This window comes from Biomphalaria glabrata, chromosome 4 (genome assembly GCF_947242115.1).
Source record: "Biomphalaria glabrata chromosome 4, xgBioGlab47.1, whole genome shotgun sequence".
Classification (NCBI taxonomy): domain Eukaryota; kingdom Metazoa; phylum Mollusca; class Gastropoda; family Planorbidae; genus Biomphalaria; species Biomphalaria glabrata.
The window spans coordinates 50,912,824-50,984,912 of record NC_074714.1 but is presented as its reverse complement, the minus strand read 5'-3'; the positions used below and the strand labels follow the sequence as shown (position 1 = coordinate 50,984,912).

Sequence of the window (72,089 nt, the reverse complement as noted above, 5' to 3'; positions counted from 1 at the left end):
GAGAGTTTCTTAGGATGTGTTCCATTCTTTAAGAAAGGGGTAAAAAAATGTTTGAGAATTTCAGCACTTGAACACATCGACCTCACACACTTAGACATCAAATTTAATCTGTGAGTAGTAATACAATAAAACATAAGAGATCTATTTTTATAGAAAATAGGATGAGGAGTTCATAGATTCAGTTTTTTTCCTAGGTTTAACTTCATAGAATTCTAAATGCTGCTGGTAAAATTAGTGGCAAAAAAACAACAACTCCATGATCTGGGCACCTGTTTGAGACAAACATTAATAAAAAAGCTAAAAAGATTCTAGAACCAAAAATTACCCTTTGGGTCAGGATTTTGTGTTTTACCATCACAAAAGAGATACAAGACACCGATAGCAAAACGAATAACACACAAAAACAAACTAAATTAGAATCTATAATATTTTAAATTAATAATAATATAATTATATTATAAGACTTAAGAGTGAAAATCTAATCTAATCTTCTAGTTTAATAGTAATAATAGACTAACTAAGGTCTCGACTAGACTCTGTCTCAGTGTCTGTCACTGTATCATAAGTGTATCATCATAGACGTCATAGTCTATCAGTATCAGTAGTGAGTAGATCTATCACTTCACTATCTGTCTACTCACTGTCTATAACTTCAAGATCTACTGATAGTGATACTCACACTGTATCACACTCAATTCACACACAGCTGTCACTAGAGTATCTACTTTACTTTTAGTCTTTAGTTTTATAATAATATAACTTATAAGATAAGATCATCTGAATTAATCTGATCATGAAGTGAAGATTCTTATCATAAATGACATAATAATCAAATGATAATCTAATCATCTAGTCTAGTAGATGATAGATCTAACTGTCTAATTATTAATAGACTAATAAGTAAATAATCTAATGATCTAATGTCAATAAATGTGACGATTTAATCATTTAAAAATTAATTGTCTACTACTACAAGACATAGGTCACATAGTAGACTAGATCCTAAATGTATCAAATGTAGATCTAGTCTAGACTTAAGATGTTGATAGTTACCAGAGGGGCAGTACTGTTGGGAGTATTGTTAATCTAGATCTAGATCTCTAGAATAGATCTATTCTAGATAGATCTAGATAGATCTCGATTATTTATGTACATCTAAATTTGGTCTAGTCAAGCAGACGAACATTTTGAAAATTGCCAGATTTTTTCGGCAGCATAATTTAGATCGATGTCTATACTACGACAAAGCAGAGATAATGAAGCTGGATTTTTTTAAAGATTCAATAGATATAAAAATATATATTTTTTTTAAATATCATAGTCTAAGACTACGCAAAGAGAAAATGAATAATTATCAAAAATTCTGACAATGGGCAACAACTTCTTAGACAAAATGAAAGGAAAAGTGTTGCCGATTTACCCCTTATTTATCCCTTTGTTATATTTTAACTTCAAACATAATCTTGCTAGATCTAGGTCTACAAATACAACATATGTCAATATACAGTAGAAAAAAAAAAAGAATACCCCCCCCCCGCCTAAAAAAAATGAAAAAAGCGGACAAAAAATCAACAAGACCCTAGATGACGTTATTAAATCATTAAATCAAGAGGAAGAGATTTATGTTGTAAATTAAAAAAAAAAAAAGAAAAATGCATTGTTATGCATACATCTATGATCGAGACACACACATTCCCTTTACATACACACACACACACACATATATATAATTTACTATATACATAATAGGTCCACTTCTGAATCCTGATAGCCTACTTGATTGTAGCTTGATGTTTGTGATGCCTTCTATAGAGCACACGGGTCTCATCAGAGCCTAACAAAAGTGCAGCTGGAGCGATTTATTCCACAATACTCTCGCTTGGAGGCTAGTATTTGCCTGAGCAAGAGGGTTATATAAACTTAAATTCTCTTGCAAAATGATGCGTCATTTGATATTGTTCTTACCAGATATGTAAAGTGATCTAAAACTAAATCTAGATGTCCCAGAAATTAAGATTGTAATCGTTGGATAATAAAGATAATAGTAATAATAGAAACCTCTTCGATTCCGAGTGCAGTGTTTTACATTGTTGGCCTCCTTCAATCGTAGAATGACAATGGTTCATCTCGCACACTTCCTCATGTGGCTGTGGAACCCTATTTTGGAGAGACACTCCGCCCCGTCCACAAATATCGTAGGTTAAGGTGGCTTTTGCTTCGGTGATAGAGGAGCTGGCCATTTTTCGGATTGTACGTTTTTCTTCCTGAGCTGAGACCTATGTTCTTTCACTGTCCATAGCTATCTTTGCCTTGCCAGAAGAAGGTGTAGTCTTTTTCTTTGGTTGAACCAGAGTCAGCTAAACGAATTTCCTGGAGGGCGGCAATGTAGGCCTATATTTTGAGCCTGGACAGTTCATCGTTTATTATTGCGGATTTTCTGGCATCTTCTGTGTCCGGTAAGTTTTCATTCAGTTTATAAAGTACGCACATTCAATGTGCCCAGTTTTAAGAGTGGTACATTGGCTTTGTGCATGCTTTTCAGATTTTGTCCTATCCTCGTGTACCACAACGAGGTAGACAGGCATGACGGGACAGCACCTTATTGGCTGGGGGCAGCCCAGCTTGAGGCGGCGGTAGCTGTCCACCGACGAAAGTGACCCCTGACGCCCTGCTCTACATCAATTGAGCATTTGAGCTTATAACCGGTGACTGCCACCTCCCGTGTTTGGCCGACGCTAAAGGCGAAGCTGGAGTGTCCTCTCCAGTTTTTTTTTTTATCGTTGGATAATAAAGATAATAGCATAGACATAAATAAATATAGACTGGAAGTAGGAAGTTATTTTTATTTGGGGGGAGTCAATATGTTTTATGTACTATATCTATGTGAAAAAAAAATGGCGGCGATTGAGCTATAAATTCTAGGACTAACATTTCAGCCAATATATACCTTTGATCTTTAGTTTTGAAAAGTACAAAACTGCCCAATTCCCAATATTTTGTCTTTGTTTTATAATCATAGACATAGGCAAATATATATAGGTTTGTGATGTGGATCTACACACTTATCTTTTCCCAAATATTTCCGATAATAATTTGTTCTTTATCGTCCAGTCTATATATATATGTCTATGGATAATAGTAATAATAGAAACTTCTTCTATTCCGAATGCAGTGTTTTACATCTGGCCTCGCAAACCCATTTATTAAAGATAGTATTCGTATTTATTGAAAAAAAAATTATGCAAACTAAAAAAAGAGATGGTAAATAAAATATGTAATCCAATAATACAAAGTAAAGCTATTGGGGTAAAATAAAGAAAAAATGGGAGGAGAAATGTTTCTGTTTAGCTTATTGTGTCTACATGAGTGACTACAGTTGACAGACATAATTTAAGTTATAAGGTCCTATATACGAGAACCTAGTATGAATATTTTAAACTGCACAAAAGAACACTTGATTCTATATTAGGATTCTTCCAGGCTTCTTCATTTAACTACTTTATGGATTAATATTTTTTCTTGTTGCTTTTAATTGACAGACATTGATGTAACACGCGCACAAACTAGATGATATAGATCTATGTAACCGAATATTTATTAGTCATTCTTAGTTTCGTTACTTTGTCTGGACGAATTTGGTAATAGCGATTTTAGCGCCACCATTCCATCAAGACTTTCATTGGCTCTTCGATTTTTTTAACCTCGGTATTGTGTCCCTTAGTAACCAAAATAAAGACAGTGAAAGGCTACTACTTTCACTTACGGAACACCAAGGATTATGTATATTTAAAACTCTTTTTATATAATGACAGCCTTCAACCGTTAGTGTAATGGCTAAAGTTTCCACCAATAACGTTGGGAGTTGGGTAATATAATAATCATAATCTAGATCTACATATTTTACTAATTTTAGTTTTAGTACTTAACTTATTTTACTTATACTTTTAAACTAAAACTTGTAATACTTGTATTATATTTAAAAACTAGATTTTACTTGATGAAAGATTCTTATTGAATCTTGAAGTTATTCTACTAGACTAGTAGATCTAATACTAATACCTACTAGTAGTATAGTTACTAGTAGTATAGTTACTTATAGTAGTACTATATTATCTAGATCTAATTCTAGTATTATATTTTACTTTTTTTTAAAGTCTAGTACTAGATTTAGATCTTTGAATCATGAATGACTTGAGGTGATCTACTATTATTATTTTAGCATACTTATTATAGTTATACTTACTATTAGTACTAATATTTCTAATTGAGTAATAGTACTATTTAATTGAACTATTTTAAGTATTTTGACTGTCATTTTGAATATTTGTTTTTACTCTTGACATAAACTCTTCTATGAATCTGTCATTCTATCACTCTATGATCTCTCTCTCTCTCTCTTTCTCTCTCTCTCTTTCTCTCTCTCTCTCTCTCTCTAATATATATATATATAATATATATCTAGATTCTATATAATCTATATCTAGATTCTAAGCTATTAAATCTTGACAGACTCTAGCTAATTATAATGTTTTTTTTTAAACTAGATCTACTTTCTGATGCTGAGGTATTTTGAGTATACATTTTGGAATGTTTGGATGAAGACACTTATAATCACTTATTTTATTTGTTTTATTCAGATTTTGAGTACATTTGGTAGATCTAGACTATAGATGTTCGTATATCATATAGATCTATTCTAACTGTACAACTGATGTTCTGTAGTTTTTCAGATTTACTGTGTCTGTCTACATTAATTTAAACAAGTTTAATTGCAGCAGCCTTTAGATATAATTTTAACTGTTTCTTTGACTTGTTATCCTCACCTTTTCTGGCTATAGTGAATAAGAATAATTATTTCTAAGAAAGTATCAAACTTAAAAAAAAACAACACTTTATAGTTGACTATGTTTTGACAAGGTTATAAAAAAAACACCTTCCCAGCACAAGGTGATAAAAATCTAAATGTGTATTTCCAGAAAATAATAGTTTTAGAAAATAGTTTTGTTTGTTTGTTTTTTTACACTGTAAACATCTCATTTTCATCAAAACTGCAAAGATCAGTTTCATTTAAATAATATATACCTTAATATTTATAAGTCGTCAATTATTTCTTTCTTTATTGTTTTATAAAGCAAATAATACTATTAGTATTACTTCTCTATTTTAGTTTCCAACAGGATATTATGGGCACTATCGAAGCAGAGTTCGGACAGATTTTTTAAATGAATATAGACAGTTAGCTAAGCCACAGCCACCCAATCGATTTATTCATCGTGCCTCTGTGAGTATAATATTCTTACATCCACCTTGTTTAGTTTGTTAAAATGAATGAAAATAATACCTTCAGTCAGATGTTCTCATTTTTTTTACCCAGTGACTTTTCTAGTGTTGACTCAAATAGTCAAACCAAAATAGTCTAGGTTAGTAGAGTAGACATGGCAACATGATAGGATAAAGCCCTATAGCTGTATAGAAAATACAAAACAGTTCTAGTAATTTTCAGAAACACAAGGCCATTACTTTCAGTTGGGAACAAATAAGTCAAACTTGCTATGAAATCTCATTGAATGTGACAGGCATTATTAAAGAATAAATTATTTATGTTCGGTGTTTTGGAAATATTTATGTTTGAATGATGTTATCTCATTTATTCAGATTTTTAAAAAATTTCTATTTAATGTACTTTTATCAAATAGCAACCTGTAACAGCACATGCGTTCTCACTCCATGACAATAAGAATGCATCAATTGTAGATGCCTCCTACTTTGAACAAGTAAGGGAATATGTAATGTTTTTAAAGTAAAAATAGCATTGTTTATATAGTTTTATGTTACAAGGTTTGTCAGCTTTTAAATTTAACAAATTTTGATCTAAAGCTTAATAAAACATAGCCTTGGAACAAATCAAGAGTGTTGCTGATATGCAATGCTAGTAAAACAAAATTACACTTCTAGATATTTAACATGCAGCAATTAGTTAAAAGGGAGCAGAAATAATTTCTGACCGCACACATTACCCTCTGCTTACTTACTTACTTACTTAGACTTAGGTCCTCCCGCGCCATTCGGCGCATTGGGCGGCAAGCTGTCTCCATAAAGGTTACACAGCCTTTTAAAATTTATTATTTTGAATGCAAAAGATTGTAAATTTCTTTATTTAGAGATGCATATTATGATTAAAAAAATTCTTCAATGCACCAGGGAGTATCAAAGGCTTTAGTGCACAAAGCACATATAGACAGTTGTGCAACAATAACATCACCCTTGAATCATATGATTTACTGGTAGACTTTAAAAAATTTATTATCTATTGTTGATAGTAATGACATGAACTTGAAAAATACTTGACACCCCTCTTAACACTGACTGCAATGCATTGCAATTTTGGAAAGAGAAGGATTTTAAACATTAGCTTCTGACAATGGCATTGATTGCTAAAAAGCTACATGATTTCAAACCATTCCTGAGTTGATCAACATAATATTTGACAGGATGATAGGATGTGTTACTGATTATTTGCTCATAAAGTTACAGAGAAGAAAGATTTTTTAAGAGTTCTCCTTATTGAAATATATTTTAAGAAATAGAAGAAATATAAAGTGTGTTAGGGTAAATACTTTACAAGGGAACTTAATTGTCCTGAATGATACTTGTTTGGAAACTGATAATGTAAGAAAAGGTTTTCTAAAATGATGTTACTTGTATGATAGGTTGTACTTAAAATGAAATTTAAATGATGGCAAAATTAAAATGAGAAATTTGCTCATTGGGTACATGGGAAAAAAATATTGAGAAGCACTAGTGTAATAAACAACATTATTAAATAAACTAAAATGCTATTCATCTTTTTTCTATTCAGGGCTTGGGCAGAAGAAGACTTCCAGAAAAGTCTGGGGGTTTTGATCCTACATTTATAGCATGGTGCCCTAATAAGATAAATATGAAAGCAGGAAGGCCTTTGACATCTACATATAGACATGATTTTCGCTTGGAGGAAAGCAATTTTCAAATGCTTGTCAAACGGCCAAAAACTTCCTTTGATGGTCCACCAACAACCACCTATCGCACAGTGCATGGGGCTGATGCTCCCAATCGAGACTTAATTAATGCAATGAACAATGAAGCATTAATGCTCACTACACAGCACAGGCAGAGGCAGGCTAGATTGAGAAAATCTGATTACAGGGAGAGTGTGGCATCTTGTCTGTCTTGGTATCGTCCTAAAGTTCCTGCTGCCACCTTGTACACAAACTACACCGATATTGATCTCAGGCCAGTCCAGCAGGCAAACACTTGCCCTATTTCAGCAGGTAGCACCGTTGAAAATCAAGACACCTCTTCCCCTCTTGAAACTGGAGCTGTTGTAAATTAACTATTTTAATGACTCATCTGAAAGTAAAGCCCACAGCATTACCAAATGAATTCATACCATCCCTTACTTTTCATCTGATAATCAAAGTATGTCGGCAATATATCTAAAGAAGGTGTTTTTTTTTTAAAAAGAAAATGTTTAATTTTTTAGAAAAGTAACTGTAAAAAAATGAACTGTCTACAGGGGTGTACTGGGTATCAAAATCGGCAAAGGCATTTCTATACCATCCGGCCCATAAATTGTATATTAAATTTATATGATGGACATCCAATTCTACCCTGTCTTCAAAATCATTATTTTAAGTTTGATTATTAATAGCTGTACACATGCATACAGTGAACACTATATCCTTATAAGGAATTTAGGCCTTATGTTGCTTTTTAATCGCAAAGTGTGTAGGCCCTAAAAGGATGAAGCCTTTTAGTAGCTACGTCTACGCTACGGATGTAGGTTATTACATTATTTTGGAAAATGAGTTAGATTAAATTAGTAGGCCCAGTAGTGTCTGAAATATATTTTTTTAAATATGTCGCTTAGATGGCCCCTTTTGTAAGAGAATACTATAAAAGCTTTAACAATTTAATACATACCATAGTGGCATCTGTGCAGCTCTTATCTTTAGGTAAAGAAATGAAATCAAATACCATTACTACCAGCTGATTAAAATGTTATATATAAATTAAATTACACCAAATATTTATTGTTGCTCTCTCTATATCTCTATATATTTATAGACTACAATTTGTTTTTAATTCATTCATCAGAAACTAGTGAATAAATTATTGTTAATATTAGTAGTTTTGAATTAGGTAATGTACTAGTCTTTATGTTGCTATTTCATACTCTCACAAAAATAAACTTAAGCTCAAGCAATGTTACTGTCTTGTTGATCTTGTCATATATGTTTACATAGATGTGTTATAGTTGATCAAAGTTAGTATTTTTTATTTACAAGTTATTTAAAATATAAATGATTCCATTTTGCTTTAATTTACCTTTTTTTTTTATAAACTTTTACAATTGTTTTTATTGTACAGCATTATTGTTGGCATGTTACTTGTTAATTATTTTTTGTTTGAAAAAGAAACAAATTTTAACTAAAGTCACTTGTTGACTAAAGAAGTACCGACCCACTTGATCATTTTTTCCTAGCTTAGTCTCTGAGGGAATATATATATATATATATTTGAATATATATATTTTATTACAACAGATAATGCATTCAATTTATTTAATAATTTGAAGGCATGGTGGCCCTGTAGTAAAGCTCTCGGCTTTTGAACTGAGGAGTCTAGAGAACTCCCAGTGATTTTGAACTTTCAGATTTTAGAACACCCATGGTCACCTGACATGTTGAGACAGTAAGGAGGGTTGGTCGTTGCCACATGACACCTTATTCACTTATGGCCATTGAAACAGATAGATCATATTGTATGAAAAGGTTTCCTATTCATGAATTAATATTTAAGGTATAATTATTTCAACTTTGTAAATTCTAATGCTATGTAGAAATGTTGAATTCAGTATAAATGATATGAAGGCTTAATTTAGCTTTGATATTAGTAGGCAAAATTTCACTCCAATTTTTAATTTCAGTGCTTTTTTGAATATTAATAACAGAAAAATAATAATATATATCAAAAATAAAAAAAAGAAGTACTGAAAATGTATAATTTATTTAATCAAAGCTGTATTTTCTCAGGACATTGATGTACATTTTTTTCTTTGTAGAGAAATTATAGATTTTATTTAAATTATAGCAAGTCATTTAATTTTTTCTTTTCTTATTTTTAAATATTGTAGTTTATATATTCTGTATTTTACATTTATATAAAAATAATATATTTATTCACTATAAGATGTCTTCTATTGGTATTTTGTCTTTAAATTCTTATTTGTTATGGCAACATTTTTCTCGGCATTTATGCTGATGGTGTTGTCCTTTAGAAATCCGGAAGGAGGGCAACCATAATACAAAAAGTGTTGCAAGAAGATCTCTATACTTTCTGCTCATACAAAAAAAAAAGGATGCTAGAGATAAACACATCCAAGACGGTCTATTCTCTGTTCACGCTCCGCATTGGCATTGACGGGCAGCTTTACCGACTCTCCCTCACCGGAGTAGGTTCTTAGCATGGAGAAGCTACTCAAGTACCTTGGTTTAACATCTCATTGGCGAACTAAAAATGTGTGAGAACCCTAGCAGACATGCTTCGATCACTGTATTTAGGAGCAGCTCGATCAAAGATCGACTACAGTCTACCTGTGCAAATCAATGGCTCTAGGATAGCTCTTGAACATCTTGATAAGATACAGTCTCAGGCACTAAGATTGGTCCGTAGAACCTTTAGAACAAGGCCAGTAAAAGCAGATGAAATAATGGCTAATGCAGGTCCACTAAACCTTAGGGGGGAAAGCTCAATACCCGGTACTAACTTGCTTTGAGGCTGAATGAATACCTCCCAGCTAGAAAACTAGTGGATGCAGAAGACGTATCCAGATGCAGTCTTTTATGCATCAAGCCATAGACCATCTGATAAAGCTGGTCTATCCATCATCAGACAAAATATTCAGCGTTTTCACTGCCTTCTTCCTTGGTGTAGCCCAACGGCCCCAGACATACCCTTTAAACTAGTAGACCCTAATGCCACTTAGCTTTGGTATTCATCTAACGACCTTCAAATTCTAACACTGGAGACCACCAATGCCTTCAAGCCCGGTGCCATTTTTTTGCATATACTGATGGTTCGGCATCAATAAACTCTGCAAGAGCAGGCTATGGAGTCTACATTGAGTTTCTGGGCTATCTTTTATTTGGACCATTTAGTAGTGTTTGCAGTTTTGATGCGGAACCCATGGCGATCCTTAAAAGTCATTGACTCTCAACTCGGCGAGGAGCATTTGAGGGCAACACAGATTGTTGTGGTCACTGACTCAAAACCTGTACTACAAAGTCCTGGACCATGCCCCACTCACACAACATAAATCAACGCCATGGCACCCCTGTTATAATACAGTGGGTATCGAGTCACATAGTTGTGACTGGCAACACAATTGTAGACTCCTTGGCCCACCACGGAGGGCCAACACCACCTACCGACCAGGCTGTGGGTTTTTATCGTGCTCTAGCAAGAATCCAATAGGCCTAATAGAAATGGATAAGTGGTTTGAGCGCTGGGACAAGTCCAAAAAAAGCCCGCGAAGTCTGGGAGCGCATGAGGCGCTCTGACCGCACTTCCCCGTGATGGAGAATTTCCAGACCTGAGCAAGCTATTATAACACTATGCGGGACAGCTCACTGTCCAATTGGCTCATATTTCTTATGGCTATGGCCAAACTTCGACTCACGGAGCCCCCGCTGCGCGCAAGAAGAGGAAACCGTGTTTCATATTCTTTTTGACAGCCCCAGACTTGCTGATCTCTGTCTCGACAATAGGGTTTCTGTCCAGGGCTTTTGCAAGTGAGGATTTGAGCCCTCACTCAAATGGAGTTTCATGATGATGATGAATATAAAAATGAGAGGACTCGAGGAAGAAATTTTTCTCTTTTGTTAAATGTCTAACTCTCTCTTTATATAAAATATATTTCACTCCTGTTTATTAAAAAAAAATGCCGATGTTGATATTATTTTGGCTAGACACCGCATGGCATGAGATTCAACAGTGGGAAGAAAAAGAACTCCACTGAAAATTTCCGCCTTTATTACACGGTAACAATTTCAACAAGGCTGTTTCCTTAACATGGATCAAAGAGGTCATTTCGACCGTGAAACTCCAGAAGGCTTTTTTTGCAGAGTAATTAGGACCAAAAAAAAAATGAAAAGCATATAGTCGATGTTGTTGGCAAATGCCGAAAGTGTGGGGAGTCAACTGAACACATAATGGGAAGATGTGCGGGATCAAAATTTACCTACCTATGTCGCCATAACCAAGTTGCAATATTAACTCTTTCTCTCCGTAATTATTTACCACATTCTATTGGAAGCAACGCTGTTATCGTCAGTTAGGAGAGAAAGAGTTAATACACCAACGCCTGTCCTTGGCGCATAATTTGATTCACAAATATACTCCTCCTTATTACAAAGACTCGCCAAAAAAGGTTCTCAAGTCAGCCGACTACCTATAATACTGGGATATGTCTATTTTGACTGACAATACGGTGGATTTTAATCGACCTCACTGTTTATTGGCAAAAAATAAAAATCCACTACCATCATTGACATCGCCGATCCACTATCCCATAATACAAATTAAATTGAAAAATAAAGAAAATATGGGAACATAAGCTTAGAGATTAAGCGATTTTGGAGTTGTCTAAAATAATCAACCCAAGGAATAGTGACAACTGACTTCACAAACACTTTTAAGGCTCTTAACATCCCTAAGAAGATTCTATTTGCCTTTCAGACCTGCCACATCTCCAGAAAATTTCTCAGTGGACAGTACAGAGACCACAACACATTTTGTTTCTCTTTAATGAAGCTATACCCTGGGAGAGCCATAGAAGGAATATTAGCTCGTTTCTAACACAATACTATCACTGAAGAAATTTGACTTTTCAATTTGTACATTAACAAGATTACAAAGACAGTTTGTGTGGAAACACAAACTCAAAATCGGCCCCCGAAGTGGTCCACCCCGGCAGGCTTCAATATTTTCAGAAAGAACATCCAAATGAAATTATATCAAATACAAATGAGAGATAAGAATGGAGAAAGAAGGTTGACAGATCTTGTGTAGTGCCCCAACGGTACAGCAGATCAAAGGATAGGTGCAAGTGAATGCAAAGTTAGATGTGAACCTGGCCTAACTAGTTCCCCTTTCAGACCTTGGGGTCTATAGGGCAGATGATGTAAAGTTCATCTGTTTTTGTGGCCTACGGTTAACGAGGATGTCATGTAGCCAGCACAACGACCAACCGCCTTTACTTTTCCCCAACTAATGTCAGGTACCCATTAGAGTTGGGTAGACTCAGAGGCGCCCAAGGATTCCAAAGTTGAAAATCCCAGTCTTCACCAGGATTCGAACCCGGGACCCTCGGTTTGGAAGCTAAGCGCTTTACCGAGCCTCTCCTGGTCTTTACATAATGTAATTGTTTTGAAAAGGCTTAATCTCTTATCGAAATCTCTGTACATAAAATAAAATGTTCAAGAAAATGAAGTTTATAAGATTACTATTCTTTTTTAAATTAGGTCTAACTTTTAATGCATACTAATTAGCTTTTTCTCTTTAAAAAACTGCTTGCATAACTGATTTTAAAAATTAGATTTTTCGCTTTCAGAAAAAAAAAGTAGCCGTTGCATCAGAACTTTGAATGGTCTAAAATATTGTGATGTCGGATTTTCAATATCTTTTCTAGTTTACGAGATCTAAACGGGACGACGGACAGACATTTCGCACAAAACTAATAGCGTCTTTTCCCCTTTCGGGGGCCGCTAAAAACTACATTATAACTTTAGAAATAAAAAATACGTTCACACTAGTTTCACTCAAACGTAACATGTGAAATGTCTACATCAGATAGATCAGTTCTATTCAATGATTGGGTTGCCAGGGGGACAAAGGAGTTTTTGTGTCTGTTTTTTTATACGGTATCTTGTATCTCCCCTGTGATGGCAATAAATGCCACTCTCTCATTCAATGCCTCAAGAAAAAACAAACTTTTCCCTTTGAGTATATGTTAAACCTTCTTCATATGTAGTAAGTAGGCCTATCAGCGCCCGTATTGTATTGAGCACTGCTTATGAGTTGTTGTAAATTAGTTTCGACTTATATCATGGGCGTAGCCAGGGGGGGGTTCTTGGGGTTCAAACCCCCCCCGAAATGAAATCCCCCCCCCCACGTAGGGGGGGGGGACGGAATTAAGTGACTGATTTTTGCTTTCATTTTGTTTATTTTAGGTGAGATTTTAAAACTAAATCATCACTTACCACAGCACAGCCGAAGCAGTTTTGAGTTAAAAACCTTCTACCAGGGGGTTTTGAGTTTAAATCCCCCTACCAGGGGGTTTTGAGATTTAAAAAAACCCTATCAGGGGGTTTTGAGATACAAATCCCTCTACCAGGGGGCTTTGAGTTTAAAAACCCCCTACAGAGGGTTTTGAATTTTAAATCCCCTACCAGAGGTTTTTGCAGTTAAATCCCCCTCTTCTATAAAACAAAACAAAAAAAAATGCAAAAAACAATCCCCAATTCCAACAGCACAGTTGAGAAAGATTTTGATTTTAAACCCCCCTCCAAAATTTACGATAAACCCCATCTTCAATATAAGGGGTTTTGAGTTTAACCCCCCCCCCCTCCAGTTGGGGTTTGAAGCTAAAAAGTACCTCTTCAATATACAAAAAAGCAAATTACACACTATAAAATCTATGAGCGTAGCCAAAGGGGTTTTGAGTTTAAATCCCCCTCCTCCAGATGGCTTTTTCTTTAAAGTTTAAAACCCCTCCAGATGGTTTTGAGTTTAAAATTCCCATACAGAGCGTTTAGAGTTGAAAACCTCTCTCTTCAATATTATTTTAAAGCAAACTACAGTCACCAAATTCTAAGATCGTAGCTAAATGGGGTTTTGAATTAAAAACAAAACAAAAAAACTCCAGAGATTTCTTAGTTTAAAACCCCTCAACAGATAATTTGACGAAAAAACTTTCCTTTTCGATATAAAATCTAAAGCGAAATACAGGCATGTAATTCCAAGAGCGTAGTCAAGAAAGGTTACAAATTTCTACCAGTGGCTTGGGCTCCATTGATAAAGTGTGAATAGTCTTCTGCCGAAATTGAAAATCATTAAATGTCTCAACAAAGATGGCTAAGACAGATTTTAGGAGTCAGTCATAGAGATCGGGTCTAAATCAAAGAAATCATATGCCGAACTGGGAGTCGAATCCTTAGTAAGGTTGTGACAGAGCGTCGCATGAGGTTTTGCGGGACATGTTCTCACACAAAATGAATTACGCAAAATAAGAGTTGCGGAAACAGCTTGCCGGAAAATGCGCTGAACGGCGCGAGAGGGTCTAAGTCAGTAAGAAGAGCACATTAGGTTTTTGAAATAAAACTTTTTAATAGCAAGATTATGCACTGTAGATACCTCAGAATATGCATTTTGTTGGCTTTCAATACCAGAAATAGTGCTCGGCGGCGGGGCTTCGCCCCGCGCTGGGGAGCACTGCGAACTCCCCCAGACCCCCTTGCTAGCAAGGGCGGGGAGTCTACAATAAACAATAAACGTCTTCCGAAAGGGTCAGAATGTAATAAAGATTAATTATGTACACACACACTCACACACACATATATATATATATAAAATTTCCGCGGGGGGGGGGGGGGCGGGGGGGAATCCCCCCCCCCCCCCAAAACCCTCCCCGAAAAAAAATCCTGGCTACGCCCATGACTTATATACACACTAAGTGCATCCCTTCATCTCTAGGTTTTTTTGAAAAAAAAAACTGAGTGCATAGTAAATTTTAACACTTAAATGGTTCGCGTTAAAAAAAAAAGGCATTGCACCAGAATTTTAAAAGATCTAATTTATTGTGTTATCAGATATTCAATATCTTTTCTAGTTTTTGCGATCTAAACGGGACGAACGGACAGACAGACCACTCAAAACTAATAGTGACTTTTCCCCTTTTGGGTAGATTTACCAGACTTCAGGCAAAAGGAGTCCATGTCCTCCTTTTCTGTGTCGTGTCATCCGTCCGGCAGACATTGACCTGCCGGTGGTGCGGTTTGCGCGCTAGACTGTCGTTTGGATTTATCGATGGTCCAGGGTTCAAACCCTGCCCGCTCCCATCCCCCGTCGTCCTGCGGGAGGTTTGGACTAAGAAGTAAACTACCTTCAACTCTGAAGGAACATCCGAAACATGTAAAACATTTTACAAACATTTTAAAAGTGTAAAAATATCCGGCTTTTTTTTTTTTCACAATTGGGTATCATCCATTAATCGGGTTTATTCCTTCATATTTTTGGATTAATTGCACCTACTCACCCATAGACAACCCTTTCGCTGCAAGTAAGATGACATTTTTTTGACCTCCTTCTTGAACAGGTGCTACCTTGTTCAAAGATGCCCCCCAAAAACCACTAACTCAAAATACATCAAGATCTGCTAGTGTTTACATTCTGAGGCATAGGCCCTATATAATAAAGTTGAAAAGGCGTTTTTTGCTAATCAGCGTGCAGTATGCAAAAAAGGAAATACATCCTCCAGTGAGAGGCACTTTTCTCACAATGTACAATCTGAAAAAAAAAAGTCGTGCGTTGTGTTCTACAAGTTCATTTGCGGTAATGATGTGGCCTACTACTGGGGAAAAGACTGTCTGAGAAATAGCTGTAATCCTAGATTTTAAAGTTTAGGCCTACTTTGTCTTGTATTTTTTTCTCTTGTGTTCTCTTTCGTATGACTTTTCTCTCCTACTTGTAGGCTATCTGGAAACCCTACTCTCGGGGGCTGCCAAAAAGGGAAGAGCAAGCGTTCATAGTTTGAATACTATATTTGTGCATTTTGTTGTGTTGTACTTACGAAGAGTTTATCTATCATTTTCAAATTGCCTAACATTGTAACATAAGCAAGAGTTTTTCTAATTTAGCTCGAAACTATAATTGCACCACTATTAGTGTTAGAATGAGATCGACATTTATCAAGGGAGGCTAAAAGTAATTGATTATACCAGGGCATTAACCTTTTTTTTTTCAAAGTGGTATCCCTTCGTAAATCGTTTCTGAAAGTTATTTCCCAGAATGCAGCTAAGCAACAGTACGCATGCGCGTTGGTGTTCTAAATGAAGAAAAACACAAGATGAGCTCAAAAATTCCACGAAAAGGTAAGGGATTTCATACAAATTTGTTTAGCTTTTGATAACATAGTGGTTTATAAATACGTGGAATTTATATTGTAGCTACTTATTTCAGCACTAGCCATTCAAGCGCGCAAGAAACGAACAAAGGGCAAGCCACGAGTTAAGCACGATGACAAGAAACGAACGTAAGTTGAAGTTCGCTTACCTCTCTTAGATGACAAATTTTAAGTTTGTAGAAGACGGGGATTGTTTATAACTATAAATATACTAGTCTGGTAGATCTTATCTATCATCTAGATCTAGATCTAAAAGAAATCTTGAACCCATATCTAGAGTCTAGATTCTGTATAGATCTATTCTTTTTTCTTCAAATAATTCTAATAAATGTCCAATCACTAACTAATCAAGTCAAGCTGAAGCTAGATTATTTAAATTATTATTAATTAAGTATTTAAATTTATTAAAGTTAAAAGTATTAATATTTAATATAAAAATAAAAGATTATCTACTTTATTACTTTATTATTTAATTTAAATAAAAGTTAATAGTTTATATTTTTATTTTTTTCATAACATTCTTCTAGATCTAGAATTCTAGACATTCTAGATCTAGTTCTATAATTTATTCTATATATAGTATAGAGTTAATAGAGTATAGACTATAAATAATCTAAAAAAAATATAAATATAAATGACTAAATTCTAAATATAAGTATAAGTGTAAGTCCACTGTAAGTCTTACTAGTAATACTAGACTAGACTAGGTCTAAAGTCTAATTTAATTAAACTTTCATCACTTTAAACTTTTATTTTAAAAGTAATTTAAGGGATAGCTATATAACTTAATGTCTTAATATAAAATCTTGTCTAGTATAACACTACAGCATACATTTCACTAGTCAGTGTCAAAATCAGAATCACTAAATTTTACTACATAATCATCATAATGATTATAATGTGAATGTGCAGTTTCATTTTTGTTCTAGATCTAGAATCTAGATTCCATAAAATTTTCTAAAATCTAGACTTTATTGCCCTAGAACTAGACTTACTACTTAGACTATAATCTATTCCAGTAAAGATATCTATATCTTTCCACATTACTAATGAGTCATTACATATAACATCTGATTCAATTAAAAAAAAAAGCTGGCATAAATAAAAGCATTTCCATTACATTGAGATGATTACAATGAAAATATTTGTAGAGAGATAAGTTAAACAACTTATTCTTGATTAACTTAAATAAAAGCTTTTTATTTCTTAGTTTTCTTCATTTAAAGATGAAAATAACATATCATGATTATATTCTAGATATTTCGACACAAAACCCTTACATATTTTCTGATGAGTCATAGAAGACATATTATATCAATTATTGATTAGCTTCTTAAGTATGAATCACTCAATGAAATGACAGCATAGTACTTTTAATGTTTGTCTACTATTAATTTCAATGTGTAATATTTTGTTGACCTTATTACATTACATTTTCTTTGTTTCTATGTAAAGAAAAATGAAATGAAACTCATTCCAGCATCTGAGCATATTAGATTATATTTTTTGTATCACTTCGTAATCATTATGTGAATACAATGACATCCTAGTCTTAAATGTTAGAGGTGAAAAAAAAATTGTACTTGTGGCACATGTTCATTATATTCAAACAACTTTCTATGGGCATTGAAATGTGGTTGAAAAATATAAAGGGTTTTCTTTAAAAAATTAATTAAATGCAAATTTTTACATGATAAAGTAGTTTTAAGCAAATGTAGTGTATTTCTAGTAATTATGCAGTGGATGTCACTCAAAATAATTGTTATTGAATATTTAAGTAAATTTGGACTTCATGAATTAAAAATGCTAGCAGAAGAAAATGTTGTTTTTTTTCCCCCCACTTTTAGCAGTTCTCAGTTTCCTTAGACTACTTGACTAGATATGAACTATAGAACTGAACATTAACTACAGTTCTGTTGTTCATTTTTTACCCTTCCTTTTCTGTTTATGCGGAATATCTAATGTACAAAGACTAAATATACAAATTATGCACAAAACATTTAGTATTACACATACTGTATGAATAGCAAAAGTAGTTTAAATAATGAGATTTAGTTGTTTATTTAAAGTTAAACTTAGGACTAAGTTTAATGTGATATTGAGTATAAGAAAATATTCTTTTATATTACATAATAATTACGTAAATTAATTTTTTAAAAAGTATAAAAAGCCAGTATTCTGAGTTCTCATTCCTTACACTAACCTTATATTACATAGGTATGTACTTTTTTGAGGAATGCTCATTTCTGTACTATATTATGGATTGTAGTAAAATTAGCTGATCTTTTTGTTTAGCATAAAAATTGAAATTAACTTTTTACAAATTTTATATTTAATATTTGTATCAGAAATAAATAAAAAATGAGTTATCAGCATTTCGTGTAGCACTGAAATTAGCAACTAGATAATCTTATTCTCTGGTAGCAAAATTTTAAACAATAAGAAATTGAATTATTCCAACTGTGTAAATGTACATTTTCATTAAGATCTAAGTAAAAGACTTGTGGGTAGGGCACCTGTACACAATAAACATGCCAAATATCAAATAATCAAATTAATCCTAAAGTTAGACAATGTAATACATATTTCAGTGGCAGAACTCCTAACATGGAGGCTTGAATTTGAATTTCAAGCAGACCTTTTTTAAAATTGCTTTTTAAAATATTCAGCACTGAAACCTTCTCCCAGATGATTGATTAGGTGATTGATTCAGATTAATTGATAAGGTGATTGATTTACAATAATTTCCTCAAATTTACTCAATATAAGTGAGTTTTTTTTTTAAGTATTTATTTTTATAACGAGTTTTAAGATTTCTGATTTCCTTCTGAAAACCCCATCAGACAATTTTCTTTTCTAGTTTCTCTTTCTTTAGTATATAGAGGCAAACACAGAGTTGCCTACAAGTACACATTTTGCATATTTTGTACAATAATGGATACAAAAATACGCTAGTATGGTTTATCATTTAAAAATGCACTTTTGCACAGCAAAAAGCAAAAAATAAATATAAACAAGTTGTTGCTAATCATAAATATAGATCAGTGCATCAATACTTGGAAATGGACTATTCTTATTACATCTGCCACTTGGCATATCTTTTAAAAAAATAATAAATTTTCGTGAGCAAACACAGGAAGATTTCAAATGCATATTAGATCTTGCTGATGCAAATAAAGCAGAGTTCCTTTCAATGTGTCAGTTTATTTCATGTCTTCAAACTGATTGGGAATTCATTGATTTTTTATTAGATCTTTGTATATGTCTCTTTGTATGGCTCCTTCTGTCTTGGAAGACAATGGTTACCCCCAGATGAGTCACTGGTTTCTTCTTGAGACAAAATAATCTCATTTCTCTATAATTAGGAAAATACACATTTGCCCCTCAAAATACACATTTCTAGGACTGGGAATACACAATTTCATTTTGGCATGAAGGCATCTCTGCAAACATATTTGTGTTTTACTGTATAGATAAATAAAATTATGATGTGAAGTCAAGATTTCTTGTTTGATAGTAAGGGACACCACTGTGAGCCTCATACAGTTTAAGAATATTGTCTATTAATTCCCCTTGATGTCCCTGTAGGGCACTCTAGGCAATGGATGACTTATAAAATTAGTCATATTGTTAGAAAATAAGAAAAACAACTGTACAATGCAAAAAAGGATTAGTTGATTAAGAAAGGCTATGGGAGTGGTCATTTTATCATCTTTTCTGGATTCTATATATGTATGCATTTGTATAAGTAAAATAACCGAGACGAAGTCAACCTAGATCTAGTCTAGTTAAGAACACAAACGTTAGGCTCCTTTTTCCCCAATTATCCCCCTTTGACACGATTTTTTTTTTTTGCTTTGCTGGATCCCCCCATTCTCTTTTAAACTTGTTTAGCCCAGTGAAGCCCAATCTAGTGCCAGTGGGACTTATTCGGCTCATCTCATGGAACATTGTTATCCGCCTCTTCAAAACCTCACTCAGATCATAGTCACCAAGAGAAGTGGCAACATGTTTTTAGTTTGTCTGAAAGCCAGCCTCACAATATTTGACTTACGGGTGTGGTGGTTGAGTGGTAAACCGCTTGGCTGCCGAACTGAATGGTCTCGGGTTCTAATCTCGACGAAGACGGATTTTGAATTTCGGGATTTTTTAGGATGCCCCATTTCCACCCAGCTCCGATTGGTAACTGGCATCAATTTGTGTCATTGTGTTGGCCACAAGATACCCTCGTTAACCGTGAGCCACAGAAATAGATGACCTTTGCATCATTTGCTCCATAGATCGTAAGGTCTGGAAGGAGTACTTTTCTTTGCTTGTTATATGGTAGAGTGACTTAGAGTGAGTTAATCATGTTACACACTAATTGTTGTATTCATACCAACATTTCACCAGGCTTTTGTTTTCCACGATTACGAGTCTTACTGTAGATTTAAGTGTCCGTCTTGACCTTTTTAGTAACTATTTGATACATCAATAAGAGCTGATTTTTTCTTCCAAAAGAATTGAAAACCTTCAGGGTTAATGCAGTAGTTAAAAACATAAAAGGTTTGATGGAATTCCCAATTTTCACCTAAAAGCAGGGCATTAATTTTGCCTCTGGAACGAGTTCTACTACATTTGAGTTAGATGTCGACTAGAGAGTGCATTGTTAGGATGTTTACATTGATCTTTTGTTGTGGCTGCCGAAAGGGGAAGAGCCGCTATTAGTTCACCATATTTTATGGCTTGCTACGTTTAGTTGCAATGGCTGCTTTTTATTTTCTGAAAGCGAACGTTTAATTTTAAAATTAATTATGTGACCTTCATATTTATGGAGTCGTGCCAATGGCACTTGAGACCCTTGGGCATAAGGGAAGGATGTCATCCGAACCCCTTGTCTGAAGGGTCCCCCATCGGCTAGATTTTACTAAATCATTTGAGTTCATATGTAAGTAGTATACACTCATCAGGACTCAATGTAACATAAATCTCTTAGTCTACATGTAGAAAATCATGTTATGTTCACGCTGGCCGTATTCTCAGACAGGCGACAAGCAGGATCTCGTGCATATGTTGTCAGTGATCGTAGGCAATCACGTTTTAACATTAACATTTTGTATAAAGTAGGATTGTGATTACTGGTTGTTTGAACTTCTTATACTCTTTCTAAATATGCCGAAACCTCTCTATCTGTCCTCAATATTGTGGACCCACGGGCGGACTCTTTGGGGACCCAAGAGTTCGTGTGAAAACACAAACTCTCTTTGTAATCTTGTTTTGCAAAGCTTATATCAACTCACCCTGTTCGTCTGATAAAAAGTTTTTATGCGTTATTTCTACAACACTCCGTCTCGGATGAAGCTGAAATAGTGCATAATTTTTTTTCTTTTACCTGAAACTGAAATAACAAGAATCGATAAATTATGTTTTGCTTTGCATTCTAGTTTGGATGTAAGCAGTTACAGTTTGGATTTAAGCGCTATTGTGTTTGTAGTCAATAGCGAATGTTGAAAATCAATTGTTATCTTTGCTTTCATCGTGCTTACAAGAAGTATTTGTATAATACCTTTGTTTTGGTTTTCTTATGTGTGCACATGATAAGTACCGGTAGCAAATATTTATATCAGAAGGTGAGAAGTCAGCTCGTATTACTCACGAACTATTGAAAACGTGATCTAGAACATTCTATTTCACTCATCGTTGTGCACACAAGGGGTCCAACTGTCACTTATAGTGTATCTAAAACATGACTTTTTTTTTTTTTTTACAGTTTCCCTTTTTCTGGTTGTCATTTTTTCATGGGTGGGTGGACACTGGACACGGTTCTCGAAAACGGCTCTAGCGATTTTCCTAGAAATTTAACAGTTGATGTATATCTTTGGGAAAAGAATTACTAGCTAATAGGCCACACGTGGAAAACTCTAGTCTCACCGTTATAATATTTCGAAATATCTTTTAAAATAACATTTGGTCTCGACAATCTTTGTCTTGAACAAACATACTCTCTCAGCAGTTTTTTATACATGCACTTGACCAGGATTTTCATTTTGAGGGGGGGGGGTAAAAAGATTCCATTTTTTTGTTTAAATCTATCATTTATGAGTTATTTATGAGTACAATATTCGATCCTAGGAACAGTCATCAGCTTCATAAAAGAGGAATTGTCTTTAAAAAAAAAATATTATGTTGTTTCTTTTTTTCAAATGAAGTCATCATCATCACCAGTCCCTTGACTTTCGGTTGCTGTGACAGTTCGAGTAACCAAAATTCTCCCACTTTTCCCGGTCAGCAGCTGTTCTAACCAGGGTATCGAGAGAGAACTGTTCATTCATTTATATTGTCGAGCCAGATTGTTTTCGGACCACCATTTCTTCTTGCCTACTCCACTGTACCTGTAATGATGACTTTAGACAATGAGTCATGTCTTACCATAGGACCAAACCAGCTCAGCTATCGTCTCGTCACAGTATTGAGGAGTTCCTCCTTTTTTTGCCAGCCAGATGTTGACTTCAAACAGTACAAACTCATTTGTTCTTTTTCTGGTATCTGATACCCAACATTTTTCTGTAGAATTTACTCTCAAAAGCTTGAATTCCTTTAGCCTCAGTGTTCTGTGTCCAACTTTCACAATCATATAGAGGTAAAGAGACCACTAGTGAAGAGTTCAGTTTTACTTTTACTTGGATGCTGAGGTTACTATTCCAGATTTTCCACAGTTTGCTCTTGGCAGCGAATGCCAAGCTTAAAGGGATTTTATCTCTTCAATTGATCCTCCATCTTTTGCTACGTTTGACCCTTGATATTGAAATGAGTCAACTTCTCCTTTTGTTTGGTCATTCAACTGTATGCAACATCTCGTACTGTCTACGAGACAAATTGGAGTTCTTTATTTGCTTTATCTGTATGGGTGTTACTCCACAGTCGTTGGGTTGTAGCTCCAAACAGCCAGTCCAACTAAACCGTTTTCACTCCTTAATGCCGAACACTTACATAAAACTTAAACGTCTCTTGAAACAAAAAAGAATGTTACTGGGTTTTTTTATTACACAAACATGAACACATTCAGTGTCTATGTAGATTGTAGATGTATGTAGACACACACGAAAACGTAACATCCTGAACGATTTAAACAGAATGTAATTCACTTTTACAACTACTCATCTTTTTGTCCCTGGTCATCAACTTGTTCTCCCATTTCAACGTTCACTTCCTATGTATAACCTCATCTGCAACTCGTGGTTACATCCAAATATATTTAGCCTGCGCAAAGAATCTGCCGTAATTTTACTCATGGTTACACTAGAAAGACGCGCACACACCTTCAAACAGTGGCAATCTAGATTACATCTTGTAGTCGTTTCTATTCTTTAGTTCCCGAACCCGGTAACCACACTGTTCACACATGTTTATTTAGGCTTTATGCAGTAGATTTTCTGGTGAGACAGATGGACGGTATGAAAGGAGAGTAACCTTTTAGGGATTACGGGCACGACATGTCCTAAAGTGTGCCGATGTGCCAAAAAACTCCAAACTCAAACTCACAGACGGACGGACATACAAACAACACAAAAGTAATAATGACCTCCCTTTTCGGTGGATTCTAAAAGGCAGTATCAGGATTAATATGGATCTTTATCTTTTCTTAAATAAACGTCTTTTAAAAATGTCTGATAAAAATAATTGAATGCAAAAATTGAGCTGGAATTTTAATATTTTTTTTTGTAGTCCAAAGAAGACGTCCGTGAGAAGTGCTAATATGCCACAGAGTGCTGGGATATATGCCATAGAGTGCTGGAATCTAGCCCGTTTAGCTTGACTAGAGAATGAATGTTTTCCATAGGTGTGTACCAAATGTATCTCTGCTAGAGGCGTGTATGTTATCCTTCGAGTGCGCTTGTTTGTGTTTATTTTATTTTTCATTCGTTGCTAAATTCCCAATGGAAATTAAGGCAGATGAAACAGCAGTTTGTTTAGTGTGTGTTTTTGTTTAGATACCAACAAAAAAAAAGTTTTTCATATCTGGAGCTTGAAAAAAAAAATTCGTTTAAAATCAAATGGAAGATAGAAAAGGAAGGGGGCGGGTCAGTGTAAATCTGACGAAGTGAATCACGTGCTGGAGACAAGGGAACATTTGCTGGAAAGATGCCAAGCTCTCACCCTGTAGGCAATGTATACTGAGTGGCTTTTCCATTCTAGACAAGCTCATACCAAACGTATTCCACGCCTGGTCTTTCCCCTCCCACCCCCGTTTCATACCAAAAAGTCGTCTTCTTAGCCTCAAATGTTTATATGTCAGACGGGATGCCTGGGTTCACCCACCGTAACCCCGCCCTCACTCCCTTCTCCCGTTTCTTAAGCACAAACTTGATTGTAAATGTGAACGCTGGCCTGTAGTAGGGATCTGGAGAGATTAATGCAAATCTTTTTTTTTTTTTTTTTTTTGGTTGAAACAAATGGTATAGGCTAGACTAGGTGTGTAATGTTGTTTTGATCAGTTCAAGGCTTTTAACTGTCAGGGTTTCATTGCTTCCCTTACCTCATGAGCGATGTGCTTGTTTTTAAAACTTAAGCCAGCCGGGATTCTTTGTCCTTAACGTTGTGAAATTTATAGGCCATTTTTTTTATTTTTTTTATTTGTTTTATTATTATTTAATTTTTTTTAAAAATTAAATTCTACATTTGGGCAGGCGTACTAGCACTCTTAAGAACATTTGTCGTCATTTTGCCTGTGTGTAAGTGGTCATGTAATGCTACTTTCATTCTGTTATCATTATGAACACGTGAAGCGTTGAACTGTGGTGTGTTGCGAACAATTGGATTTATTCTTAAACCTAGATAACACATTGGATAACATCAGTACATCATACGCATAGCAAGTGGGCTATAGAGCCATGGTCAAATCTCGGAGTTTCCTTCCTAACTTTGATTTCTATTGGATATTTTTGGATTAAAATAAATTGTTTCCGTTGTTCGATGTAGAATCTATTTCTCTTGGATTATGCTGTGGTAAAGAAAGACATTGCCGTTGGATATTGTCAAGTAATTTTTCTTTGGGTGAGCTGAAACGTAGAACGTAGAAGCTAGACAGAATTCTATCAGTCATACAATCATACATGCACTTAAAACAGTTGTAATGATCAAAAAGTTGTCTCAATGGATGAGACAACGGCGTCGCTCATCGGTCAGCACAACCGGCCACTACAACCAGGACTGGGTTACTTTACACAGAAGACGGTCTTTAAGGTAGATCACTCTTGTTAGCTCTTGTAGAATACAGCTTATTATTTGGTTTTGGGGGGGGGGGGGGACAACATTTTATGTTGGATGCGCAATTTAAATCCCAACTGTTGCATCAGCATTATTATATTTACTATTAAAATAAGGATGGATTATTATTATATGATATTGTGTTTTGCCGTCTCAAATTGACATCTTTCCTCTGCATGTAATCGTGTCAATTCCAGGATGTGTGCACACCAGCATAAAGTGAATGATGTAAGATCGCGCCCAGTTGTCTATCACTTGCTGGTGCTGTGACGTGTAGGCTACGTGTAAATTAGATTAGCACGACCGCTGACGGTTTCTCCTCCCCATTATGAAAGGTTGCGCTAGACCTAGATGTGAAACTGCTGGCCCCTGTTGACCTTTTCCTTCTTTCTCCAAATGTGACTGCACGGGCCTTGCGCATAGCACGTTGGTACATCTCAACATTGACTTTTTAATCCGTACATACAGTTAACATTCGGCCTATCTTCATGTTATTCCAGTCCAAACTAATGTACTTTTGTATTTCTTGACATCTTGTTTCAAGTCTTGGTAATGAACACGTGAATGTTTTATTATTATTTTTTTTTTTTTTTGAGCTAGAAAGTGTGCTACCTTGCAATTTTTTTTTTTTTCAAATTTAATTTTAATTAAAAAGAAAAACAAAACATATTCATAAAGAATTTGAAATCCTGACTCCGGGCTGATGGTTACATGAAGGTTTTGAGTTTTTTTTTTTTTTTTTTTATTAAAACAATCTTTAATGCTCACCTCCCTTCATTGAGTGGCTGGGTCAAGTAGAGTTCGAATAACGTGCCCTATTTCTAATGACTACTACACTGGGCAAGTACTTAGCGGTTGTCATAGTGTCGGATAGGTTTGTGTGTAATTGAGAAGTTTTAACTTTTAGTGCTTGACGTAGTTTAGCCTTTTTTTCGAACTGAACAGTCTTGATTTTAGTGTCCAACCCGTCTGGCACGTACGATAGCCAGCTGCACTGTTGGTACCATGGGATTAGGTTACATTATGCGAAACATACATACATACATCATAGACTAGGTTGTTGTTTTCTTTTTAAGCGTGCAGCACTATAGCTGGTTCCAAAAATAGAACTTGAAATGTATTCTATACTCACTGCACGTATCTGTGTATTTTTTTGTCTGCTCAACTTTTGAATGTAATGTGACTCTTACAATATGTAACATTTTCTTATTTAATATATATATATATATATATATATATATATGTTCAGATAACATATCACTGCTTCATAATCTCTAGGTTGAACTACACTTGATAAGATACTTGATGTTTAGTCGCTCTATTTTCAATTTGCCTAAACTAAAAGCTTTTCAACGCGTTCTACATGGCAGAACTTATCACTGATTGTTAACACGTGTAATTGATGACTTTATCCTCTCAATCCCCCACCCTCTCCCACCCACACATGCCAAACCTATAGTTCATTAATGGCGATCAGCAGCTAGTTAATCATCGCTTATTCTTCCAGAGACAATGCTGCAGATTTCACAAGTACTACTACACGCGACGGAGAGAAAGAGATTGTTGGAGAGACACGACAGAATGGGGTGGGGGGGGGGGTGAGGGGCGGGGGGGGGGGGTAGAAGGACAACGAGTGAGAGTTGTTACTCTTCTAACCAAAGATGTCTTCTTATCGATTTCTTGTGGAGCTAGAACTTTTCATTTCGTCTGTGCTCCTAATTCTAAGTAGGCAGTTAGCTTTGGGAAATCTTGACCAAGCACGACCGACATTTTCTTTAGTTTCTTTTGTGTAACTAGAGATTGCCTTAGAAAACATTGTGATTTTATAGCTTAAAACTAAAAGTATAGTGCTCTTGGTAGACCTAGGCCTACTTATCTACTTTTTTTAAAAAAAATTCGCCTTTTCATCAATGAATGTCGTCTGCTCATCTGGCCTGTCTCCGTTTCAAACGGTTTGAGAAGGTCAAGGGTCACGCCGAAGTGAATGGAGCTGAGAGAGGGGGGCGAGCTGCCATCGATTATGGAAATGTTGGAGCTTTGCTGGTTGTGCCAACATAGTTAACAAAGATCGCCCCGCTTTTCTTGCCTATCTCTCACTACCCCATTCTGCTGAAGTCTTTGGCACCATTTTCTTTTTCGAGAAGAGACTGGATTGTTTATTACATCACAGATTTCTCGACATTTGCACGCTGGGATGATGTGAAACGTTGTTAGTGGCTAGAATGTCTGGCTAGAATGGACTAACGTGTGGCACTAGTGTCTGAAAGGAAATGTGAATTCGCCTGAGATTATTCTAACATTTCTATTGGACGAAGGAGAAGGCGGACTTCTCGATGCCATCCAGTGAAACAGTGCTTACCCCTACTACCAACCACTCGTGGACTTGCTTGTGCATTAGTCTATTTCGTGACACGGAGTCCACGCAGAACATGGTGTCCACCACCAAAGTGGATAACACGTCGACAGGCAGTTGTCCTGACTTTGACCCTCTGGTGGACGCTCGTCAGGAATCTGTGCTCCTCAATGACGCCAACGCGAACACGGACTCGGAGACCAGCGCGTGTGTGAAACAGATGAATGAAATTAGATTGCGTCCCAAGGACGTCAACTCTAATGCTACATCCCTCGAAAAAATATCGATCAGCCCCTGTGATAAAACTCCGAGCAAATCGCCTATGTCATGTGACTTACCCTGGACGCCCATTGATAAGAACGAGGCAGAGGCGCATTCCTCTGTTGCTAATGACAATGAGAATGTATTGAACTCTCTGGCCGTAACAGTGTTATCTGAGACTGAGTGCGTGCTATTTGTTCAGGCTACTACATTGATCATCTTATCTCTTCCCTCTCTGTCCTCTAATTGTCTGTTTAATGCTAGCATTGTTTTATATCTCGTCAGTAATTATTAATGTAATACTTTATGTTGAAGACATTTGATTTAATCTTTCTAATTTGAATAGTTGTGAATTAGAAACAACTTGTTGTTGCTTAAAAATTATTGGTGGGTTTAATCCTGCTCAAGTTCACAAAATCTCTGAAGATCTACATCTTTTGCTTTCCCACCATTTCCTATTTAATTTCTTATTTGAAGTTCCTATCTTTAAAAGTTAGTACAATGGCATACTTTACAGTAGTGATCCCAAAATGTATCCTTGAGTCTCTATAAAATTTCATATCCACAATTATTGTTACAGCTAAACCTTTTTTTAAAGCTCTATTTTTCTTGGTAGTCTAGTGAACTTGTTACTGTTATTGACATATATCTGACCTAATTGTCTTCACTGGCTGAATAGAGACACTGTCACATCAAGAACTTAGTTTTCATAAGAAAATCCTGTAATTTCATCTGTATTAGCATATTAATAACTTTAAATTAAAAAAAAAAATAGATGCAATCGGATTAATTTTAGACAGGTCAGGTGCATCATAGCTCCCAGGTATTAGATATGCATTTTTCTTTGTTAGTGACTTATTCACTTTGTTCTTACTCTAGTACTAGAAATGGATTTAGATTTACTTAAGATTCACTAAACAGACATTTAAACTCAGCAGTTTTGTTTTTCTTTGTCTTTTGAGTTCCTCAGTTGACTTAGTCATTACTATTAATACTAGTAAGTAAAGAACCCCTTTTAAACCACCCTGAGGTCTATAGGGCAGATGGTGTAAGGGTTTCTATGAGCGATGCTTAATGAGTGTGATATGGCCAGCACAATGACCAACTGCCTTTACTTTCCCTAACTAATGTCAGGTAATGTCATTAGAGTTGGGTGGACTCAGGGGATCCTGAAATTCAAAATCCCAGTCTTATGAAGATTTGAACCTGAGAGCCCTTTGTTCAGAAGCCTAGTTAAGTTTCTTTTTATTTCTTGGTTTTCTTTCTAGTTGTTTCAAAATCTGTTCTAGAATTTACACATCTCTTTGATTCAGCACTTATTTAACAATTGCAAATCAACTCTCCAATGTTGATAGCTGAGATTTGTGTTTTAAAGATTTAGTTACTTTTGTCTTGGATAAAAAAGGATGGTGTGTAACACAAAGCATAAACACTTTACAAAAAAAATATAATTCATAACTCTTTGTCCTAGACTGCACAACTGATTAGTTAAATTGATCTTTCAGTTTCCTGTTCCAGTTTTCACACATTGTTAGTGTTATTCTTAGACTGGAAAGCTAACTAGGCTATCACACAGGATAAATTCTCACCACAAGTCTAATAAGCTTAGCAGGTGGCATTTTGTAATGGCCTGAACTTTCCTTTTTAAGATTTGACTTGTTGCATTAACCTGAAACAGTAATTGGCACACAATACTGACAGGAGTGAAGTATATTGGTGGTGTAGGTAGTTCACTGCTGATCTGGTACTTCTCTTAACTGACATCTGTATTCATTCAGCTTAATTACATTTTTGTTTATTTTGTAATGTATACACTTGTCTTGCTATCTGTCATCATTAAAATAACAAGAATGTCTCATTTCAAAGAGAAACTTTCAGAACATATAGGACAAGAGATTTAGACGTATAAATATTTGAATTATGTAAACTAGAAACAAAAATGTCATGGTTATTTAGTTTTAGAGCCCCAATGATAAAGTTATTGAACTTAAAATGAAAATTGCAATAAAGTATGCAGCAAACTCTGCTGGAGAACAATTTGAACAAGTAGTAATTAATTGTGCTGCTATTATCAGCTTTCATATCTCCAGACTGTGGTAAACATTTACTATCTAAATATCTATTAAAGTTTATACAATGGCAATATTAAGCTTTGACATATAATAACTGCCATAATGTCAGTGAATATACATTATCAACTTGACACTGAGAATAAACTAGAATGAAAGTTGGAAGAGAAATAACAATTGATAAAAAATGTATATTAATATAGAATGAGCCACAAGATGGAGATTTATCAATCACTGGTGTTAATATTCAACAATGAACATTGTTTATATCATTAAAGCTTAATATAACCTTCAAATTTAGTTCTAAAGATACTGTGACACAGTGCTATGCTAAACTGTTTTAAGCACTCTATAACACAAATCCGTTATAAATAAACTGAAGAAAGATAATCCTCAAATTGAAATTTAAAATACATCTCAGAATTACAATTTTCAATTTAAATGTAATAGATTTTTTTTTTTTGACAAACACATTGATTTCACATGAATTTCTGAGGTTATTTTAACCATTTCAGTTATCACTATGTTCTAGAAGTTGTCATTCTAGTTAAAAATTTATTGTAAACAGGGTTCAAGGCTATTGCACGTGCTTACTTAGCTTGAGACAATTTTTTTGATTCATATTATAGATTCTTATTATTGTTACTAATTTTAAAGTAAATTTTTCTGCTTTAAGTAGAAGTTTTGAAAAATAAAGTAAATGTAAAAGAAAGTAGCCTTATTATTTATAATCCTGCTGTATAGCACCATATCATAATATTTGTATCATTTTTTAAATTTTAGGTCAGACCCTAAAAAGAATCATGAGCCACGTTATGATGAAGAGGAAGATGAAGAAGAAGAAATTCTGGGTTCAGATGATGATGAACAGGAGGATCCTCGAGACTATTGTAAAGGAGGGTACCACCCAGTGAAGATTGGAGATTTGCTCAATAATCGCTATCACATAGTCCGTAAACTGGGCTGGGGCCACTTCTCAACTGTCTGGCTCAGCTGGGATCTTGTGTATGTTTCATCACTATTTTATTTGAAAGTGCATCATTTTTTTTAAAATTAATCTCCCGCTGTTTCTCATTTCATTGTTGTTGTTTTTTTTTTTTTAAAGAAGTTAGGGGGGATGTATTACATCAACAGTTTCTGGCATACTTTCTTTTCATGAGATAGAATCTTACAACCTTTTTTGTCCTGTATGTAGAATGCTGCCTGAGGTTTCCAGCTTAGTCATTGATTTATTGATCTAGCACTTGCCAGGCTGTTATGACATGTGATTCATTTATGTTCTACCAGGAAGTCTTGGCTTGGATATAATCATCATTGTAAAGCCAACAACATCATGTGTACAATCTGTATAACACCAGGGTGTTTTAAATATTTTCTATTCTAATATGTAATAGGTTTGCTTTGCAGTAATAATAAAAAAAACTTCTGAAGTGATCATTTCAATTATCATTGGCATTTCCATTTTTCAGGTGCAAGCGTTTTGTGGCTCTCAAAGTTGTCAAAAGTGCTCAACATTACACAGAGACAGCTTTAGATGAAATTAAACTCTTGAAATGTGTAAGTTTCTATTTTAAGCAGCTTCATTTTGTTAGAGCCCTTGTTCCATGAAACTGTGTTTGTAGCCAAGCAATGCATAGGACACTGAACTTAGGAATAATAAGAAAGTTAATTTGTAAAACTTTTTTCCAGTTAGCTATAATTTCTTAGTAAAACATATAGACAAGTAATTCTCAACCAAAAAAGTGTCTTTATTGCAGTCCCTTTGATTTTTATTTGAATTAATAGAATCTAAATCATAATAGTAAAAAAAAATTATGCTTTGCTTAGTAACAATTCTATTTATAAAACCTGCACAGGTCAGAGAAGCAGATGAAACCGACCCACATAGAGAAAAAGCTGTTCAGTTGCTTGATGACTTTAAAATCTCTGGAGTCAATGGAACCCGTATCCTAATTTAATAAATTTATATTTGTTTTTATCAGTTAAATTATTATAGAAATTAAGTTTTTGTTTTCTGTTTTTCAAGTAAATTTTAAATCATTAACTAACTACTGAACTGTGCTCATTGTTTTAAATCATTTGTTGTTAATGAAATGTTAAAGATGATCTCATTTGTTTTTGTATTACGAATACAAAAATAAAAACAACATGCAATTGATCTGTCTCAAAATTTGATTGATCCATAAAATTTTACTTCATTTTTTAATTTGTATTTTATTTAAACATTGATATATTTATAGTTTTCATTTTTTTTTTTTTAATTATTCTAGTAGTCTTGATATTTTTGTTGATTGCAAATATTGTGATGCATACATTTTATAGTAATGTTTTTTTTTCCTTAACTTCACCAAGATGTTTGCATGGTCTTTGAAGTATTAGGCAACAATCTCCTGAAACTAATTATTCGTTCAAATTATCAAGGTATTCCTCTGCATAATGTAAAGCTGATCATAAAACAGGTTAGATGTCATTTATACTTCTTATAGTTATTAATTGACTAGTATTTTACAGCTGTCAGTGATGTTGATTGTTAATATTTATTTTGTAATTGTTAAACATTCCTTTTGTTAAAGGTTTTAGAGGGCTTGGACTACCTCCATACAAAATGTAAAATAATACACACAGATATCAAGCCAGAGAATATACTTATGTGTGTTGATGAAGGTCACATCAGAAAACTTGCCGCTGATGCAATAGAATTTCAAAGGCTTGGTCTCAAGTTGCCAGGCTCAGCAGGTGAGTATTTAATGTTGGCTTTCCAGTTAAAAACATATTATTTATATAGGAATAAAATGATATGATGCTGAATATTCACAAATGATATTATGTCTCTTACAGTGAGCACAGCACCTAAGGAAAAACCTGTGGATGTTTCTAAAATGTCCAAAAATAAAAAGAAGAAAATGAAGAAAAAGCAGAAGAAACAAGAACAGCTCATTCAGATGCAGATGAAACAATTGGAGGAGCTTGACCGAGAGAAAGGAGGTGACAAGCGACCGGTAAGAATCAACGTTAAATCTGTTTTCATGAAAATAGTTTTTTATTACGTGTGCTTTGATGAATTGAATTTCGCATAGGACAATAAAGGTGGTAAACTTTTCTTGCAGATTTAAAAAGAAAAAAAGCTTAACCTATCTCCTTTTAGGCTACTGATACTAATATAGAAGACATAAATGGATGTTTATTTTAATAGCCCAAAAATAGGTTACTTTCAGGTGTTTTATAAAACCTTAAAATGGTTTGAAACAAGGTGTTAATTTTTTTTATTGATTGATAAAGAAAAGCTCTGTTGATGATAATTCATCATTAGCAACAAAATCATTTGGTGCAGTTGACAATAACTTAGGAAAAAACAATAAAACGCATATAAGTTGGGGAAATAAAAAACTTGCTTAACATAACAAATTATTCTAGCATAGCATATCACATACAAGTCTTAATATTAACATAGAAAGTGTAATTTAAATATAGAAATTTCCATTATTAAATGAAGTTTCAAACTCATGGGTGTATTGTACATGTGACCAGCAGAACACCCAAAGAACTATTAATCTATGTCCTTAAAGATACATGTTAAAAATTTTGTCTATACCTTGATTTGTATGTGAAACGATTTTGTTTTTGCTTAGTAGCTTAGTAGGTATAGAAGGTGTAATGTTTATAACTGATAAGTATTTGGGTGTATTTTTAAAATACTAATATTGAATGTACATGCTTATCCTAGATAACTTGAGTATTATTTTTTTTTTTTCAAAAATAAAAATACCTTATTGAATTAATGGATCTCATTTACCAATCGTAAACAAACAACATTTAGCCACGTGATAATATTGATAAAGCAACGAAAAAAAACTGTCATGTGATAGCTATTAGTTGTTTGTTTATGATTGGTGAATGAGGTCCATTGTAAGCTGGGATAAATTATTTTGTATATTGTAACTATTGTGTATACTATAGCTTTATTACTCCCCAACCCTTTTTTTTTAATATCTGTTAAATATTAATAAAAAAAAAATTTATATAAGTAGTACACAACTGTATGATTGGTCTCACTTAATTTTATAGACCCCCTTTTAATTAGGGTCTAATGAGCTCATCTGATGTTTTTATTTTATTTCTATTATTATACACTCACCAAATAAATTGCTTGATTACAGGGCAGTAAAATGCTAAATAGTATCAGCACCACAAGTTTACAAAGTATGGAAGCCGAGTCATGCAGCAATAGCACAAAGAGTATTATTGCCAACAATGCAGGTGGTGGAGGGGACCATAGTACAAAACTTACCAATGGTCAGCGAAAGTCTCTTTTATTAGAAGGAGAAAACAACAATGCAGTAGGTTAGACACTTTTGTTTTCACGTTTTAGAGTTGGAAATATTTCTCAGGTTTATGATTTATTAACAGTTTTCTATTTTAAAGGCTTTAGTTTGAGTTATAAGTACTTTTAATAGCAAGATAAATTTCATAATTTTATTTGAGAAAGTAATTTTATGTGTGCTTCTTTTATTAGTGACAGGAAACAAACTACAGAGTGGTCAGTCAAACTCATTGGAAAACAAGAAAAATGAGGCCAAAACTGAAAACTGTGAAAACAATAGCAGTCTTTCATGTAAGACTAATGTCATTGACACAGAAGAGGAAGAATCCTCCAGTCTAAACAAATCTTCAGGCTCTGACAGTCAAGCCTCCGGCATTGCCAAACTCAATGTGACTGGTGATTCTAACAACGATGGCAATAACCAGCTCATGTGTGTAAACAACAATAGTCCCGCTGATACAAATACTGACAATCAAACCAGCAATGCTGTAGTAACCTCAGCACCGTCTAACTATTCAGAACCTTTATATAATGGACATGCCTCAGAATTCTCTAGGGACTCTTCTAGCATGGAGGCAGAATATTCTAGGAAAGCTGATCAAGAAGAGTCTCAAAACAACAGCAGAAATAATATTCCTATTTCTGATATTCAGTGCCCTGAGTCTGGTATAGTTATCGGTGCAGGAGAGTGCCTAGTGGACCATGATGGATTATGTGAACTGGATGGACAACGTCTTGTGAATAGTGTTTCTGTGGAATCCTGTGATGGTGAAATAGAAGATATGCAAACTGAAGGACCTGATGGTAATGTAATTTGTTTCTTTGATAATGTCCTCAAAATGATCGTCAGGATAATCTGTTGACTTTTGTCCCCCCATTTTTATGATTTTTACAGTATTAAAAAAAATTAGATTAAAAAAAATGTAGCCATATTTGATCTGCATTCTTATTAAAATTGAGTGATCCATAATGCAAACTTGATGATAGTAAGATTCATAAAAACAATTGTAATATCATTACATTGTTTTGAAATACAAAAAGGGTTTGATGCATTACCAGTGATACGGTTTTGATAAATAGCTACATCATTTGAGCTTTTCTATATAAAAAAATTGTATAACCTATATCATGCAATACATTTTATGCATTTTTAGTTGACATTGTTTTTATTTCTCAAGTTAATGTAAAAATCTTTTGAAAACTATAAATCTTTTATTTAATTATTAAAAAAAAATATTTGTTAAGTCAATTAGCACTATTTTTAATCACAATCTTTAATAATTTCCAGAGCAAATATTGCCTTGTAGAAAGCCAGACCCTGTGCAAGAGATCTGTGATGAATTTCCTGTAAAAATTGCTGATCTTGGCAATGCTTGCTGGACAGTAAGAATAAATATTTACTTGAAAATCAGGAGTCATTAATTTAAATTGTTATGAGAGTTAACTTAAAAACTTAAATGAAAGCATTTTTTTAAAAATTGAATTGTTAGTTCAGTAAATCTTGTATACTGTAATTAGATTAAATATTGCTTTAAAAAACAATCGGGCATTTCTGCAGCAAACCAACCTACCCATGCCATGTATGTGGCTGGCTTTTGAAAATGAAGATTGGACTCATAGCCATCTTCAAGTTCATAGGAAATAAGAAATGGGCTCATCTTTGACTTGTAGGAGTAGCTCTCTCTCTATATTATATATATACTATAATTACAATTAAAATATGGTTGACTTTACATTTTTAGTTAGATTAGCCAAAAAAAAAACCAAGATTTTAACAGTCTGACTTTTGTTTCTTTCTTTCTAGTACCACCAGTTTACAGAAGATATACAGACACGCCAATATAGGTGTCTGGAAGTCTTAATTGGAGCAGGTTATGACACTCCTGCTGATATATGGAGTACAGCTTGCATGGTAAATATCTTACAATGTACAAGTCCCCCAATGATTGGATTGTATGAAAATGTAACTACAAAATGCATCTACTGCATTTCTTACCCCATAATATGCATCTAGGGATGTAAGGATGTGAGCAGGCTTTAAGACTTTTATTTTTTAACCCCAAAAAATACAGCATTGATACACCAACACACTTTTCTGGAGGGCATCTTTGACTATTTCAGCACTCCCATTCACCTTGTCACGATGTTATATGAAGAGCTGTATTGTTTCCACAATCATGAAACATGGATTCAGCAGTGCCTGTTAATATACAAAACACCACTAGAAAACACTGAAGAAACAATGGGATGAATTTATTTTTCCTGAGTTTAATTCCTTCAAACTCAGATCAACAAAATAAATAATGCTAAGTATAAAACTCAAATAGAGTAGTTGAAATAAAACAGTAAAATGTTTTTCATTTCCAATGAAATTCTTGAGAGACAGCTGGGACAGTCAGTCTCCAAGCAACCTAAAGTTATTTTCCCACTCACTATGGAGGTAAAAAAAAAAAGACTATTGGTGCAAATAAAAATATGTATCGGCCCTGTATACAAATCTGAAAATTATATATGAGTGCACTATTTCACATAACTATGGAGACCCATTTGTGATCTCCATAGTTTGGCCATGTTTGATGCAGACAAAGCCATCATCTGCCAAGGTCTATTTAAATAGCCCAAAATATGGTAATGAATTCATTAATTCCGGTGTGAAAAATCCTCAACATACCTTAAAACAATGAGGTGTAACACTGAATTAAAAAATTCGTAAAAAATACATTTCAATTTAACATCTAATATTAACAAAGAAATTAATTTTTAATTATAGAATATGTCTATTTTTTTGAAATTTATATTTTTAATACCTTTAGAATTTAAAAAAATCTTTAAAAAATATTCATTTTCCAGATTGGGGTCTTTTACACTATTTGTTTGAAAAATTCATAAAAATAATAAAAACAATACAGTCACTAAAAAAGAGTCACCACACTCTAGTTCTAAACAAGATATGATGATCTTTTCTTATAGGAAAGTTTAAAAACTGCTACTAGCATCCCAACGCATTATTCTGCATTATGATTCAGCCATAAAAGACGCTTAGTGCTGCAGTAGGAGCTAGGAGTTCTTTTTCATAAAAGAAGTTCTACATCCTCATTACAACTTGGTTATAATAAAATGTTAAAACTTGAAGTAGTTCCTAAATTTAAACAAGATAAGATCGTATTAGTTTTCTTTGGAAATTTCTTTATTTCAGGCGTTTGAGCTAGCTACAGGAGACTATCTTTTTGAACCTCATAGTGGGGAAGACTACACCAGAGATGAAGACCATTTAGCACACATCATTGAACTGGTGGGACCTATTCCCAGAAATATAGCTTTGAGTGGAAAATATTCAAGAGAATTTTTTAATAGAAAAGGTAACGTTTATTCTAGCATATCTACAGTCTAGTCTAGGTTTAAAAATGTCAACTCATGTTGGTCACTGATGGCGCTACTTTGTGACTCAATGAGGAACTAATACTGTTGGTACGATTTCTTCTATCTTTAGAGAAATTCATTAGTCTATTCAATAATTTATCTTCTCGACAAAGTTACTTAAAAGGATTTTAAAAAAATGCTATATTAATTTACAGCAGCTAATTTGACCGCATTTGTTATGGGATGTCCATTCTTAGAATAATACAAGTCTTTCATTATATTCAGGCTTTTTTTTCTTCAAATTATTAAATTTCACTGGTCTTAGAATAATAAACCCCTTTAAGAATGGAAGTTAATATAACTTGTTGAAGCCTATTTAAAATTTTTTACAATTGCTTATTGATGAAGTTAAATTAAATTGAGTTTGTTTTACAGACATTTTTTACTTTGAAAAAAAAAATGTGTAAATAAAGAATAATTTTAGTTAAGGATTTAAAATTTCTTCCAATGACTTCAGTGAGACTTGACTATATAATCCCTTGTTTGTTTGTTTTTTAAATAAAAGCTCTAAAGCATCAAAAGTGCAATCATTTAAATAAGAAAAAAATGTAGAATACTTTAAAAAAAAAAAGACAATACCTCCTTTATACATCTAATAGGGTGACTATTTTGCTCTTAACAGATGAATATTAGTTTAAAAAAAACAACAACATTGTTTACCCTGCCCCAGAAAAAAATATCAGAAGTGACAGTGTGTGATTTTCTAGTTCTCTATCCAAATTTAAATTATTTTCTCTTTATGCTTTGAAAAATTATAACAGTCTAACAGTTTTCCCTAGCTAGTAATTCTTTTCCCAATAATATATTTCAATATATAGATGTTGCAAACTATTGAATGGCCAAACATTAGAAGAAGTTGACTCATTTAATTACTTAGGGTCAAACATAACAAGAGATGGATGATCAATAAAAAGATTAAAAAATCCCTTTTAGCTTGGCATCGGCTGCCATGAGCCAACTGTGGAAGTTTGGAGGAGTAACATCAGATTTCCAGTAAAATTTAAAATGTGTTCTTTGCTAGTGGTCTCTATGCCTATATGGTTGTGAAAATCTGACATTGAATGCTGAGACTGAAAGAAGAATCCAAGCCTTTGAGAGTAAATGCTACATAAAAATGCTGGTTATCTAAGAGGAAAAGAAGACAAATCAATTAGTACTTTAAATAAACACTCTGGCTGGCAAAAAGGAGGAACTTCTCAATACTGTGAAAAGACAAAAGCTGAGCTGGTTCAGTCATATTGTAAGACATGACTCATTATCAAAAGTAATTCTCATCCTTTTCATGTTTTAAAGATTTTATAAAGTTACAATGTATATTCTTAAGTTAATTTTTTGGAGTCTAAAGTAAAATGGTTATTTTATTCTTGTTAGAATAATATTTTCAACATTTGTGTGTTCTAGGTGAACTAAGGCATATTAGCAAGCTGAAACCTTGGGGTCTTGTGGAGGTACTCACAGAGAAATACGAATGGTCAGAGAAGGAGGCCAGAGAGTTCAGTGAATTCCTTCTCCCAATGTTGGTATTTGATCCTGCTGAAAGGGCTACCGCAGCTGAGTGTTTAAAGCACCCTTGGTTACAGGAAGTATGACCATTAGCCTTTCGTGGCTAGGGATTTTGCCAATATGGTCGCTTTTTGTTGTTGTTTTTTTTCTTCTAGAGACATTCATCGCTCACAACTCAAAACAGCCGCACACAAAACTCATCTAATTCACTGGAACTCTGAAAGAAAAAAAAAAAGGACTTTAAACATTAAGGATGCGTAACTCAACAACTCTGTTGTTTTGGCTGTCTTGTTGCACTGGTATACACTACCCTGGTGTCCCATGATTTTTGTCTAGTATTGCCCGGGAATAATTTATTTATTTTTATGTTTCTGAATGCTGCCTTTTTTTTTTTTCATATTTACAGCCTGTCTGTTGACACATGTATGATTTTAATGTCCCTTCAGTGGTATTAGGACAAATGTTTACTGGCATAGTCCAATGGTTTCATACCATTCAATGTCATCAGATGAAACAAATAACATAGTTGCAGTAGGGTTCAATGTGAATAGCTCTGAGAAAGTTGTATATTTTTTTTAGTCTACATACATTCTGTAACTGTAAGGACAGCTTAAATCTTTACCTGAATTTTTTTTTTTTATTTAACAAAATAAAAATGTTCTCAAATGAAGATTAAAACTAGGAGTAGCTTGACATATTTCAATATGATTTAGTATATTTTTTTTTACTGTTAATATTTTTTTAACCTGATTATTTGTCAACAGTGTGTGTTCTCTAGTACTGGTATTAAGAAAGTTTATTAAATATTTTTTTTTTAATGATTACTTATAAGTTAAATATTTATGCTGTCCTTTAATTGAAATATTAATTGGTGGTAAAATGTTACCATTACCAGGACTAAGTATTTTTGTTGTTTTTTTTGCTAACGTGAATTTCAAGTTAACATCATTGTAACTAAATGCCTTGACAGTACCATCTTGTTGACGACGCTAGAATGTAGGAGAAATATAGAGAACAAAATTAGTTGTTGTTTTTTTTTTACTGTAACATCAAATAGTTTTAAAAAATAGTTGCATATTTCATTTTTAAAACAGGCTTTTGTTAAATTTCAGATTTATATTATTTAGTAATAGTAGCATATTATAAACATGAGTATACAGCCATAAATACAAGCTTAATGGGTAGTTTTTAGCTATTTTTTTGTGTTTTCTTTTTAAGTCTGATGCCAAAAATCTTATCATAGACCTGTCACTAAAGGAGAAAAAGAAATGCAATCAAATATCAACAGTTGGAAGAAAATATATAATGATTTACTAATTGGATCTAATTTAAGACATTGAATTTTGTGTAATAAAGATTGCCACAATTCAATTTGAATAAAACTAACATAGTACTCTGCAATTTCTTGTTACTTATTTGTGTAAAATGAAGGACCAAATTTGATATTTAGTTGAATTTTTGGATTGGTCTTTTTCAGTGTTATTAATTCTGATTGTTACAATTTTAATAACATCTTAATTTAATTATTTTTTTTTTGCTTTTGTATTGTCTTGATGGTTTTTCCTTTCAAATTATTGTATTTTGATAAAATAAGATTTTAAAATTGTATGATATATATAAATAACTTATATCACAAAAATTTTAATAGTATAATTTTAACATTTCTTCTCGTAAGTAATATCACTTGTAATTTGGTGGTCCCTGAGTTCTAATTAGCATCTGTCTTAACAAAAATGAAAGGGAGCAACAGTATCATTCCTGTTTTCTATTTCCTGTTAGTCTAAAATCAGTCTTTTCTTTGCTTACAGTCACAAGTAGAATGTCTCAAAAATAACAATTATTTATTTGTGTTTTCAATTAACTTCGTAAAGATCACATTCTAAAATGTTGTGTTTCGATGTGGGGCCTTCATGGTCTCTCTTTTTAAAGAATTGCTTTTGTGTTGTTTATTTTGTAAGTTAGATTAGTGGATAAAATATTCTTGCTCATTGTGCAATCTAAGACAAACGCTTGATATTTTAAAATTTTCACTATTGGGAATAGATTGGGTTTCTTTAGTATTCCTATGTAGTTTGAGGTTTGTCAAGGCTAGGCCAGCAGTAAGGTAATATCTCAATAAGGATTTTTTTTATCTTGTAGTTTTAATTTGTTAACTGCCTGAAGATTTAAGGGTCCATTCTTAGGTAACCCCCATATTTTATTATGGTATTTGAAACTATATACTTGCTTATTAGACACGGGACACTATTCACTTAGTTCATTCCAAGTGTAGTCACTTTTATTCTTTTTGTAGGTACAGTAGGTCTCTGCTTAATGGTGCTTCTATCTTTATTGGTGAATGTATTCAAATGATTCTGTTTGAATGAAAACAATGCTGTTAATGATAATATTACCTTTTCATTTTTTTAAGCTTTCTTCAAGTTTCTTTCAACATGCCTGTTAAACTTTCAGACTATTTTTTTTAAAAGATTATTTTTATTTAAGCCAAAAAAAAAATTTCATGAATACTTTTTTGTTCAAATGTTAACAAACTGTCAGATAGTTGGACCACTAAATTGTCTGTTTCCATTCACAGTTTTTGTTTCATTTGGACTTTTCAGCTTACACTTTGATTTAACTTATTTTTTTTTTTTTAGACAGTTGCATCCCATTTTAATTTGAACATTTTCTCCACATTTTTAAGCCAAAAAAAAAATCATAAAAATATAACTAAGTATTGAGATGATTATGCAATTGTTGTTTGTACAATGACTTATTGAAATCATGCTTTAACATGTTTCTGCTAGAGGATGTAGATCCCTTTTTTTATAAGATGGCACAGGAAGTAATGGGCCTTTTGGTTAACTGATGTTTGTACTCCACATGACATCATTCATTTGACATATCATCCTGTCACACATAACCACCATTCATTCAGCTTGTACAGATTTTGTATTGTGTATGTATATTGGCTAGCCTTGATGTGAACATAATTGTAAGAATTATCTCCCATGTAATGAAACACTATTACCATTACCAGTTGTAGTAGCTAACACTTGGGGATGACTGTGGTGAACTAGTTCTAGTGGTGACTGAAATGATGAGCAAGGGTGAACGTGAATGAAAGAGGTTTCAAGTATTTACATTGTACCAGTATCACAGAAACATATTTTTAGAATCTTTTGTATTGACTTGGATTTGTATAGCTTTATAATTAACCTAGTCTAGGAAGGATAGTCTCTAGAAAGTGTGTGTCACTCAGCTGGAATGTGTGTTGGTTCTCATTCTGTATTTGCAAATGTTGTTATGTACACAGAGTGTGTGGTATTTCTCATTCAGGCTAAACAGTCTGTACTTGAGCTAGACTGTTGGTTTGTGAGTCTCATTGTGTGGACAGTAAACAAAAAACTCCCAGGGACAACTTTGTTGCTTTGTCAGCCAGGAGCATACTACACATTTCTTTCTCATCTTGGTTAACATCAAATAGGAGAAAAAAAATCTAAAGAATTGTTGTTAAAAGCAACTCAATAAACTCTTATTGGAACTAATTAGAAAAGTGTTGAAATCATGAGACTCAAATGATATTCATTCAAAATATTATTTTTTACTTGAAGTGTGTTGGTCATAGAGTCAAGGGTAGTTCATATCTTTAGATGGCTGCACCTCTAGTACTGGTTATTGTCCCAATTCCCTGTACAGCTAGTTCCAATAATTCAAGAATAACTCTACTTTATTGTACAAATTAGGTTCTGAAGGTAGATCAAAAGTCTCAACACGATTGTGCATTGTTAATGTAGGGTTGGAGTCCCCAAGTCCTCTGTATGTGCGTGCGTGTGTGTCTGGGGTTGTGCACCTTATTTGTGTAGGGAAACATGTTCACCTGTACCTCGTGCTAGTTTCTACTCTGTATATTATTCTATTCTCTGATTGTTTTGTTCTGGTGCAGTCAAGAAGTGTTATTTTATACCAGTTTCCAGTCATGTCTCGGTGGGCAATATTTCCATTGTGGTGACAGCTCACCGCATCCCTCCAGCCTGCTGATGCTAAGTACTGAAGAAATAAATTGAACAATAATAAACCTTGCTTTGTGTTCTTCTTATCATGTATGTGTGCACATTTAAAGTTGATACCATGAGCAATATATAGTACAGAGTGGAGATGCTGCATCATATTATAAACAGACGTACGAATCTACAAATAGAATATTATTGTGCAAGTATATGGAAATGGCCACCCAACTCTAAATGGGTTCTTGACTTTAGTTGGGGGAAAGTAAAGCCTGTTGGTGGTTGTACTAGTAAACAGAAACAAATGACCTTAACATCATCTGAAAGGGAACTTTTTAAACCAAAAAAACAACTGAAACTTTGCATCTTACAACAGATAGTTTGTAAGTGCAATTGTAATAAAAGCAAAGCTTATCTGGGGGAAAGAACTCCACAATTACAGCCATATATTTCAATAGTGTTAGATTTATTTCACTTTTTCGATATCAATCAAAATTAATTTACAACCACTATTTAATTAACTAATTTGTTACCTTTTGATTTCTTCATTTTTTTGTTTGGAACAATTCCTAATTGTGCAAAGGCAGCAAAGTTTCAACTTGATCCGAGAATGGGAAGCGGGAGAAGAAAAAAAATAAAAAGGCGAAACCTATTTTGGGATGAGGCTTAAAACAAGGATTTAGATGATACAGAATTTCTTAAATTGATCATGGACTCCTTCACTCATCAATGCTTAGTACCGGTATTTGTAGACAGCTCCAAGACATCAAAAGTTTTATCAAATCATTATTTCGTGATCTCCGATGACTAAATACCTAAAGAAATGGAAATAGTTATTCTTAGGTTTTTATATTTGTGAGAATTTGTTGAACAAATGCAACAATGAACAATCTATTGTCGTAAAATAAACTGCTAGGTTAAGGCTATAATGGTGCTTTCAAAACGAGTAAATAGTAGGCCTATAATGGCTTTTAGACATAGCTTCTTCAATAGCAGTCACTCGCGCATTTTACAGTGCTAACCACAATTTATAATTCGTCTTAAATGATTCTTTCAGATGTGCTCAAGACGTTGCTGATTGGTATGTTTTTTTTTTCCCTCAAGATGACGCTTCTTGAATCCAATAGGGAGTGCATAGTAAATAGAAGACTAAATAATTGTGCTCCACAAGGTGGTCATCAAGGAATGAAATGGGAAAAATGAGAATGGAATGGGGAAAATGAAATTCTTCATTGGCAAGATTGAGCAGATCAGAAATGAGATGCCATCCCTCTCATCACAGCTTGACCACTCTCTAATCTTTCAAAATTCTCCTTTTTGCGAGTTTCAGCGTTTATCTGAAGATTATGTCAAAGGTATTATTTTAAAAATGCCAAATAAGTCATGTGACCTTGATACCATTCCAACTTCATTGCTCCTTGAATGTTTAGGTGAGCTTGTTCCTACAATTACTAACATTGTGAACTCTTCACTGACTTCAGGCATTGTACCACAGCAATTTAAGCATGCACTTGTCAGGCCCTTATTTTAGATATCCAGTCTTGACCCGAAATGTCTAAAAAAAAAAACTATCGCTCTGTATCAAATCTTTTCCCTTCCTGTCAAAGCTTCTGGACCGCATCGTGTTAGCACAAATTCTTTCTCATCTTGAACAGTACTGTCTCTTGGAAGAATTTCAATCTGCGTATAGGAAGTGCCGTAGCACAGAGACAGCAGTGGTCAGGGTACTAAACGACTTATTTCACAATTCCGACACAGGCCACATATCAATACTTTCCATCATTGACTTGTCCGCTATACAATACGCTAGACAACAAAATTATGATGGCCAGATTCTCTGCCACTTTTGGTTTAGCAGGAGTCATCCTAAAGTGGCTTGGATCCTATCTGACTGAACGCACACAAAGTGTCGTTAACGGGACAGAATCAACAAGCTTACTCTGGATGGCTGCCTGGTCGTGCGGTTTGCGCGCTGGACTGTCGTTTGGATTTATCGATGGTCCAGGGTTCTAACCCAGCCCGCTCCCATCCCCAGTGGTCCTGCGGGAGGTTTGGACTAGGAAGTAATTATCTTCAACTCTGAAGGAACATCCGAAACATGTAAAACAAACAAACAAACTCTTGAAGTACGGAGTACCCCAAGGATACGTGGAATTAATTTGTTTTAGTTTTTTTTTTGTTACTCTTAATAAATAACTGACATTTTTCTGGGTGGAAAGACATGCTCCAATTTGATTCCCATTTCTGTAATTCATCTAATTCTCTTTGTAAAATGTCTGTATCTATTCTGTGTCTATTCTGTATCTAAGTATTGAGGCGGAGAGGGGGGGGCACCTCCGTGGAAACGTCCTCCCGGGGAAGCGGAAAGGCTAAGAACAAGAGCAAACAGGGCTCCCAGTGAGCTACCACCTATCTTATTCATGGCAAACCAGTAACACAGACTAAAAACGCAAAATACCTAGGTGTTATAATAAATGAAAAACTGTCATTGAATCCCCGTATTGATGAAGCTATCAAAAAATCAAACAAAGCATTAGGGTCTATTAAAAGACATTTCTATAAATCAAATAAGAACATAAAACTAAAATGTTATTTAACCTTGGTATAGTTCCATGGTTAGGCCAATAATAGAATATGCATCCTCTGTTTGGGACCCATCAACTCAAGAAAACATTAAGAAACTGGAAAGACACAAAATAGAGCTGTGAGATTCATAACAAACGAATATTCACATTTGACTAGAGTAACACCTTTGGTAAAATCACTAAATTTAGAAAGCCTTCAGGACAGAAGACTCAAAGTAAAGTAGCAATTATACATAAAACACTAAACCATAATCTTCAAATACAAAATTTAATAAAATACTCAGAAAGACATAAAGATAAAAGGAACAGGGCAAAGTACCAAAGGACTGGAAAGAAGCTAATGTCACCCCCCTATTTAAAAAAGGAGAAAAATCTGACCCAGGAAACTATATATACAGACCAGTATCACTTACCAGCATCACATGTAAAATCCTAGAACACATAATATGTAGCAACATCATAAACCACTTAGACAAACATAATGTCCTCACACCATACCAACATGGCTTTAGGAAATATAGATCATGTGAAACACAACTAATAGGACTAATTGATGATTTTTCAAAAGGTTTAGATAATAGTGAACAAATAGATGCTATCTTACTAGATTTTTCTAAGGCTTTTGACAAAGTTCACCACCATAGTTTGCTTAAAAAATTAAAATATTTCGGCATTAATGGTCCACTGCATCAGTGGATTAAAGACTTTCTGATAGGGAGAGAACAAACTGTAATAATAAATGGCTCTAAATCAACACCGATAACAGTAAACTCAGGTGTACCTCAAGGAACAGTCTTGGGTCCACTACTATTTTTAATTTACATAAATGATTTACCAAATTGCATTAGTTCAGGAACAAAAGTCAGATTATTTGCAGACGATTGCATAATAAATAGAACAATAAAAACAACACAAGACACAGACATTTTACAAAGAGAATTAGATGAATTACAGAAATGGGAATCAAATTGGAGCATGTCTTTCCACCCAGAAAAATGTCAGTTGTTAAGAGTAACAAAAAAACTAAAACAAATTAATTCCACTTATCTTATTCATGGCAAACCAGTAACACAGACTAAAAACGCAAAATACCTAGGTGTTATAATAAATGAAAAACTGTCATGGAATCCACATATTGATGAAACTACAAAAAAATCAAACAAAGCATTAGGATTTATTAAAAGAAATTTCTATAAATCAAATAAGAACGTAAAACTAAAATGTTATTTAACCTTGGTTAGGCCAATAATAGAATATGCATCCTCTGTTTGGGACCCCTCAACTCAAGAAAACATTAAGAAACTAGAACAGACACAAAATAGAGCAGTGAGATTCATAACAAACGAATATTCACATTTGACTAGAGTAACACCTTTAGTAAAATCACTAAATTTAGAAAGCCTTCAGGACAGAAGGCTCAAAAGTAAAGTAGCAATCATACATAAAACACTGAACCATAATCTTCAAATACAAAAACAAAATTTAATAAAATACTCTGAAAGACACAAAGATAAAGGCACATTCCTCGTCCCATATGCTAGGACAAATTTGTATAAATACTCCTTCTTCCCTAGTGCTATTAGAGCATGGAATGGGTTGCCTGAGCTAGCCAGGAAAACCAGTGACTTGGCAGAATTTAAGTCATTGGTTAATATGCATGACTAAATGCATGACGCGTAGGACGTAATCATCTTCTTTCTTGAAGTAACGTCTGTATTATATAAGATAAGATAACATTCCTCGTTCCATATGCTAGGACAAATTTGTACAAATACTCCTTCTTCCCTAGTGCTATTAGAGCATGGAATGGTTGCCTGGAAAACCAGTGACTTGGCAGAATTTAAGTCCTTGGTTAATATGCATGACCGAATACATGACGCGTAGGACGTAATCATCTTCTTTTTTTAAGTAACGTCTGTATTATATAAGATAAGACAAGATACCACGGTATGCTCTAGGGAGTGTACTTGCACGTGGTGGGGATGTGAGAAAGGCTTGCTAACCAGTCCGAAACCCATTGCGTCGTTCCCAACGGGGGCCATACCGGCGGTGGCAGTGGCACATTACAGGCATATGGAGGGCCCCCCGTGGGGTCGGCCTCCAGCCTCGCATGAGAGGAGGAACTCATGTATTTGGCTCAAGGGACCGTGTCCCATGACGAAACGGATGTGATTAAATGATCATCTGGTTGAGGGGGACTCCAGACTGAGGGGTTGGTGAAGAGCCGATTCCTCATCCTGGCCACGGGATAAAATCCTTTCCCGGGTCACATGGTTCATAAAAGGGATGCGGTAATCTCAAACCATACGTGGGCATCGAGACGGCGGGGGAGGGAGAGAAGTGATATACCTCATAGGCCTATATGTAGTTTGTATGCATCGAATTTACGGCCCATAATACGTAATAGGTAACCTGCTAGAATTCGCTAGTCAGAGGAAGTAGACTCTAGAAGATCTAGATGGGAGCGTTTAATTAATTGGGGGCCTTTTTATTATTGTTGTTTTAAGTAAATGGAAGGGTCCATCCATGGCAAAAGAAACAATAAAGCCTGGGAACAAATCAATGGGTGTAGCAGTGGATAATGCTAGTTTAATCTAATTATTACAATTAGACTAGAATCTCTCTATATTCTCTCTCTCTCTGTAGATATATAATTTATAAATCTATAATCTAAGGGTATAAAATACAACTATAACATCAATCTACAAGTTATTATTTTCTGTTTTGGATAGTTTAGAGTTATCTCCCTTCCTTGACCTGACATTAGAGACAGTCACGTAGAAAGGCGTCATCGAGTCACAAGTCAGACAACACAGTTTTTACTACAACTTGATCTAGATCTAAATAGATCTATATATAAACTAATTTGTCTATTTTTTAAACGGAAAATGGCAGAACAAAGAACCTGCGTGATTGCAATGGATGGAAGTGAACATGCTGATTATGCTTTGGACTGTAAGTAGCCTTCTGATACTCATCATGACATTCATGATCATTCAATCATTGTCATAGTCATACTCAATACTGACTCTGACAATACCGAGATAGAATCATTAAATTATTATTTATACTAACTTAACTGTCTGTATACTACTATTACTACCATACGACATTCACATTGTGAGTCACTATTATTTAGTAGCCTAACTAATAGACTAGTATAGTCACTATAGTATAGTATATAGTAATATAGTATTCTAGACTCTACTCTAGTAACCTAACACTAACAGATCTATTTATTTATAACAGTAGTTAGTAGATGTAGAAAATGCATCCTCTGTTTGGGACCCCTCAACTCAAGAAAACATTAAGAAACTGGAAAGACACAAAATAGAGCTGTGAGATTCATAACAAACGAATATTCACATTTGACTAATTGAGTTTAGTAATATCACTAAATTTAGAAAGCCTTCAGGAGAGAAGACTCAAAAGTAAAGTAGCATTTATAGCCTACATTAAACACTGAACTATAGCCATAATCTTCAAATACAAAAACAAAATTTAATAAAATACTCAGAAAGACAAAGATAAAAGCACATTCCTCGTTCCATATGTTAGGACAAATTTGTATAAATGCTACTTCTTCCCTAGTACTATTAGAGCATGGAATGGGTTGCCTGAGCCAGCCAGGAAAACCAGTAACTTGGCAGAATTTAAGTCATTAGTTAATATGCGACTAGATGCATGATGCATTGGACGTAATCATCTTCTTTTTTGAAGTAACGTCTGTATATAAGATAAGAAGAAGATAAGATCTATAGACTCTAGATCTAGTAGTAAGTAAGTAGTAGTAGATCTTGATTCTAGATTTCTATATCTAGTATTAGTACTACTATTAGTCTTTTAGTGTAGTAACATAAGTTCAAAAGTTAACTATCTCTATAATCTATAACACTAACACTGTCTATATAGATTGAATGGATCTACTACAAGTTACAAAGTACACTTACACTGACACTGTCTCTACTTACAGTGCAGTTTTATGAGTGTTAGAATTGACATTGACATATATATATTGACATATATTATATATTAGGCCCCTATGTAGTAATACAGTGTTATATTGTCTAGAGTCTCAAGTTTCTAGTAGAATAGTCTCAGAGTGTCAGTATTTGTGTGTATGTACTATGTGAATGTGTAAAATTAAAAAGAAATGTTTACATTTACAGTGTAGACTAGAGTTTAGATCTAGATATGATATAGTCTAGATTCTAGATCACAGACCTATATAGTTGTAGGCCTATATAGATCTACATTGTACCTTGACTGGAAAACTGAAACAAATTCTTATCTGATAATTATCAGTACATAGACCAATAGAGTCTATATATAGATTGTTATATTCATAACTCTTTTTCAAACTGTAAGGGAAGTTGCCCCAAATCTAGGAAAATCAATCTTTTTTATCTTAGAAAAGTAATAATCTCTAGTTTTCTAAGTTTAGAAATAATGCAATTCTATTTTGCAGATTTTAAATAGAATGGGGGGATATTTTTTTTATTTTCAGCTTTTTAAAAAGTTTTTCACTACATTTTTGTGTAGTGCTAGAGATCTCCATGTCCAATCTAGGTATAATATATATATATATATATATATATATATATATATATATATATATATATATATATATATATATATATATATATATATATATATATATATATATATATATATCAGTGATCTAGAATAATCTATATTGTACATCTGAATTTAATCTAAAATCTGAGAGTGAGTAGGACTCTTCATTCTAGTCAGTAGTCTGTTAAATTACTATAGAGTATTATATTAATAATTAGAGTAATAACTAAGTCTAAGACTACTAGATCTAAGATAATGATCTAAATAAACAAGTGAGCAGTGTACAATGTTTTGAATTTAGTAACTGTAATCTATTAGTCTATGTCTAAAGCTACTAATCAATCTAGTAAAATTATATCTCTACTAATCTAGGATCTAGATCATTGGTAGGGGATTTTCCAGTACCCATGGGTCTACTTAGATCAAGCCCTTAGACTGATTTTGTAAAAAGTAAAGTAAAGTTCCACTTTCAGATCTAGCAATCTATAGGGCAGATAATGTTAAGGTCCTCTGTTTCTGTGGCCCACCGTCAACGAGCAGGGTGTCATTTGGCCAGCACAATGACCAACCACCTTTACTTTCCCTAACTAAAGTCAGGTACCCGTTAGAGTTGGGTGAACTCAGGTGGACTAAAAATCCTGAAATTCAAAATCCCAGTCTTCACTGAGATTTGTACCCAGGACCCCAGTTTCGGAAGTCAAGCGCTTAACCACTCAGCCACCACGCCCCATGACTGATTATGTACAGCTTCAAAAATGTGTGTATTGCATTAGATTCAAAATGGAGTAAGACACACACACACATTTAAATTCTAAAACTACCTGAAACTTCTGTCAGGAGTAATTTATTGAAGTCTTAAATGGCATTTCTTTGCTCAGTATGCTAGTGAAACATAGAGGAAAACAACAATGATCAATGCTATCTATATCACTGCTTGAATATTTCCACGCCCAACTGCACATCCTGCACAGAAAGCAGGTTTTAAAAGTAGGTCAAAAGGGAAAAAAAGAAGTATTTTCCAGGTGACCAGTGAACTTCAAGTTGAAGCCTAACCAGTTGTTTTGTAAATGAATTCACCTGTCCTGCATGAAAGAATATCTGAAAGAAAGATTAAAGTGCTAATGTGATTTCTGAAAACTTCAATCAATTTCAGTGTATATTTAAACTGATCCCCATGTCTGCTGTTTTAATAACACAAATATTCAATTGCATCAACTCTCAGAGATAATATAATGCAACAAAAATTCAAGACAATTTTATCATCTACATTTCATCCTAAAATTAAATATTTAATGTAATAGAAATGCCCATAAAGTTGACTCAATTTTATGTTTTCTTTTTTCCTTAACTTTTTTCTCCTAATTAGTTGATCAATATTTTCATCAAAACCTTTCTATCCTAATAGGGAATTTTCTTGTTGATAAATTTTTTATTTTATTTTTGCACATTTCATTGCCATTACTAATATTTGTTTTTTGTTAATATTTTGTTAATAATTAGTTACTAAACCAACTTTCTCAAATTTTGAAATAATTTCCTTTTTGTTTCTAATGGTACACATTTTCATTTTCACCTTAGACTAACGATTGTCTCATGTGGAACATAAGTTCATAAGTTTTGTTTGCTTGGGTTTAAATGAGATTAACAAATAGAAGTGGAGAAGAATTTTTATTTTTAGGAGGTTTACTAGTAAATTTTAAAAGTTGTTCTCCTAGACCTGTATCCTGTTTCCCCAAAAAACTAGCTAGGGGCAGGGTATTCTTAAGCCTGATATTTTTTTGTTATTGTTATTGAAAAGGGGAAATTCTTAAGTTCCCTTCATAGATTAAATCTGATTGGAAAGGCAGGAAAAAATGTGTGAATCAGATATAATTTGGATACTGACCTCAGATTGACAAGCAAAGCTGGTTATACTTTGGTAGAGGTTTTATAAGTAAATGTCATTTATTAGATTAAAACTGGTACTCATGTGCTGCTTAAACTTAATTATTTACATTGCAAAAAAACATTCCAGCAGTGAAGGCAAAATCATTTTAAAATCTGTCATCTGGGCGAGTCTCTCCAACTGTCCCCACATTTTGCCCATCTGCTTTGTTTCCAAATTTCTGGGTTGTCCCTTCTTCCTCTTTCTTTGGGGTTCCAGGTGAAGAGTGTGACCTATCCCTCTCCAGCATCTCTGAAGGATATCTACTTCAATGGTCTGCTGCTTTGTTCTTTGCCACAGTTCCTCATTTGAGATCTTGATCATAAGAATCTTTCATGTATGGATGAATATCTGGATTTTTTTCATGGTGGTGACGGTGGTCATGGTCTCTGCCCCATAAAGTAGTATTGGCTTAACAATGGTGTTGAAAAGCCTGATCTTGGTGGTAATGCTTATTTCTCTGATTTCCCAGGTGTCCCTTATTTTCGTAGCATTTTAATTCACTACTTTCTCTCTTAAAAACTTGGTCCCTGGTGCTGTTATTCATTTATGTTTAATATATGTATGTATCATTTGTTTCAGCACCTAGCTTCAACTCTATGTTTACATTTACGATCACAGCATTATTGCTCGTACCCACTGAAGCTTCTATATGTAATGTGTTTATGTTGTCCACTTGTCTTTGTGAGAGATAAACAATTAGATAGAGCCATCGTTTGTCTAATACATGCCTAACGGCTGTCTGTGTCGGCTCTATCGAAGTTGTTAGTGAATGGATGCTGCGAGGGTGGGGGAGGGGCTAGCTGGAGCTTGTGACCTTTGACCACTGGGGTGGTAATTTGCATACGGGCGAAATGACTCTGGATCAGAAGAATGTTTTTTATGGACATTCCGATGGTCTAGAGGCTAGTTTCGCTTGGTGCGTTATCGCTAGGCGGTGGTGTCGAATCCAGTGTCACAGGTTCGAGCCTCGGTCGGCGCAGTCCCTTATTTTCGTAGCATTTTAATTCACTACTTTCTCTCTTAAAAACTTGGTCCCTGGTGCTGTTATTCATTTATGTTTAATATATGTATGTTCTTTGTAGTTGTAGCAGAAACTAAGCTCACCTTTCTTGGGGGCTTTGATGAGGTAGCCCTCCTTCCATGCTGGTGGCACTTCTTCTTTTTCCCATATCTTGCAGAAGAAAGGGTGGAGTAGCATTGATGTCTGCTTTTAGTCTTTCAATTGTGATGCTGTCAGGTCCTACAGATTTGCCATTCTTCAAATGCTTGATTGCACTGGAGATCTTTTCCTTAGTGTCACACTTGATAGGCAGGTCTCTTGCATTTGGTGGTTGTTCTGGTGGGTTTGCAGTAGCTCATGGAAACGCTATTTGTTTTATAGAGTTAAATGCATCTATGACACAGAGCAACACTTTGACAAAGGCTATTATAACACTAAATATATATATAAATTTAGAGTATATATATCTTTCTTGTTTTATCTTAGTATACAATATAATAATTTAATCCAAGTACTGGTTACTTTGCAAAATATTTCCTTATCTACTGTGTCATTCTTATTCTATTAGGGCATACATTTAGGATTCATTCAATATTTACTTTATAGCAGTATTCTTTTTTTCTTATCTACAATGAACTAGTTAGTATGTTAGCTTTAAAAAAAAAGTAAGCACCATTGAGAGATCTGTAAAGTTTCTGTTGAAGTGATAGCATTAGTTCAAATAAAGTGTTGACTTCAATTTATTGCTGGCAGTAAAAGTTAGTTATTATCCTACACACAAGAAATTTAGTAGGCTAAAAATATTTTAAGCAGGCTTTTTTTTCTACTTGTCAATGCCTGTGTCTTCCTATAGGTAAATACAGAGAAATATGTTCAATTTTCTTCTGGTTTAAAATTCTGGTACAACTTTAAAACTTAAAAATCTTGCAACATTATAATAGGGATTTATTTTAGAAGAGAGTTCAAATCCTACTGAAAAATTCAGGCGGCCAATCTATTCTGAGATCACAATGTTACATATTTGGGTGCCAGTATCTGCTAGTATATAATCTCCACTGGTATTATTTTTTTAGATATATTTTGCTATTAGATACATCTGTTTCATTAGATGTATTATAAATATAATGTTCTACTTTGGGCAAATTGCTCACGTTCATTCAAATATGAAGTTTGCATTATATTAATACCACCTAAAAATCTTTTGAAAACTAACAAGTACTTATTAGTTTCATGCCTGTCTGTGAGAATTGAACTAATAGTACACACTACTTCTATTTTATTTTTCAACATGCTTTCATTTATCAAGGAATAAATAATTATTTATTATCAGATGACTATTCTACAAAGTTACATACATGCTAAGCATAAAAGAATATGTTTACATATAATGAAAAATATTTAAACACATACATTTTAAAATCTCATTTATGCATGCAAATGCCCACCAACTTCATTCATTCAATAGTACAAAAAGATTTGTAATCATAATTAGTTAAAGTAGTTTATTCTGTATAACACTGTCTTATGAGTTTATTATGTACTTTTATAACTACTCTTATCTTTCCTTGTGCGCCATCTATTTACTTCAATAGTGTATTGTATTGACCAAATATATTTGCAAATAGTTTTTTTTTTCTTTGTGTTCAATATGCTTGTTAAATGTTGTTAACTTTGCACTTACAGGGTATTGTAAGAACATCCACAGGGAAGGTGATCATGTGGTGTTGGTGTATGTTCCAGAACTGAATGACATGCTACACTCCTCCAAGTGGAGCAATTGTAAGTTGTTGTCTTGTCTTAGACTTTTGCCTATTTGGTACATAAATTAGGTAGACACGCTCAACAAAGAGGACATATCATGTGTCATAGGCGAACAAAGTTCTGGATAATTTATATTACACTTAAATTTATATATATAGGTAACAAACTTAAAAAAAAAATATAATTGACACAAATAGCTAAACCCACTCCTGATAGTATGAAAAATGGTGAATTCCATGGTTTTTAGACTGTGAAGATAAGTGTTTAATGGCAGAACACATTTAGCTGTGAAATCAATTATCTCTAGTCTGTGAACTGCAATTAAAACATTACTTATTGTAAAGGCCAGAGAACTCATTTAGAAATGTTGAGATGTGATAAGGTCAGTGTTATTTATTAACAAGTCATGAGGATGCCTAAGTGGGATGGGAAAAGTAATATAGAAGTGAAATTTACATCTCATTATGATATGTAATTAACATAATTCAATGTACTTTATTGCAAGCTGCTGTCCAAGATTGAAATCAGTCATTTTTATAGGGACAATTATGCTAAAAGATTCAACTGTTGAAATCAGTCTATCTTAAAGGAACACTTTTGGTATAAGCTCACTCTTGCTAGTTACTTTTATAAAAAAATTTCTTGATTATAATTTTGTTAAAGTTTAGGCAGGGAGCATTTTCATGAATGATGTGCAAACTGCCTATGAATTTTTTTGTGGGTAGTTTTGCATTCCTCTGGGGATCCTTTTTACAGTGTCCATTTCCCTATTGTTAAACATTTCAGTCTTGTCAATCTGCATACTAAAATGGCCAAGAGTTGTCACATTTAAAGCTCCTTTTTAAAAAAACAAATGACAGCAGTACTCTTCTCTAGATCTATTTATCATACTTGTTTTCATAGTACATATAGACAATGGCAATGGCATATCAGACTATGTAGTCAGGTTCAGGCTTTACTTTTGTTTCCAGACATTGTAATGAGTTTGTATTATTCACCTTTTGATTTCATGATTGTCCCACAACCAAATCTAAACAGCTGACTTGCTCAGTAATTTTGTTTTAATCTAGGATAAAAAAAAAATCATTAACCATGTTGATCTGCAGACTGAACAATAATATCGACAATCTAAAACTGCACATTTAGATTGATTAGCCATAAGTTCTAGTTGTGATTACTAGTAAGCTTGCCAGCTTTTTTGTTTTTGTGTTTCACATGCACTACCACATTGACCGCAATCATATTCAAGACATTTCATAAAAAGATGCCTGCAAGAACAACCGTCTTGAACACTGAAGATTAATGTGTTTTAAATCTTAACTACATGATTTCAAACTGAAACATCTTTTTTTTTTTTTGTTTGTTTACTGGTGGTTTTCATTAGTTCTTCAATTTTCTTGCTTTCTCTTCTCTGAGGTGTCCACATCTCAGTCAACCTTCTCCTTACAAATGATTAAAATTTCTAATCTCTCCACTGTTTTCCTTTACCACAATCATTTCTACGTCTTATTCTAACATAATCAGAAGCTTAATAAACCCCCCATTTCCTGTTAAAAACAAGGTAGATAGATACCTGCATAATATTATTTTATAAGGATTTTACTTTCATCACCTTTGATGATTTTTCTCTCTCACAAATTGTTTCAAGATTTTCGTAATTCATTTTCTCATTTTGTTTGTTCTTTGCATAACCAGCTTGATAGTTTAAAGTTTCTTTATATTTTTCTTCTATAACTTTCATAACATTATCCTATCTGGATTGACCATCACTTTGCCTGTAAAAAATATCCTGGGCATTTAGGTTCTGAGATTCAGTTGTTCAAATACTTTCTAATTATTATAACAGCTAAACTTTTTTCTCTGCTTCTCAGTCTGGAAACTAAAGTGACACACTAATAATTTAATAAAATAACATCAACACAAGAAATAGCGACTTTTATTCACTTACAGCAGTAAAATATAAACAGCAAGTATATTTTTCTTTAGCACTATCACAGCAAAAGGATGATAGATGGCCTGTTTTGTTATGTCAAGCCAAACCAAACAACTAGTGTCGTTAATGGTGATAATTGCTATGGAAAGACCTCACCTTTACTGATTGCCTCATACTTTTCCTAAGTATTAAAATATCCAATACTGAATCATTTCTGGCTCCTTTCTGTAACTTTTACTGTCACTATTTACTTCAACAGTGACAGCTAGGAGGATAATTCTGAGCCCAATTAAGACTAACTTGTGTGAAGACTGCCTAAAGGTTTTACAGAGAAATATAGGATCAGTTTTTTTTTCTTTAGCAGTTTACAGTATTTTTGTTTTTAAATCAATAATTAACCAGTAATTTAAACAAGAAGTTCATTATAAAAAAATAAATAAAATTAACAAAGTCAACACAACTGTTAAAAAAATTTGACAGTTGCCTATCATTGAATTACATGTATTTAAGATTATTTTTCAATTCTTGAGATACACAAGAAACATTTTGACTTAGTTTAGTTTTATGTCTTAAACACTTTCATAGACAAATTAGTTTAGTTTGATGACTTTTACAACACTTTTATGCACAAATTAGTTTAGCTTTATGACTTTAACACTTGCATGCACAAATAAAAATATTAATTATCTGCTATTAAAAAAAGTGACAATGTCTTTAAGTTGTAAGGTCATCATTACAAATGTTGATTGCTAATAGATTTCTAGTTGTAGGATGACAGCATTTGCAATTTTTTTTTTTTAATTAATTTCTTTTTTTTTTTTTTTTTTTTTTTTTTTTAAATATTACCGGGTATTACTAGATGAATTTTTAGTTTTATTAATATACTTATAATTTTGTAAAAGTTGATGGTGTTGCCCTAGCCATATGATCATCTAGTCTGACAGAACCATTAAGCTTATGTTGACTTTAAGCTGTGATTTAGATCTGAGATTCTCACACATTCACACATTTGAGAACCAACAATTTCCTTTGAGCTGGTTTTCTAACATATTAACTTTATATTCATTAAAGTAGCATAAAAACTCAAGTCTCCAAACCTACAATCTTTTAAAGTATCATGTGACTTTGATTGGTTAGCAGTACAACACTCGATACAAAAATAACAACAAAAAAAAACCTTAACATTTTATCATCTTTTGTGAAATAAAAAAAATAACAAAAGCGTTTATGTCCTCTTCAGCTGTTTATGTGTTTGACCGAGATGTGATGGAGGCCATGCTGAAAGAAGAACAAGAGCGCATCAAAGGAGACCTTGAGAAATTTGCGCTGAAATTAAAGCAACATGGGGTAGGTCTAGGCTGTGTTGTATGGTAGGACAATAAAATGCTTGTCTTTCCAACAATCATTTTTCACTTTCTGAGTTAATAACATGCAGAAGTCATTGTACTCCTGTTTTATTTTTTCATTCAGTATCATTAGTTGCAATTATGGAGCACTGCAACTTTGTTCTGGCAAAAGTTTATCCTGATCATATTGCGATGCCAGGCCACAGATTAAAATTTTTAACCATAATTTGTCACCTTGCATTACTTGCTGATGTTTTTGTATTTTCTTTATTGACTTAAGTTCCAGTTAAATGGTACAGTTTTAATCTTAAGCAATGATTGCCTTATTTTTTGGTGAGTCTCATTTCACACAAATGTCACACAAACTTTACTATGCCTCATAAAAGAAACACAAATTTTATTTGCAATTTATTGTTTGAGAATCACTGGGCTAAATGTTTCTCATTAAACAAAGTAAGTGATAATACATTTCATGAGTCAATAAAAGAAACGGGATTTGTTCTTTGCTAAGTTAGACCATTCCCATCTCACAAAAAAAAAAAAAAAAAAAGCTGTTGGGCTCAACAATAAGTTGTCATGATCCAACTCAAAATGTTTATTTGTGCTTACTATCTATTTGTTTTGATAATCATTGACCTGTTTCCTTATCACATGTACTAGTTGTGCAGTCACTTAGCAGTACATACAATTAACTAGTCAGCACTATCTGAAGTTTCTGCAATGTTATCACTGTTATCAAGCTGTTCACTACTGGGCTTTAGAGCATTGAAGAAAAATAAAGGCTCTATGAACCAAAAGTTGTTGAATTAACATTAATTCTAGGGAAACCAAACAAAAAAATGACTGGTTCATTTACCACCAAAACAAATGTAACTGCACTGTATGTGGACGGGAATGTCTCTCTAGAATAGGTCTCTATAGTCCTTTGAAAAAGATGAACTATAGTCATTCTACGACTATATATATATATATATATATGTATATTACAGGGCTATTTTTGTGATGGTACGCACCGGTAGGGTGTACTGGCACCTTTTTTTGAAAAAATTATTACTTTTCTTGTATTTTAACGTATATTATTAATTTTTAATAGTTAAAAGTTAGGCAATCAACTACTGAGTACCAGCACCTAATCACCGAGTACCGGCACCTATTGTTTTTTTTTTAAAAAGCACTGTATATATAAATATAAAGTGCAAAGGAAAAATGTAAATAGTATATTTTAGATGTTCTGTTGACCTTTTTTCAGTCTTATGATATACATGATATTAGTAGCAAAGTTTGACGTCCAGAATTTCAGTTCCTTTTTTTTTTAACTTTCCTACTATTTTCTACTTGCTGGCAATATTTTACAGGTGAACTCATCATTACTTTATATAAGTTATGGAAAACTGTTGGTATGAAATTAGAAGTTCAAAATAAGAAAAGTCTGCCTTGAAAGTAGCTTTGATCTAAATTTTAATTTTTTTTTGTGTGTGTTTATCAGAACAGTGTATTAAAAATGTAACTAGTCTGAATAATTCTTTTTATGTGACCATTTTTGTCCTGTTGTATCATTTTTGTTCTGTTGTATCTTTTGTTTTTATGGTTTTTTTTAAAGAAATATAAGTACCCTGGTGATAATGTGCTACAAGTAAAGTCCATATACATATTGAAATATTTGAAAGACACCTTCTAAGTCTTCACATTTTGTAAATGTAACACACCTGCAACATAGTAACACACCTTTTCAAACATAGTTTGATAAATGGTGCTATACACATAATTTTACTTGAGAAAAACATAGATAAGAAAGATATAAAGGTTTTAGAAATACAAAAACACCCGGTGGGTCAGGGTTTTGTGATTTTACCATCACAAATGAGATACAAGACACAGTTTACAAAGAAACAAAAACTCCTTGCAGTCATATCATTAAATATACTTCAACTATCTGATACAAACATTTCATCTAACATTTCAGTGAATCTGGTGTGAATGTATATTTTGTCTTATATAGTTGTAATATTTTGTTTGGTGTAATTAACAAATTGTAAGACAAATTTTCTTAAGAACAACAAAGATTATAATTATTATTATTTTCTTATAGAACACTAATATGTTTGCATATCATAAAGATATAACAGTAAGAAATAATAAAATGTTATTATTAAGAAATACATTTTATTAGTAACACGTAACAAAAACATTATTATATTTGTAGAAAGCAAACAAAATATAAAAACAATACTTGTTTGAAAAACAAAGCTTCTTTTGTCTTTTGCAGCTTGGTGGGAAGGTAAAGAGTGTGATGGCTTCCAAGCCAGGAGAAGGTGTTTTAAAAGCCGCAGAGGAAGAGAAAGCTGTCATGATCGTTGTAGGAAGTCGAGGCTTGGGAACAATTCGCAGAACATTTGTCGGCTCAGTCAGCGATTACCTTGTCCACCATTCCCATGTGCCAGTCTTTGTGTGCAAGCATCCCAACAAGCATGTGACCAGTGAAGTAGAGCAAAAATAGATCAATTGGTTGTACCATTACTTTCCCTAGTGTTCTTCTTATCCTTTTGTTGTCCTTTTTAAAAATATTTTGTATAGTGATATACTTTTGATTGAAAGTCTGCTCAAGTGAGGACAAGCCTTTTCATAAAGCCACTCTATGGAATCAACTCATTTTGAACCCGAAAAATTGTACATGTGCTTCAAATAGAAGAATGAAAAAAAAAACTACATGGCGAGAAAACTGTATATATATATAAGAGTGTGTTTTATGATGGGATTGCCAGCACTCCCTTCCATGTTATATTACATTGCTCCAGAAAAAAAGAAACCAAAAAAAATTTTTTTTCCTAATTTATAAATAACTTATATTTAATGTTAAATAGATAGGCCCCATCTTGACTACATTCTTATATGGTTTGTCATTTTGTTCCTTTTATTTTTCTACTTTAAAGGGGGAGGTGGCGAGGGAAGATGTTGCTAGGTGAAGTCTATGAAGTTTTACTTTCTAGCTTATCATGGCCTTCCTCTTGCCCTGTTTATTAATATAACAGGTGGTGTGTGTCCATTGAAGGCTGTTCAATTAGCTGGCTAGCTCTACATGTTCAAGTCAGTGTATTTGTTGGGTCTACATTTCTTAATGGTATTCCACTTAAGACAATGTATTTGATATGAAGAACATACCCCCTGTACTGTTTTTTTTTTTACAGATTTTTTTTTGCGCACTACTTTATTTTTAATTCCACTACGAAATTCACTAACCTTTACAAGGAACTAATTTTACTAATTGGAATCCAAAATTTATTTCATGCCCTTATTCATTTATGAGCCTTTGAGCACTAATTGTTTCTTTTTTAATCCTAAAATTTAATAAATATGCAAAATTTGTTGTCAGTATTTTTAAGTTCAGAACTTTGAATTCATATTTTTATATTTCCTATGCAGTGTACAGTTTGCTAATTTTTTCACTATTTATTGTGCAATGAAGAGTAAAGGAAGTAGGATTAACACTTCCTCCTACACTTGATAAACAAAACAAAGAATGTTTGCGATAGAGATTGGCTTTTTTAACACATTTTTTCTTACTAAATAAACCAAGAATGTAATTATTTTACTAGCTAAATTAACCCACATTGTGTGCATTGGATCTATACAAAGCCAAAAGAGTAATTCAGTGTTAAGCAAACAATAAACAGTTTCATATATAAACTTAAGAGTTGATCTTCATGATAGTTACTGTTTTAAACCAATAATATAGACTTGTTTATCTCCTCATGACTAAAGTAAATTGAAAAGTATAATTTATTTTTATATTTTACTTTTTTTTTTTCCTTTTTCTAGCATGAATGTTGCTTTATAGTTTTAACAAGAAAAAAATGCATTTTCATAATATACTTATTGAAAATTATCTAGCTGTAATCCTATATCGGCTCATAAATATAATATACACATCCTTTGTCTTAATCTTCTGTTCAGTCGTAAAAATGTCTTTCAGTAGATATTTTCATTATTTTGAAAACATCAGGTATTGTAGATGTAGATTACAGTAGTTAAAGCTATTAGGCAGCTTTTTTTTTTTTTTTAATTTGAACTCCCATTCCTTTTCTGTATAATCAAAAGGTGGCCAACATTCCAGCTGAGTGTGTTCTAATTAGTTTAAAGAGAAAAGGTTCTATATGGGATTGTTTTTAAAATCAAGCACATCGAGTTATGTTGTAATTAGTTTTACTTTGTACTGGTAGATATATATATTTGTTGTAGTCCCTCTGTGCTTATGTATTGTTGTTAGTAGGGGATTCGCCTAAGCAGTAAATTTAGATGGAAATAAACAAGGGATGTCAGTTATGTATCATTGGGGATTGTGGTGTTGTTTTTTTTGTTCATAGTTGCCATATCACTTTAACCTATTAGGGGCATATAACAAAACCTTCTAGCTGGCTTTTTTCTTTCTTGACAGCCTTTTTAAAATACTTTCTAACCTTTTTCAAGTACCTGTAGCTCTGTGCTTGTAGATAAAATATTCAATAATTGTTCTAGTCCATCAAAGGCAATTTGATACTTTTCACATAGTTAATATCTATCTCTTTATTATATATATATATATATATATTTTGCTTTGGTTACTTTTAGACTTTGTGTAGATAGAGATCAGCAGTTGATTGAAACAAGTTTCATACAGTGGCGTATGGAGGATGCCAGGCAGCAAGGCTTGTTGGTGCCCCCCCTCCCAATAATGTTTGTAATTCATATTTGCATAAAAACAGTAAGCAATACAAAACATATACTCGTACAATAAGTTAACAAATGTTGCGACATAAATATTTAATGCAATGTTTTGAAACCCATTTTGGCACCCAGCCTCTCCCCCCAGTACGCCACTGCTGACTGGTTTCATGTTGATAACGCCATTATTTATACATATTTTTATTTACATTTATTCTACTGAATACGTTGGAATGTTGAATTACTTAGTCAATTAGTGTGAATGTTGTAAAACATCTCATCCGACTCTGACTCATGGAATGACACAACTGTTTAACATCAACACATTTTGGTCAAAGCATTCTGGTCCATCTAGATCTAAATCTAGTAAAACTAATACTAGATCTACTACTTACTTACTACTAGATCTAGACATATAGCCAATATTATAGGTATAGTATGCTGTAGGCATTTGATTTTTACAGCCAAAGTTTACTATTTTCTTGTTTTTCTGATTAATTTGCATTAGTTGGGTAATTGTTTTAATGTTGACTGACATTTGATTCTACCCAAGTTTTTAACTTTGCCTTTAGTTTAGTTTTTATAATTTATTAAAAGAAGTAGTCTCTAATAAAACTCTTTTAAAATGTAAAAATAAATTGCGTAAATTAAAAAAGAAACGTTTAATCGTTTATTTATTTAACAGAAAAAAAAACATTTGCTAGAAATGTCACTGACCTAAATAAGCTGCTAAACAAGAAGCTATAATTACTCTGTAGTGCTCATTGCCACGTCTGCTGTTTTTTTATTTAACAACATTCTTCACCCACATTTGATTGCGCAGCGCAATAAACTTGTTCACATAATCAGAGGAAGTCTTTTGTGTTTTTCTTCTTTTGTAGTTGAAGTTTAATTTGCCGTGTTTATGTCTGTAACCTGTCTGGTTGTTATGGAAACATGGAAACTTTATCAGTGATAGTATTTATGTTTAAGCAATGATGTTTTGTTTACACTTGAAATGTGTTCTGTCAGATGAAGACCACGTGACTTTCAATCATGCGCAGATACATGATATACTCAACAAACTATACTAGGACACTTGTACTATTACATGGAAAACATGTACAAGGCTATAACATCGAAATTCATCGATGTTGTTGAAGTTGCTTAATGTTTGTCTTTAGTTTATGACCGAACTAAAAAAAGAAACAACTTTTTAAGTTCTCGATATTGTCATTGATACACCAGTAAACTGGCAAACCCTATCACGACACATCCTTACCACAGAAAGGCATGTTTGTTTGTGCCAGGTTGCGCTAACAAAGATTAACAAGGGCTGCAACTCTCTACTTTTGTGAAGTAGGTTGAATTTATTGCATAGACTTTTATAGTATATTAGACTGGAAACCGGAAATAAATTCTTATCCGCGACTGATCGATTCACAGACCTAGATATAGTCTCTATATATATTGTAGTTTTAAAAAGTCTCCATGTCCAGTCTAGAGTAGTAGATTCTAAATATGTCTATGATTTATTGAGAGTCTATCAACCTTTGAAAACACTCTTAATCATTAAGTTAATGGGCATTTCTCTCCAGTGTAACGTGAGAAATCCTGAATTCAGCCAAATGGGGAAAAAAAAAGACCCAAGTTTGTGCAATAAATCCATACGTTTTATTAGTTAAAAGCATTCATTTATACATGAAATGTCAAAGTTATTAATTCCCTACTCGAACTCTTTAAGTTCTTTAAGGCTGTGTTTCCCAAACTTTTTCTTTAATGGAACACTTTCCACATTCTGAGAATTTAGAGGAACACTGCTTCATTTCTTAGAGAGATTAATTCACGTGTTTTTGTCTACTGGTTAATTATTCTAGCAGTTCTTGGAGCACCTGTTCAGGCCTTGTGGAACACTAGGGTTCCGCGGAACACAGTTTGGGAAACACTGCTAACGCAATCCTCTCCGCATCGTCCAAGTTAATCGTTTATTACAGCTTAGAAAATAGTTATAGGCTACCATTTTGAGGAACACCTTAATGAATAGCAACCTTAACTCGGTTTCAACCCACAGTTACAGTACAATAGGCATAGGGCGGCATAGGCAATAAGCTACGGTCGCTTCACGTCTGAAGAAGACGATAGAAAGATATTGTCTCGTCATATTCAAGCAAAAGGTTTCAGCTTTGTATAATGCAAGTTTTTTTTACAAAGGTTATATCAACTCACACAGTCTGGTAAAAAGTGTGTGCACGTTATTTTTCCAACACCCATTGTCGAATCAAGTTGAAACTTCGCACAATTATTCATTGACCAAGACAAGACATGAATAAATTTTAAAAAAAGTTGACCGATTGACAATTAATTACTGGTAGTTTGCTGTGTCATTTAATAGCAACAAGTGATCTAATACTTCAGTATTTACAGATATGGTTAAATTTGTTGGGTTTAGTCCCCTTAAATAATTGTTAACGCCGTTTCTCTCTCACGCATTGTCAGATCAAGTTGATACTTTAAACAATCATTTATTGTAATACTCAATTAGTCAATTAAATATTGGTAATTAATTATTTTGTCTAATATCGATAAGGGAAAAAACTTGTTCATTTAGGTAGATATCATTTTAAGGAAGGAGTTCTTCCCCTTTGGATAAGCTCTTTTTTTTAAGGATTGTTTTACTTGTTTTTGGATTAAGCTCGAAAAAAAGCGGTCCTATTATGACAAAGGTGGATTCTATAAGACGCATGGCGCGTACGTAGTAAGGTTATACATTTAAACTGGGTGACCTGCTGACCACTGTCAAAAAACTTAAACTGAAACTCTTGCCACATCACAAGATCCTCAGGGCTCGCCAAGACCTTTCTACAGGGAACAATACCAGGAAGAAGAGAAAGACAGAGGAAGCGAAGGGAAGACAACGTCAAAGAATAGACAGGCCTGTCATTGAATGAAATTCTATCCAAGGCAAAGGACAGACAGGAATGGAGAAAGACGGTTGACAGATCTTGTGTGGTGCCCCAACGGTTCAACAGACTAAGGGATAGGTGAAGGTGACAGCTATGCTGAGCTGAGCTACTGTTACGGTCGTAGCGCAGCACGGTGTGCATGAATAATGGTGCGAATTTGTGTGATGAATGGAAGTGATGTTAAAAAGGGGAAGCCGGGAGAGATTGACAGGAAGAGAAATGAAATGTTCGTATTTACATAACTTGTTGTAATATTAAAGTATTTATAGAGTAATAACCTGAGAGTCTATTATTATTTCAAAGAGTCTTGTGTCGTAACAAGTGGCGCCCAACGGAAAAGGCAAGACCTGCGTTATAACGGTATCTAATTCCTGTCTACTGAGGTATTACTAGTACTACAAAGTGTAACAAAATCTCTAGATCTCTAGATCTATTAAGATTGAGAAAGTTAGCGTCATCTAAATCTCTAAAGCTATGTACTAGACTCACTGGTAAACATAAACCTTTAGTTGAAACTTAACTAAAAACATTATTGCTGAATTAATCAATTGGATTAACATTTAAATCTAGATTTATATCATTATAATTATTATGACGGCCCATTCTCTACATTCACCAATGTGAAAACGTACATCTTCATTGGTCTGGCGGGTCATAGTTCTCAACAATAACCTTTAACATTCAATATTGATGGAAATTTGTACGATTATTAGCCCTGCTGTGGGCAACACTAGTGAATTTTGACTACGGTGGAGAACAGTGCCTATTTAGGACCAACGGATGTACACTGACTACGGCATATAGACAAACAACGAAAGATTCATATCACCGGCGGAGAATATACACTAGCATTGGCAGTTATACCAGCAGGAAGAAGAATATTCCGGGAAGTAGATACATATTTGTATTCGAATAACATTAAACGTTTGTTTCATTACATTACATTTAGATAGGAACATTGTTTCCAGACATTAAGTATAGGAGAATCAAATATATTTAATGGATATGGTCAGATAACTCGATAAAGAAAAATTAAAAATGGCGGATAAAGCTGAAATAGTTGCTTTGAAAGAAGAAGGGAGACTATTGGAATTAGAAGGAGCACTGAGAGTCTATTATTATTTCAAAGAGTCTTGTGTCGTAACAGCTACAAACCAAGAGGTATCACCTGGAGAAAATGTGAAGATGAAAATTATACGTCATTCAATCAGCGACATAATTAACATTATATTTGACTAAATAACAAAAGTAAACTTTATTGAGGGGCTTCTCAAGATTTCACGCCAGACATGACAAGGGGGGATAATTTATAGTTTTGACATTTTCTAGGAAATGTTATCTCCTGGAAATAATTTCATTTTCTAAACATAAACACTTGTTCTGAATATTACATTTCAAAATAACCAAATTAAGAATACATACAAATATTTTAGAAATTATATATTTGCATGTAATTTTCCTTAAGGTATAGTTGAAGCCTGAGTTGCCTCAGGTATAATGTAACGCCTCTCTCTCTCTTTCGCCATATTCATGAACATATATATTGTTGTAATCTAATACCGGAGATAGTGATATAATTTGGAATGGTCGAAGTGACATTTGCCTATTAAGAAAATCATATCAATACACAAGATAGATTTCCATTTTAAGATTTTAAGATTTTAAGATGTTATCTCCTGGAAATAATTTCATTTTCTAAACATAAACACTTGTTCTGAATATTACATTTCAAAATAACCAAATTAAGAATACATACAAATATTTTAGAAATTATATATTTGCATGTAATTTTCCTTAAGGTATAGTTGAAGCCTGAGTTGCCTCAGGTATAATGTAACGCCTCTCTCTCTCTTTCGCCATATTCATGAACATATATATTGCTGTAATCTAATACCGGAGATAGTGATATAATTCGGAATGGTCGAAGTGACATTTGCCTATTAAGAAAATCATATCAATACACAAGATAGATTTCCATTTTAAGATTTAAAAAAATAAAGAGAATCGTAAAATAATATTTTAAAAAGCCCATTGACGAATACAAAATTAATTATAATTGTTCTTTTATTATTCGAATTATTCGGACTTATGAAAAGCCCAAACTTAGTTCTAAACTTGAGACTGTATGTCGAAATAAGAAATAAAATATTGGTATAGCCACGGGAAGACATCTTTAAAAATGTGTCTTCAAAGTCAAGGACGAGGTAATGTACGTACGGAGAGGCTAAATTAAACTAAACTTCTATGACAGAAGAGATCGAATTCAACATTGTCGTTGTGTCATTGTTAAGGATCTTTTATTTCCAAACAGAATATCAAATAAGAATTATTAAAAAAAAAACAACAACAACAACAGAATCATACAGAAATGTTAAGTTTCACACCATTGGTCGGTAATGACTATAAATTTAGTTTAATTTAATATATTCATGCATTACAAAAAAATTGATATTTTTAACGAGATAACAAAAGGAGTTTATGGGCGACCCCTCAGGTTAGTTGTACACACACTTTATAATAAGACTCAGGTAGAAATAACCATTCGACAGCTGCGCTGGGTCGGACACGTATCTCGCATGTGGGACAAACTGCATCCCAAAAGATTAAAAGAGGACGGCGTAACAGAGGTGCTCGCCTTGTGCGCTATAATATATATAAATCAACTCAGACGCCATTTCGGCCTCACTGTCATAAAGGAAAGTATCATGCCTCTGAAAGAGACAGTTGGAGAGCTCCCATGAAGGATGCGCGGCTCACATTTGAGCGCAGTAGATGTCAATAAAACTAAACTCCGGCGGACAACGGCTTTTGGCTACATCAGATGTGGAATATGTAAGTGGCAACTGGGTTTGCTTGGCCATGTGTAACTCGTCATCAATCTTCGAAATCGAAGACATTGCCATTGCATGATAAATTATTAATAAGGCTGCCTGGTCACGTGGTATGCGCTTTGAATTGTCGTCGCGATAGTCCCGAAGTTGAACCGTGCCCGCTTCCATCCCCTGCCTGGTTCATTTCCCTGCGCGCTTCCCTCCCCTGCTTGGTTCCTTCCCTGCCCGCTTCCCTCCCCTACCAGCTTCCCTCCCCTGCCTGGTTCCCTCCTCTTCCATGTACTAGAAGGCCAAAGATACACAAGAGTAGGCATATCTTTAAACTATTGACAAAGTGGTGACTAATTAAACCTTTTCTTTAACAAAAACATAACACGTTAGCGCAAAGTGTTATAAAAACAAGGTTACAAAGACAGTTTGTGTGGAAACACAAACTCAAAATCGGCCCCCGAAGTGGTCCACCCAGGCAGGTTTAAATATTTTCAGAAAGAATAACAGAAAAATTCTATCAAAGGCTAATGGCAGAGAAGAATGGATAAAGATGGTTGACAGATCTTTTGTGGTGCCCCCAACGGTCCAGCGGACTAAGGGATAGGTGAAAGTGAAGGTGAAGTTAGATGTGAACCTGGCATAACTGATGTCTTGTAATGATAATCTAAATGATCTAATTGTTTTGTAAAGGGTCAATCTTTTATTGAAAGCCTCAAGAAAAAAAAACTTTCCGTAAAAAAAAATAAATTCCGTATGTATACTTTTTAACCCGTCTGCACTGCATGATAATATGAAAAAATACTTATTAATTGTTGTTTTATATAATGTTTCACATATATACATATTAAATAGATTTTTTCTCTTAAAAAAAAGTAAACATTTTTTTTTGTAAATGTAGTAGTTAGTATGACAGACTTACTTAACTTTGCAATACATTTATAAAAAAAAAATAAAACATTTTCTTAACAAAAAATCTAAAACCGTTTGCATAAATGCGTTACAAATATGGTAAAAGTCATTTCCTTTACTGCATAGCCTCCCGTGTTTATTACTTTTAATGGTAAATATTGTAAAAATGGTGTATTTTTATAGAAAAAAACTGCTTGCATAGTTGATTTTAAAAATTAAATTTTTCGCTTTCAGAAAAGAAAAAAAGTAGCCTTTGAAAGTTGGCACGGCCAGCGCTCCTTCTCGTGTTAGAGCATCAGCCGCCTCGTTACCCCCCCCTCCCTCCACGCCGCAGTGCGAGGGCACCCACTGCATAAAGATGACAGTTCCAATAAATAGGAGGATGTTATTTGCGGCACCTAATGCCTCTTCAACCAAAGGTGACTTCCCCCCCCCCCCCCCAGCCTGCCATGGCTTGGAGGCAGGATCTAGAATCGGTAACCATTACAAGAGAAGTCGCAACGGTTTCCTTTTTACTGAGTTTTCCCCCTAAGTGGCGTAGTGCCGTGATTATCGACGTGAGTTCTGCGTCGAAGCTACATGCGGCGAGGCCGCATACGCCTGACAGCTTGTCTGGTTCGAGGTCAGGGTAACATATAAAGGCCCCATACCCGGCTCTCGCGGGGTCCTTAAATACGGACCCATCTGTGTGGCAGAAGATGGCATCTGATGGGTCTCTGATTTAAGTGTATGTGTTGCCATCGTTTTAAGTATGTCCGGGTGTATGTGTCTTCTAGTGCCCCCCCCCCTCCAGTCCCGCTAGTGTAAGGTTTATGGGAGGGCTGGGCAGACTCCTCCATGGAAGGCAGGTAACTATCCTGCGGACTGGCACCCAGTCGGTGGAGAGTCCAGCTTGCCCACTCAAATTTGTCGCAATTGTGCATGGATTACTTCCGTTGTATCCTGTTTTTCTCTCTCCAACGACTGACAAGAATTTGGGTGGAGAGCCCTGGGTCGCTCCTTTTATAGCGCTCCAAAGCTACAAGTACCGCCCTCTCTCTCCTCAGGCCGAGAGGAGGCACATTACACATTATTTCTGCAGCGCATGTTGGGCTCGTCCTAAAGGTGCCAGTTACGAACCTGAGCCTGTACTTTATCTAGTGATTCGAGGGCTGTTTTGCTCGCATAGACTTGGACTGGAAGTGAGTATTCGATTTGCGAGCGAGCAGCCCCTATGCACACAATGTACAGCGTGCGTAGCATGTCAGCTCGGGCGCCCCACTTTGTACTGGCCAGCTTTCTTACTAACCCAAGCTTCTCAAAGGCCTTTTGCTCAACTCTAAGAGTGTAACAGATACTTTTTCTTTCTCTTTACAGTCTGTATCCGTGCTGATTCTACCAGACCTCCTGGATCTCGGTGTCAACTGGTAGAGATTGTCCCGGAGTTTCAAGGGGGGGGGGGGTAAATTATCGCCAGAACAGACTTAACGTATAGGTTTGTGTACGGCTTATATTTATTATATGCCTCAACGCACTTCTGCTTGGAAGATCTGAACACAAGCTTCAATCACATGGCCAGACAAAAACAATTGACATTTCAGGAAACAATGTCTAGCTAATAACTGGGACTCGCTTGAAGAAAAACTAAACTGGCTTACATTACATGAACTTTAAAATTTAATTTCGTGCTGTATAACTCTTGAGTGTGGCGTCGAACTTTTGACTTTTATTTTAACCAAATAATTTCAAGTACTATGAACTATGAACTATGACCTTTTGGGATTTACGTGTGCTCAGAGATCTGAGATCTTGGTTCCCTGTGATAAACATTAATAAGTGATCTCGTTCTGACCACTCACTTATGCTCCTATATTTGCAATGAAAAAAAAAACAACAACAGGCAACGAACTGTCGACATTTGTGACCAAGTAACCTTTGTCCCCGATGAAGTGAAGATTATAGACATTCAATCAGAACGACAGCGCCCTTGGAAGACTTTATCGCATTGTTTGTTGTCCTCAGTGTTGAGTATAACAATGTTAATGTAAACAATTTTCTTGAGGGGAAAAAAAGCAGCTGGACTTCGCATTATTTTCTCAATAATATAAATAAAAACATTTGGTTCAGGTGACGACTGCGTCCTCGGAAGTCTTTATCTCTTTGTTTTATTGTCCTTTGTGTCGTGCGGTTTGCACGCTGGACTGTCGTTCAGATTTATCGATGGTCCC

The 72,089-nt window shown here is 34.0% G+C and overlaps 4 protein-coding genes across 9 annotated transcripts in view; 3 read left to right on the top strand and 1 right to left on the bottom strand.

Annotated features, from left to right (window-relative positions):
- The window catches only part of LOC106077905 (uncharacterized), a 16,473-nt gene extending 14,150 nt beyond the window's left edge, over positions 1 to 2,323 (bottom strand). Inside the window, exons 1-2 of one of the 4 annotated variants that reach the window (XM_056028031.1) lie at positions 1,054 to 1,191; positions 1 to 108 (exon numbers count right to left, since the gene is read on the bottom strand). The exon at positions 1 to 108 is cut by the window's left edge and continues 12 nt beyond it. In XM_056028031.1, the coding sequence (XP_055884006.1) occupies positions 1 to 98 (98 nt within the window). In that variant the 5' untranslated portion in view covers positions 99 to 108; positions 1,054 to 1,191. Of the gene's footprint in view, positions 109 to 1,053; positions 1,205 to 2,058 lie in introns of those variants that run through there. The other 3 variants (XM_056028033.1, XM_056028030.1, XM_056028032.1) reach the window with 3 other exon arrangements.
- A 1,352-nt stretch (positions 2,324 to 3,675) lies between these two features.
- Positions 3,676 to 8,245, top strand: LOC106077901 (uncharacterized). The gene is made up of 4 exons (XM_056027378.1): positions 3,676 to 3,866; positions 5,168 to 5,281; positions 5,697 to 5,774; positions 6,860 to 8,245. Exons 1-4 carry the CDS (start codon positions 3,831 to 3,833, stop codon positions 7,370 to 7,372), a joined length of 741 nt encoding a protein of 246 aa, XP_055883353.1. The 5' UTR covers positions 3,676 to 3,830; the 3' UTR covers positions 7,373 to 8,245.
- Positions 8,246 to 16,084: 7,839 nt separating this feature from the next.
- On the top strand, positions 16,085 to 43,452 carry LOC106077893 (SRSF protein kinase 3-like). 3 transcript variants are annotated; one of them, XM_056027903.1, is made up of 14 exons: positions 16,085 to 16,190; positions 16,279 to 16,351; positions 30,935 to 31,156; positions 31,621 to 31,708; positions 32,008 to 32,095; positions 32,504 to 32,610; positions 32,725 to 32,887; positions 32,990 to 33,150; positions 34,309 to 34,492; positions 34,665 to 35,276; positions 35,761 to 35,855; positions 36,277 to 36,384; positions 37,669 to 37,831; positions 39,294 to 43,452. In XM_056027903.1, the coding sequence occupies exons 1-14, from the start codon at positions 16,130 to 16,132 to the stop codon at positions 39,479 to 39,481; spliced, it is 2,313 nt and encodes a 770-aa protein (XP_055883878.1). In that variant the 5' UTR covers positions 16,085 to 16,129; the 3' UTR covers positions 39,482 to 43,452. The 3 variants fall into 3 exon arrangements, with proteins under 3 accessions (XP_055883878.1, XP_055883879.1, XP_055883877.1); XM_056027904.1 differs by lacking the exons at positions 16,085 to 16,190; positions 16,279 to 16,351 and adding an exon at positions 24,902 to 25,444; XM_056027902.1 differs by lacking the exons at positions 16,085 to 16,190; positions 16,279 to 16,351 and adding an exon at positions 27,665 to 28,265.
- A 5,262-nt stretch (positions 43,453 to 48,714) lies between these two features.
- Positions 48,715 to 64,059, top strand: LOC106077891 (universal stress protein Slr1101-like). Its single transcript, XM_056027906.1, has 4 exons — positions 48,715 to 48,921; positions 55,155 to 55,250; positions 58,406 to 58,512; positions 60,778 to 64,059. Exons 1-4 carry the CDS (start codon positions 48,855 to 48,857, stop codon positions 61,006 to 61,008), a joined length of 501 nt encoding a protein of 166 aa, XP_055883881.1. The 5' UTR covers positions 48,715 to 48,854; the 3' UTR covers positions 61,009 to 64,059.
- Positions 64,060 to 72,089: the final 8,030 nt, after the last annotated feature.

Coding starts and splice junctions, on each gene's coding strand:
- LOC106077893 (XM_056027902.1), top strand. CDS start 27,802: ATGCCATCCAGTGAAACAGTGCTTACCCCTACTACCAACCACTCGTGG. Junction 31,157..31,620: donor TGGCTCAGCTGGGATCTTGT/GTATGTTTCATC, acceptor TCCATTTTTCAG/GTGCAAGCGTTTTGTGGCTC. Junction 32,611..32,724: donor TAAAGCTGATCATAAAACAG/GTTAGATGTCAT, acceptor CTTTTGTTAAAG/GTTTTAGAGGGCTTGGACTA.
- LOC106077891 (XM_056027906.1), top strand. CDS start 48,855: ATGGCAGAACAAAGAACCTGCGTGATTGCAATGGATGGAAGTGAACAT. Junction 48,922..55,154: donor TGCTGATTATGCTTTGGACT/GTAAGTAGCCTT, acceptor TTGCACTTACAG/GGTATTGTAAGAACATCCAC. Junction 55,251..58,405: donor CTCCTCCAAGTGGAGCAATT/GTAAGTTGTTGT, acceptor TGTCCTCTTCAG/CTGTTTATGTGTTTGACCGA.
- LOC106077901 (XM_056027378.1), top strand. CDS start 3,831: ATGGCTAAAGTTTCCACCAATAACGTTGGGAGTTGG. Junction 5,282..5,696: donor GATTTATTCATCGTGCCTCT/GTGAGTATAATA, acceptor TTTATCAAATAG/CAACCTGTAACAGCACATGC. Junction 5,775..6,859: donor ATGCCTCCTACTTTGAACAA/GTAAGGGAATAT, acceptor TTTTCTATTCAG/GGCTTGGGCAGAAGAAGACT.